The sequence below is a fragment of the Triturus cristatus genome, chromosome 4_1 (assembly GCF_964204655.1).
Source record: "Triturus cristatus chromosome 4_1, aTriCri1.1, whole genome shotgun sequence".
Lineage (NCBI taxonomy): Eukaryota > Metazoa > Chordata > Amphibia > Caudata > Salamandridae > Triturus > Triturus cristatus.
Genome location: NC_140585.1, coordinates 171,699,179 through 171,771,267, shown reverse-complemented (window position 1 = coordinate 171,771,267; position 72,089 = coordinate 171,699,179).

Genomic DNA, 72,089 nt, shown 5'->3' with positions numbered 1-72,089 from the left:
TTGCGGTGCGTGAAGTGGGAGTAGTGAATTTTATACATCCTTAGTGCAACACTTTGGGGCCAATTATGATGTCGGGCGGACTTGCGTCTGCCCAACACCGTCTTGAAAAATGGGCCGACTGACCTCCTTTCAACTGCCTGACTGCCTCATTACGATGCGATTGCACATGGTGCGGTCGCATTCCGACATTTCCCTCTGGGACCATGTGTTACGGCCATAAACCACCCGTAGTACATGCTCCCATAGGGAAATGTGAGGTGGTGTTAATCCCTGCACCCCGTGAGTGCAGAGAATAACAACCACCAACCTGAGGCCGCAAAGGAAGGGGGGCCCTACTAGGGGCCCCCATACACGCTTTCTGACAGGGTTTCCATGGAAACCCTGCCAGAAGCTGCGCATCGTAATCCAGACGAGGTAAACCGCCGTCCATTTGGGTTACAGGCTGGTTCAGACTGGTTGACGGGCACCTTGAGCCCATTGGAAGCCAGCCAAAATGACCAGCAGGTTTAAATTCCGAATGGCTGAATCATAATCAGCCGGTCGGAATTGAAACCAATGATGAGGTCGGAGGCCTTACGACCGACATTGTAAGAAGCCCCTCTGTCTACTTTTGTATAAATTTGTAGTGGGGATAGTATAAGTACTAAATGTAAAATGTTATCATTTATATTATATTGTTATACTTTAGTGTTTTTATTTATTTAAAATTATGATATTTATAAGTATTATAGTTTTTAATATGTAAAATATTTGTATTAAATTGTAAGACATTTATGGTGTATACTTTTTTATTTTAATTTGAATGGCTTGTTTTTAAAATATGTTATGTTCTTGGTATATTATCTTAATAATATTCTTATTACATTATTTTAGAAATTCTAAAAATATAATATAAATTAAAGCTATTAGTTTAACAATAGTTTTCAAGCTAGATATATGCAAATATATATTAATATATTATTATATATGTGTGTTTAACTTTTTTGAATACGTTTAATCTATTTTTTGTATTAAATTAATGTTACTATTTAACATTTAATATTTAAATGTATACATATTTAAAAATGATATTTAATACAACAATATTAATGACAACGATATTTTTGGGGGATATTTTTGTACTAACCATTATAAGTATAGGATGACGATATTTTGGTCATGATATTCAGGTAGGGCAATATTTGCAGAGGGTATATTTTGTCAGTGAACCTGAGTGAGCACATGTTTTAGTATATGTATGAGTAAGTTAGTGGGTGTGTGAGTGACTGTATGGTTGAGTGAGTTGTAGTGTGAGTAGCTGTATGGGTGACTGACTTAGTGTGTGAGTAGCTGTATCAGTGAGTGAGTGGGTGCATGAGTGCCTGTATGGGTGAGTTATTGGTTGTGTGAGTGGATGTACAAGTGGCTCTTTGGATCAGTGAGTGGGTGTGTGAGTGCTTGTATGGGTTTGTGAATGGGTATGTGAGTGGTTGTGTAGGGGTGAGTGGGAGTGGGTGTCTGAGATGTTCTTGTGGATGTGAGTGGATGACTGAGTGTTTCTGTGGATGATGTCATGAGTGATGTAATCAGTGATGTCATTTGAGATGTCATCAGTGATGTCACTGACCATGTCATAAGTGATGCAATATGTGAGGGCATAAGCAGTGCATTGGGGGTGCATACGTTATAGTTAGCTCAGGTAACTATAACTGCTGAATTTCACTGGTTTTGTATGAGTGATATCAGAGCCTAACTGAATCTTTAAGGTTTTTTGAGTTCTATTTCTTAACTATAATGTCCCTATAACCTTTATTTTTTTCATTGAATTTCTGCTTTTTTCTAAATTCTATTTCCTAACTATAATGTCCCTGTAATCTTTGTTTCTTTCAGGGAATTTGAATACTTTTTAAAATTGTATTTGTTTCCTAATTCTAACCTGTAAACTTTGAGAGTGGGTGTGTGAGTGGCTGTTTATGTTGGTGACTAGGTGTATGAGTGGCTGTATGGGTCTGTGAGTGGGTGTCTCGGTGTCTGTATGAGTCTGTGAGTGGGTGTGTGAGCACCTGTGTGGGTCTGTGAGTGGATGTGGGAGTGCCTTTGTGGTCCTGTGGCTGGGTCTGAGTGGCACTATGGGTCTGTGAGTGGGTTTGTGAGTGGCTATGGGGATCTGTGAGTGGGTGTGTGAGTGCCTCTTTGTGTCTTTGAGTGGGTATGTGAGTGGTGCTATGGGTCTGTTAGTAGGTGTGTGAGTGCCTCTGTGGGTCTGTGAATGGGTGTACAAATGCCCCTCTGTGGGTCTGTGTGTGGGTATATGAGTGCTTTTGTGGGTCTGTGAGTGGGTGTTTAAGTGCCTGTGTGGGTCTGTGAGTGAGTGTGTAAGTGCCTGTGTGTGTCTGTGAATGGGTATGTGAATGAGTTGTAGTATGGGTCTGTTAGTGGGTGTGTGAGTGCCTATGTGGGTCTGTGAGTGGGTGCGTCAGTGCCTGTGTAGATCTGTGAGTGGGTTTGTCAGTGCCTATGTGGGTATGTGACTGGCACTATGGGTCTGTGAGTGGGTGTGTGAGTGCCTTGGCCCCTTGTTTCTACTTCTCCCTATAAGAGCTAGCAAGATTCTAATGAGATTGTAAAACACCTCGTGACATGCCCAGCAATTTCCCATGCAGGTCTTGCGAGAGTCTCGTGCGTTCGAATGAGCCTCATGCAGCAAGTTTCACTCTACTCTTGTGGAACTCTCATCAGATTACAAAAGTATTGTAGGGAAATAGTAGTATATGGAAAGGACCAGTCTCTCCAATGACATCCCTCTCTTGCATAATGGGTGTGCATACTAGGGTTTGAGGAGGTACTGCCCTCTCTTTTCAAACCTCTCGCTCGGATGATAGTAATGCATAGTAGGATGTGTGAAGAAACTGGCCTCTATGTGCTGGGATCCCTCTCTTGGATGAAGAGTTGGTATTGTAGATGTGGGGAGGGACTGACCTCTCCGCTCAGATCTCTCTCTCAGATGACAGGTGTGTGTGGTAGTGAGTGGGGAGACCTCCCTCTCAGATAACAGATGGGCGTAGTAGGGTGTATGGGGAGTGACTGGTTTCTTGTTTGTTTATTTATTTATAAAGTTTAATATAGAGCGAACAAGATCCCAGGGGATATCAGAGCACTTTACAATCAAACAAGACCTGGAAGGCTAATAATGTAACAACCACAAGATGAAAACACAAATGAATCGTACAGTGCATAAAAATTCACATACAGGTTATGCTAAACAGAGTATAGTGTACACAATATGAAAATAAAAATAAAAAAAGTATAGTAGTAAATATTGAAACATTGGAAGTAAGTTAAATGTCAACGGGCCAAGGGGTTAGCCCAATTACTGAAGGAGTTTATTCATCAGGAATCTTTTGACTTCCAGTTTGAACACCGTTGTTCTGGTGATTCTGCGTATTTCTGGAGGAAGAGAGTTCCATATCTTTGGAGCCGCGCCGGAGAAGGCTCTGTTAGAGGTTCTCTTTTTGTTAAGGATAGGTGGTTCCAAGAGTAAGGTAGTAGCGCTTCTAGAGGCTCTTACACCACAAGATAGTTCAAGTTTTTGCACTAGATACCTCGGCGTCTTGAAGTGGATAGCTTTCTGCGTCATCGTGGCAATTTTTAGCTGGATTTGTGCTTCATAGGGGAGCCAATTTAGAGTTTTTAGGACTGGTGATATGCGCTCATTGCGTTTGGTGCCTGTAAACAGTCTAGCAGCAGTGTTCAATGAGGCCCTTAGCGGAGCCAGGGTGTATTTGGGCAGGCCACAGAGGGTTGCACTGCCATACTCTAGCCTCGGTAGGACAAGCGCTTGAACCACCTGCTTGAAATCCTTAAGTGGAAGGAAAGGTTTGAGGTTTCTGAGTGTCCTTATCAAGTGGTATGCTCCTTTACATGTGTTGCTGATATGATTTTTCATATTCAGGTTCTTGTCCATGGTGACTCCTAGAGATTTGGCTGAGTTTACGATGAGCGGAGTGCAGTTGAAAGCAGTGAGGTGGTTTAGCCAGAGGTCAAGATTGGGTGTGTGATTCTGAGGGGAGATGAGCAAGAATTTAGTTTTTGAGGTGTTGAGCAGGAGATGGTTCTCAGTTAACCAGTTTTGAGTATAAGTTAGGATGGTGTTGAGTGATATGAGGTTTTCCGGGGATGAGATTTTCAAGTAGAGTTGCGTGTCGTCGGCATACATTTGGAAATGAATATCCATGGAGTTAAGTGTGTTAGCTAATGGTTCCAAGAAAAGGTTGAAGAGGATAGGAGATAACGCAGATCCTTGTGGGACCCCCATCAGAACAGGCGAAGGATTGGAGTGAGAGTGATTTGCCTTGACTCTTTGCGATCTGTGACGGAGGAAGGACGAGAACCACTGTAGCACCTGATCACCATAACCCATCCTGTTTGGCAAGATAGCTAAGAGATTGACATGATTGACCGTGTCAAAAGCAGAGGAAAGATCAAGGAGGATCAGGAGGCAGGATTCATTTTGATCGAGAATCTTTACAATGTCATCCATAACATGAATGAGGGCCGATTCGGTGCTATGCCCCGTCCGAAAGCCGGATTGATGTTGGTCCAAGAGCTGGTAGTTGTCAATGTGAGCAGAGTTGGGACTGAACGCATTTTTCAAGGAGTTTCGCAAGGGTGGGAATGTTGGAGATAGGTCAGAAATTATTGAGGTCTGACCTATCAGCGTTAGGTTTTTTAGTATAGGGGATACTTGGGCTGCTTTTAAGCAATCAGGGATTGTGCCTTGTGACAGAGACGCATTTACAATCCTTGTCCAGGTGGGGATGAGTGCATTCATGATTTCCTTGAAAATGGATGGGGGTAACAGGTCACTGAAGTGGTTAGAAGGGTTGATATTCAGGAGAATCTTTTTGATGTCTTGTTCACTGAGCGGGGCAAAGGTGTCCCAGGCCGCATTGTTCTTAGGGATCAGGGGTGTAGAGTTGAGCTTTTCAAAGAGGACAGGTGGAGAGCCTGCCCAGGAGGAGAGGAGTCCGGCCTTCTTAGCAGCGAGCTCAGTTGATATGAGTTTAGATTTCTCGATGAAGAAAGAAGCAAGGTTGACACATGAGGGTGGACTGCTTCCAGGTTCCGATAGGTTTGGACCTACAATTGATTGCTGTTTGACCAATTCTAAAAGTTTCTTGGGGCGGTTTGCCGCTTGATCTAATTGGTGTCTGAAATAGTTAGACTTGGCGTTCCTGATTTGTTTGTGATAAAGGCTCCTGGCGTCTCTTAGGAGTTTGAGTTGGTGCGAGGAGGGATTCGATCTCCAGGAGCGTTCAACTGCCTTAAGGTTGCGACGTTCCGTGTTTAGGTTTTCATTATACCACGGTTTTGAAATTTTAGTTGAGGCATTTTTATGTTTGAGTGGAGCAATATCATTCATGATGTTGGAGATGGTCACATTGTAGGAGTCAGTGAGTAACTGCACCTCTGACAGGTCCGCTTGCGAGGAGAGGGTCGATGTACAGAGGGCGGCTAGCTCAACAGGGTTTACTAGACTGAGGTCCCTTTTCCATATCTTTGATTTTGTTGGTTGGGCCTTCCACAACTGTACCTCCTTGTTGATATAAAAAAGGATGCAGTGATGGTCTGACCAGTCACATGGGGTAATAGAATCCAAGGTGACGGCCTGCCCGTTCGTAATAATGAGGTCAAGAATTTTTCCTTTATTATGGGTTGGTGGGTCACAGTGCTGGGTCAGATCCTGATCAATTAGAAAGGCTTTATTGCTTGAAACTGCAGAAACTATGGAATTAGCCCAGTGCAGATTAAAGTCACCAAGGAAGATTTGGGACACGGCTGAGTCAACATTGCTAGAAATGATTTCAAATAATTCCTCAATAAAGGGGAGATTGTCTCCTGGGGGGTGGTAGAAAGTGTGAAGTTTGCAGACCGGTAGGTTCTTACTTGAGATGTTGAGACAGAGATATTCACAGGAGGAAGGCGCAGAGGACTCAGCGGGAGAGATCGAAAGTGTGTTTCTATGAATACAGGCTAAACCCCGCCCAATTTCCCAGCTCTGTCTAACCTAATAATATCATGAGTGGGAGGTACTAGGATGTCAAGAATCGGAGTGGAAGCGGGATTTAACCATGTTTCAGTGAGGATGATAATGTCTAAGTCCAAGTGTTGTATGAGATCGAAGATATCAGTGGCGTGTTTACTGGCTGATCTGCAATTTAGAAGTACGCATTTAATTCGTAGTGGCTTTGAGGAGGGAGGAGTCTGGGTGATATTTACGTGAGGTTGCTCATATTGCTGCCTCTGGGATTGATAGGCGGTCCTCTATTTGGGTTAGAAAGGATGGACTGTATTTGTCTCGGCGGGTTCCTGTTAGGGTTGGACCAAGTAGGGTAAGAGTTGGCAGGTCCTGTAGCTCTGAGGACGCAAGGTAGGTCACATATCTTCTAGGGCGGGAGGCGTCATTAGGTAGGGGGATGGATTTCATGATGAAGGAAGGTAAAGGCCTGACCAATGAGTATCCATCGCAAGATGGAGCATTAGACAGGTTGGCAGCGGTGAGGAAAGATCTTAGCATGGGGAAAAAGTCATTTGAGAGGGCTTTCAAGCCATGTAGCTCAGAAGTTAGAAGGTGCAACTGAAGATGAATCTCATCTAGGTGTGCCACCAAGTCTGTGTGTTGAGTGAGAGGAGGCGAGTGTGAAAGGGAGTCTATCAGTAAGGGGAGGTCTCAGTGACTACCTACAGGGTCCGGGGTGGTGGGCGGGAGATCCTGTGGTGGAAGGTGCTCATATGAGTCTGACTGAGATCCAGGAGCTTTTGAAAATTATGTAGGTGTCTTAGTGAGGGGGGAGTGAACGTTAGGCTGAGGGTTAGGACAAGGACCCAACAGATTGATTGATGTTGACCGATCATGTTCGGTGGAGGGCATTCGCTTGAATTCTAGCCTCTTAAGAGACATCGGGGGGGCTAGGGGAAGATGACTGAATAATTGGAGGCAAGGCAGGATGCCTATCATGGGTACTCTCTGATCGGGGGACAGATAGGCTCGGACTGGCTAGATGTGCATCGGGACTCGATAGTTGGGGTGCATCAACCTGTGATGGAAACCCCCTGTGGTGCACAGGTGGTGAGGCATGATTTAGATGGAGATGTGGAAGTGGGCTTCCTAACGTAGCATGGAGTGGACTCGCCGGATCCAGAGAGATGTTAGGGTGAGTCTGGATGACATTGGGTTTCGAGGAAGCCACGTTTTTGAGTAACGGGAAGATGTTGGTTATCTTAAGTAGATTGACATTAGACGCTTGAATTAGGATGATACCAGTGTTATAGAGGGTGATGGTGGTATTAGCGTTGAGTGAGGGCGAAGGGGCTGTTGTGAGCTTGATACCATGAAGTGATTTCTTAGAGCTTGTTATTCGGAGCATAGAGTAGAAGACTTTTCGCCAGCAAGCTCTTTTCCTGGTGTAGAAAATAAGGTCATTAACTTTGGTACCATTGCTAGTGGAAAAATAGACATCAGAGATTAAAGTTTCGGGCCAGGCCCTGAGAAAGTGATGCTTAAATTTCTTGGCCGCATTTTTCGATAGGTTGGGTGGGTAGTTGATGATGGAAGCGTTGGAACCAGAGGGATCCGGAATCAGAACCATTGTGAGAAAAGTGACTATTGACCCATGGATATGAATTGATGGTGGTGGGAGAATGGTGATAGCGTGAAGAAAGCTGGCTCCATATAGTGGGAAGAAACCAATCAAAAAGCAGTGTGTGTTGGCAACGACAGCAGGACCACTCTGGCCTCATATAATGGGAAGACACCAATCAGAAGGCAGTGTGTGTTGGCAACGACAGCAGGACCACTCCCGGAAGCAATCCAACAGCAGGGGGTGAAGAGCTAATTTCTCACATAATATGCAAAGTCAATAAGTAAACTATTTATGACTATTAGATAAACTGCCCAATCCAAGATGGCCACCAAATTAAGCTGGTGACGGTTGAGCTGGCTCCTTTCTATTTCCATGATCACCTGTACACCGGGACCAGGGAGGCAGAAGCACGGGGGCACGACCCAAAAGTCTACTCAGCTGTTTGATTGGCAGCGGCCACCAAAGAACGGAACCGGACCCACTCGAACCCTGGGCTTCAACAAATGTGGGGGGAAAGAAAAACTGCTGCTGGGCCTAAGGACTAGCTGTCATGGAGCAGCCAGCCAGAGGCCACAAAAGGAACTAATACTAGAAAGAAAGCCCCTGCATCACCCCAGAAACAGTAGCGCGGTTGTGCGGCCATACGATCCGGGCTCACCGGGAACCTGGCCGAATCGTCAGCGTTCAGCCCAACCAGTCATCTTCTTCAAAGAGCTGTCAATGGAAGGAACGTGAGCAGTGCCTTCAAGTCATATCTCAGCCGAATTGACCTCATTCGGTAACCTATGCCGAAAGCGCTGGAGCCTGTCCCATTCAAATGCTCGACTCTGGAAGGCGATGTGGAGCAGAGGAGTCCGAGGCAAGGAGTCTCCCGTGAGGTGAGTGCCAGAGAGGAGGGAATCACAACATACCTCGGTCCGATGTCTTTCCCGAAGCCTGAGGCCGCCAACGCCTGCGGTGCAGTACAACCAGCCTTTGTGGCACACTGTATGTCGCGGTGTCGATGCGGGAGGTAGCGACCTTCTGCTGACCCCAAACACCCTGCCGCGATCATCCACTGTGAGTGCAGGGATCAGCGGCACTCAGCAGTAGCGGAATCTGGCAGCAAAACCTCCACTGAGTTCCGGGCTGATAAAAGTATCTCAGTACCCCAGGCAGCAAAACTTCTGCTGAGTTCAGGCTGATATGCGTGTCTAGGCGACCTGCGCCGTCCACTCGCCAAATCTTCAGAGAATCAGGTCAGGACATCGGGGAAAAGCAGTCCTGCTTTGCCAATCTTCATCTGTGTTTGCTTCTAGTAATTCAAAAGGGTGGGAGGCAAAGACATGTAGGGATTTGCACTGATGGTGATCCCGGCCCTCTGGGGCTCACGGATAGCGCCCCTGTACGAGCGGCCATTTTTGTCTCTCCATACGCATAGGAGTCAGTGCCCGACCAACCCGGGGAACAGCGATCCAGCAGGTAAACGGAGCCGAGAGTGAGCTCCAGTATAGTAGTGGGTATAAGGCAGAGGATGGAGGAAGTTGGATGGTTGGGTTACCCAGGGATAACTACCGATTTGGTAATCCCCAACCTGGGAGCTCCCAGAAAGAGCTCCTATTTGGCGGCCATTTTGCTTCAGCTTGTTTGAGACCTCTATCTCAAATGAGCATAAAAGTGAGTGATGAGGGACTGGCCTCTCTCAAATCACAGGAGTGCATGGGTTGCCCTCTCCTTTGAGACCTCTCTCTCAGATGATGGATGTGCGTAGTAGGGTGTGTCAATTTACTGACCTCTCCTTTGCGACCTTTATCTCAGATGACAGGTGTGCAGAATTGTGTGTATGGAGAGTGACTGGCCTCTCCTTTGAGACCCCTCTCTTTCTCATGACAGGTGTGCATAGTAGGGTCGAGGGGTAGACTGCCCTCTACTTTGTGTGTAGTAGTGAGTGTGGAAGGACTGACCTCTCCTTTGAGACCTCTCTCTCACATGACTGGTGTGTGTAGTAGGATGCGTGGATGGACTAACTTCTTCTTTCAGACCTCTATCTCAGATAACAGGTATGCGTAGTAAGGTGTATAGGGAGGGACTGATTTCTCGTTTGAGACCTCTCTCTCAAATGAGCCTAATAGTGGGTAGAGAGGGACTGGTCTCTCCTTTCACATCTCTCTCTCAAATCACGGGTGTGCATGGGTTGCCCTCTCCTTTGAGACCTCTCTCTCAGATGATGGATGTGCGACCTCTCCTTTGAGACCTTTATCTCAGATGACAGGTGTGCATAATTGGGAGTATGGGGTGTGACTGGCATCTCCTTTGAGACAACACTTTCTCAAATAGCAAGTGTGCGTAGCAGGGTGGATGGGTGGATTGCCCTCTACTTTGAGAACCATCTTTCAGATGATGGGTGTACATAGTAGTGAGTGTGGTAGGAATGGCCTCTCCTCCGAGACCTCTTTCTCAGATGTGTGCTTACTAGGGTGTGAGGAGGGACTTCTCTCTCCTTTCAAACCTCTCTCTCGGATGACAGACAGGTATGCATAGTACGGCGTGTGATGGGCCTGGCCTCTCCACTGAGACCCCTCTCTTGAATGATGGGTGTGTATAGTAGGGTGTGGGTAGAGACTAAACTCTACTCCCAACTCTTATCAAGCTGATGGGCGTAATCTAGACTCTGATAAACACCATCTCCACTAAGACTCCTTCCTACAGGAACAATATACACACCAGAGTGTATTCAAAGAATCAACTACTCATTCCTAATTTTCATGATCCTGCGAGAGTGTCCGACATCATAACATTTAAAAAAAAAAAAAAAATGAACCTTTTACTCATCACGTTATGCCTTAGAGACCTCCTCTCTAAATCTAGGGGTACAGGATAACTCCCTGCTGCCCCATTAAACAGCTTTTTTACTTCATTTCCACAACACCTGCAATTTTTCACGGTAAACAGTAACGGCGGCCATTTCATTTCTAAAAATTGCAACAGCCAACCAATTAGAGCGCTCGCTCTTGCTAGACTCGTGAGAGCCTTCACGCTCCCGCGCAAGAGAGAAGGTTCACCCAATCACATTACTACATTTTTTTAATTTGCGCTCTAGTGGGATGCTCAAACGACTCTTGTGAGCCCAACCCTCCAAATATCTATCTTTATTTTACCATTAATATCTCAAAGACTACTGAACGGATTTACACCAAATCTCAAAAAGCACAGTCTGAGGACCAGGATATAACTTCCCGACAAATTTGGTGTATTTCAGTTCAGCAGTGTTTTCTGTAGCCTTGTCTAAAAAGTCTATGGAAAATGCATGGGGATTTTGCATTTTGGAACACCCCTTTTTTTGCACCCTTGCTTGATGGATCAGACCAAAAAATTGCAGAAAGGAGCTGAGGTGGAGAAACTTATTGTTTGGAAAGTTTTGTGAAGATTTGTCAAACGGGGCCAAAGTTATTAGCAAACCAAAGAAAGCTTTGTCTATGGAAAAGCTGGCCTAACTATAACTACCTAGTGGCAACCGCCACTAGGTTATAAATATATTCATTCATACATACATAAACATATGCATACACACATACTCCCCTTAAATATACGTACTTTGCGTGTAAAGGCATGCTTGGTAAAGGTATGCGTGTAGTAAAGGCATGCGTGGTAAAAGCATTCCATTTTCGATGGCAATCTGTTGTAAATGATCTGTGTTAAATGCATTAAGTGGTAATGCCTGATTTGTAAAGGTTGTTTCCCTCCAGGGACACATCCCATCCATCCATTTTATTCATAGATGTGTCAGTGTCCTGGTAAAATTATGTGACAAGAGCTTCTGATGGCTCTCCCTGTCTCATTCTGAGCAATTATTGGCTGACCAAACACTAGGCAGACTGAGTCTCGATGTGGACATCGGCACCCGTTCTGCAAGGTACAGGTTTAGAGTTGTGTGAGGATAAGTACACATATCACTGGGATATGGAGTAACCTGAGTGCCTCCAGGTGTCAGCTGTCGGGCCCCACCCTCATACTGCAAAATAGTAATACAGATCTCTGGCAGAGGCTCACCAGCAGCAACAGTAAACAGTACCAATGATTGCTGTCACCAGGCAGGTCGCTCCCCCCATCCGCCACGCAGCCCCCTGTGTGATTGGACCCCCTGCCTACACTCGTGTCAGCCGCCTGCATCCCGGCTGTGTGCGGTGCTTGATTGTATTTTAATCCCTTTTTACTTCTGTACCCCTGTGCTCTCACCCTTCTTTGTGCCCCCTTTTTCTTCTGTTATCCTCCTCCCTCCCTCCGTGACCCTCGCCGCTTCTCCCGCCGTTTCTCTCCCGCCGCTGAGCCCCTGCGGCCCCGCCCCCTTCACTCCCATTGGCCGCCCACTCCCACTTCCCAGCTGCTCCTCCTTCCCTCTGCCCCTCATATGGAGGCCGTGAAGCGGCGGCGTAGCGTCCGCTAAGGGCAGGCGTGCAGCTGGCGCGCCTAAGGCAAGCCCGTCTGCGCCCGTCCGTGCCTGGACCGCGCCCAGCGCTAGAACCCCTGGACCCCGCACCCACGCAACGCCACACTGCACTACGACGCCAGCACCCTCCACGCACTCAGCACCGAACGAGACCACCCCTGCTACCGGGCCACCCCGAAGCGCACCCAAGGGCCCTTCACCTGCCGGAACTGCAGATTCACCAGCATCCAACCCTCTAAACCACCAGCCAGAGAACCCAACCACCTCCACTGCATCCTCCTCAACACCCGCTCCGCTCGCAAGCACGCCATCGAACTCTGGGACCTCCTAGACTCCACCGCCCCCGACGTCGCCTTCCTGACGGAGACCTGGCTGAACGCCACCTCAGCACCAGACATCGCCATAGCCATCCCACAGGGCTACAAGATCTCCCGCAGAGACCGCACCAACGGAGTGGGAGGAGGAATCGCCATCATCCACAAAGACTCCATCAAAATCTCAACGAACACCGACGACACCCTTACCACCGCCGAGCACATGCACTTCCAGATCCACACCGACCCCAACACCACCCTCAGAGGAACACTCATCTACAGACCTCCCGGACCCCGCCCACAGTTCAGCGACACCATCGCCGACCTCATCAGCACCCACGCCCTCGCTTCCATGGACTACATCCTCCTCGGGGACCTGAACTTCCACCTCGAGAACAACAACGACGCCAACTCCACCGCCCTGATCGACAACCTCGCCTACCTCGGACTCAAACAGCTCGTAACGACACCTACTCACACCGCTGTACACACGCTCGACCCCATCTTCTCCGCAAGCCTCCACGCCTCCTTCAACCACACCACCGAACCCCACTGGCCTGACCACAGATGCGTCCACTTCACCTTCAGGAAACCCACCACACACCACCACATCCAACAGCAATTGCGCCGCTGCTGGGACAAGGTCACCGAGGACCAACTGACTACCGCCCTCGCCCTGAGACCACCCACCGACCCCACCGACCCAGACACCGCCGCGACCAACCTCACACAGTTGATCAACGACTGCGCCAACACCCTCGCCCCTCTCAAGACCTCCACAACCAACCACACCAACAAGAAAGCCGCCTGGTTCACCGAAGACCTCCGGATCTCAAAGCACACCTGTTGGAAGCTGAAGAAGAAATGGCTCCACGACCGAACACCAGACAACCACACAGCCCTCAAGAACACCACCCGCAGACACCACCAACTCATCAGGACCGCCAAGAAGACCGCCTTCAAGGACCGCCTAGACAACAACACACACAACACTAAAGAGCTCTTCAGCATCGTGAAAGAACTCTCCAACCCCAGCTCCAACACCAAGGACATCCCGCCATCACAAGACCTGTGCGACTCCCTGACCACCTTCTTTCACCGCAAGATCACCGACATCCACGACAGCTTCAACTCCGACCCCCCCGCACCCACCACCGAGCCCACCACCCCTGCGACTACCACTCGAACCAGTCGCCTGACCGCCTGGTCCAGCGTCAGCAACGAAGACACCATCAAAACCATGAACCCCATCCACTCCGGATCCCCATCGGACCCCTGCCCTCACCACGTCTTCAACAAAGCCTGCACAACCATCGCGCCCCACCTCCAGAAAACAATCAACTGTTCCTTGAAGACAGCAACCTTCCCAGTAAGCTGGAAGCACGACGAGATCAACGCCCTTCTGAAGAAGCTCAAGGCGGACCCCAAGGACCTCAAAAACTTCCGGCCCATCTCCCTGCTCCCATTCTCGGCAAAGTGACTGAGAAGATTGTCAACAAACAGCTGACCCGCTACCTTGAAGACAACAACATCCTGGACCCTTCCCAATCCGGCTTTCGCAGCAACCACAGCACCGAGACCGGCCCTCATCGCGGCGTCCCACAGGGATCCTCCCTCAGCCCGACTCTGTTCAATATCTACATGGTACCTCTCGCCCACGTCGCACGACAACATAAACTCAACATCATCTCCTACGCCGACGACACCCAGCTGATCATATCCCTCACCGAAGACCCCCACTCCGCCAAAGCCAACCTCCACAGAGGAATGAAGGCCGTAGCTGACTGTATGAAGGACAGCAGACTGAAGCTGAACTCAGACAAGACGGAGGTCCTCATTCTCGGACCCACCCCATCAGTCTGGAACAACTCTTGGTAGCCCACATCGCTAGGCACAGCCCCGGAACCCACAGACCACGCACGCAACCTGGGGGTCATCCTCGACTCCACTCTCTCCATGACCAGGCAAGTCAACGTCATCTCCGCGTCCTGCTTCAACACCCTCCGTATGCTCCACAGGATCTTCAAATGGATCCCCCTCGACACGAGAAAAACCGTCACCCAGGCCCTCATCACCAACAGACTCGACTACGGGAACGCCCTCTACTCTGGAACAACTAACAAGCTCCTGAGACGACTCCAACGAATCCAGAACGCCTCGGCCCGACTCATCCTCAACGTCCCCCGCCGCAGCCACATCACACCCCACCTGAGAGGCCTGCACTGGCTCCCCGTCAACAAACAAAAGGATCACCTTCAAACTCCTCATCCACGCACACAAAGCACTACACACCCACTTACCTCAACAACCGACTTAGCTTCCACAGCCCCACCCGAAACCTCTGCTCAGCCAACCTCGCCCTCGCCACAGTCCCTCGCATCCAGAAAACCACCGCCGGTGGCAGATCCTTCTCCTACCTCGCCGCCAAGACCTGGAACACTCTCCCTACCATCCTATGACAGACCCAGGACCTGCTGGCCTTCAGAAGACTCCTCAAGACCTGGCTCTTCGATCAGTAGCGCCCCCCCCCCCCCCCCCAGTGCCTTGAGACCCTCTCGGGTATGTAGCGCGCTTTACAAATGCAGTGATTGATTGATTGATTGAATGATATGGGCCAAAGAACAAGACAGGGTATAAGCAATGTTCTTGGTCAGCGCCAGGCATTTTATTTATTTCAGTGGGGAGCTGGGCAAGAGAAAAAGGCAGTAGGGAGAGGGACGGAGACAGCTGAACGGGAGCTTTAGAGGGGAGAGAAAAACACAGAAGCAGGAAAGAAAGGGGCAATGGAGCAATTGGCAGATAAGAAGAAAGCAAAAGAGAAGGGACATGACACAAAAAGAAGGGAGAGTGGTGAGAGAAGAGACTGTAAAAAGGATAGAAGAGAAGGGGATAGCGGGGAGTAAAGCTGAGATAGAGAGACAAAAACCTGAGCAATATACAAAGGAATGAGTCAGAAGAGGGAAAAGGTGAGAGGGAGACGATGGTGGAGAGAAGAAGCATAGGGTAAGGTGGGAGGGAGGGTGAAGTGAAGAGAAGGGAAGTGAGAAAGCAAGAGAGGGAGGAGTGAGTGACAAAAGGTAGGGTTGGGAAAGGGAGAGAGGGTGCCAGAGATTTTCTAATGTGCAACAAGAAAGGAAGGCTGGATAGTTCTTAGACACGCTATTTTATAGTGCTGAGGCATCACCTTGGTTCCTTACAACCCAATCTTAGTTGCTCAGCAGTCCAGCACTGTAGGAAATTATTTTGAAATGTTTCCTAGACGAAGTCTAAATTCTTGTGGCGAATCAACCAGCGGAATTTCCCTCAGCATAGAGTATGGATGAGGAAATAACACGTGGATTCTTCCCTGGCTTTAACACTTCATATGTAAGCTTTTCCGATTATCACTCAACTCTAAATCAGGCCCAAGGCATGTCATTGCCAGAGGTAGCACAATGCCCTTTCACCTCCATGGCTTACCTCTGAAAGAGAGTGGAGGCCTAGGCCAGGCCGCTGCCAGCACTTTCCCTTCCCAGGCTCTCCTAAGTAAGTGTGTGGTGCACTGAACCTAGCTACTGCAGAGGCCACTCATGACCCTTCCAACTCCCAGGCTCACCTCTGGAAGCGTGTGGAGCCATAGACATGCTCACTTCGCTTCCCGAGACAGACACAACCTTTCCACCTCCCTGGCGGTCGTGAAGCCTGTGGAGCTCACGGCTCTTACAACACAAGGATGAGGAACCACTGAAAGTCTATGAGGAAGGCTCCACGCATCTGCTATTAAAGGCAGCCACTGACTGCTGTGGTACGTGCTTGTTTTGGGCAAAATGTTACTGCCAATCATCATCAAATATCTTTCAAAGTCTCATATAGCCCAGTGGTATACTGAGGGAAGAAGATGTAGGCCCCCGTTTGAAGAAGCATCTTAATTCTGAAGGGGTGGTAACTGCTCTACCCGGCCCTATCAAAATTATGAGATCAGCTGGAACACTGTAGATCGCTTTACTTTCACTTGGTGAGTCTGGCTGCGGTGTATCTGCTCCTGCTCTGACATCATAGTAATCTCTTAGCAAACTCTGCTGATTCTGCAGCTATTTCAAATTCAAAATGCTCACCACATACTTTAACTGAATCACAACAAAGGATTAGTTATTTGCAAGTCACAGTTGTCCTTCACATCTAACATGGGCTTCAATTGGAATTCCATAGAGCATATTATCAAGCCCATTATCGCCGTTTTGGCGGAAGTTTTCTGCTGCTAAAGCAGCGATAATTTTATCGCCTGTCTTGATAATATGCCCCCACATTTCTTATTATGTGGTGGACTGTGCTAATGGCAACAAGTGGCCTTTCCATGGTTTTATCCAAAGCATAGAGTGTACTGTTCTCGTTTACAACTGATTTCTTGATTGGCAGTATTGTGTAAATCTGGCCTGCAGGTTGCATGTTTTGGATAAGCCACTTTGAATCACAGTGCTTCTGATACACTCCTGCCATATGCATCTATAGGGGCCATTTCATATTGTCTCAAAATATAAATAAATGCTCACTGTGCACCTCGAACGTGCAACTGAAGACTTTCGAGAGAACAGCCCTGCTTTTTGGGAGCACGAGTTCACCTGCCATGCAGCATAGTGACCCCTATCCTGGCTATTTTACAATCAGAAACAAAAATTGAAAGTGATGGTATGTCGGGTGGAAATCTGTTCATGAAGCTATGCCATAGTGAGAAAGTTAGAGACAGAGTAAATTTTTGAATCCGGTGAGTCCGGAGCCATAGAAGTAATACTGTCTCAGATCCAGAAAGTCATCAAGATTTCTGTGCCATGAGCAGAACACTGAACAAGGGATGTATGACGTAACAACGCGAGTCATTACAACGCGTGCAGTTACATCGCGGTCGTTACAACGAACGCATGTAACCATGCGATGCCATTACAACGCCAGTCTTTACATCGACTTGCGCTAGATGGCGTGCTAACATTAGAAAAGCGTAATTTACTATTCCAACTCCAGTCCACTTAACAGTAGGGAAGGTGTTGGGATAGTAAACTACACTATTTGTAATGTTAGCACGCCATCTAGCGCAAGTCGATGTAAAGACTTGCGTTGTAATGGCATCGCGTGGTTACATGCGTTCGTTGTAACGACCGCGATGTAACAGCATCGCATTGTACTGAATGCGATGTAAATGATGTTTCCCCTGAACAAGGCATCAGGGAACAGAGATGGATATTGAACTACATACCACAACACTTGCTCTGGAGAACGAGCAAAGCTCATCTTCTGTGGAAAAAAAAATAAGAAGTCATTGTGTAAATCTCCAAAGTGCCCAGACAGTGGTGCTCCCCTACCTTACAACGTCATCTGGATCAAGGTAACCTGACACATATGTCATTGGAGGATGTTCACATTGAATTCTGACATTTTCACTTGTGTCTTTATAGAGAGACTAAACCAAGTACAACTCCCTAATTTCGCCTGTTCTTCCCCAGCTCTCTTCTTCCCTAGCCCCTTCCCTTCTAGTTGTGAGTGTGACACTGTGTGGCCAATGAGCATCCAGAGTCGACACACAACTTGTAGGGATTGGGACCCCTGCAACCCCTTTAAATATTTTCAATATGCCATGTTATATTACGCTAAGTGATGTTATGCTCTACATATTTGTATAGAGCACAACTCAGCTGAAAGGGTATCCTGGCGCTTAAGGAGGAGCTGTATGGACCAGGCCAGGGTGGTCAGGGCTAAGTGAAGAGTTCAGTTCAAAAAGGCTTTATTCGATTGATTAAGAACAATCATAAAAGCAAGCAATTAAAAGTATATGCACAATTCATATATTAAAACAGATATTACATAAAAATCCAAATAAACAAATCGGTATTTACACTGACAGAAACCCTTATTACATTAAAAAGAATCAATTAAATAGGCACGCTTTTCCTAAAACTCAAAACTTTTTTCAGGAAAACTGCTATCCTTAAGACACTATTCTCATTATCTAGAGATTGTAATGCCAAAAAGGCAGGATGGCATTGACGGAGCCCATACTGTTTTAAGATGGGTATCAAAAGCAGACTCCTTACAGAAGAATAGAATTTACAGAAAAGGGTAACATGAATTGTGGATTGGGGGGAGATATTATCACAAGGGCAAAGCTGGAGGTCTCGTGACCAGTCATTCATAATAGGAAAAGAGACTAGTCTATGGAAGACCACCAGCCTAAATCGTGTTAATATGAACCTATGGTAAGCACCGGAAACAAAAATGAAATAGGGTTGAATGTTAAAAGTAGTTAAAACCAGTTGATTGTGCAGGACTGTCGACTTTAAAATCTCAGATGACATTCTGAGATTATCCAATAGCAAGAGACCCTCTTTTCTTAATTCCTTCCTAGTTACTGTCATGATGGTGGTAGGATTGGTAAAATACTCTAAGTGGCCAAGATCTTTAAAAAAGTTGTAAACATATCTTAGCCATGGAATCCTCATGACACCTCCCAATTTTAAGATATCTAAAAGGATATCTCTATTCAGTTTGGCCTCCACTTTCATCCACAGCCTGATGGTGCCTCTCGGGACAGCTAGGATGTATTTTAGGAAGGAATTTTCAACTAACTGAATAGGGGAGAGGTCAACAAACCCCCAAACCCCACTCCCATAAGCTGCAGTAGAAACACCCTTTGACTTATATATTTTAATAAGTTCCTCTGGTGGTCTTTTCCCCAGTTTCCTGGCAAAAGTGATAAGGGCAGACATAGTACGTATAAATGGCAATTTTTTGGCTGCTGCAGCTTGTGTCCAGGTATCGTTATGGGCAAAGAGAATGCCCAGATAAGAGAATTTATTTGTAGCCCCAATCTTTTGTTGTGCAACAAGCATGTTTCTATTTGTTTTAAAACCCCTGCCACAGCGCATGATGAAAGTTTTGGAAGAATTTACCCTTAATCCTAAGTCTTTCATAAAGAGGGAAAAACTATCCAAAACACGCTGAAGGCCCACTTGTGTGTGAGACATCAGCACGGCGTCATCTGCATACAAGAGGGCTAGAATTGGGCGGCCGGCTACTTGGGGAAAGTCTTGGTTATCTTTAAGAAGAGCTTCCTCAAGTCCATTTATATACAAATTAAAAAGGAATGGAGCCAGAACACAACCCTGCCTGACTCCGCTCCTAATTGGGAAAGCAGACAAACACTCGCCCTTCAGACCATAACGCACACGTGCCTTAGCCTCGCTATAAAAACGCTTGAGAAAATAAATAATACTTACATCCACCCCCAGGGCTTCCAGTAATTTCCATAATTTAGAGTGGACCACACAATCAAAAGCGGATGTGAGATCCACAAATGCTAAAAATAGGTTCCCTTTCTTGGCCCTCGTGTATTTCCCCACCAGAAGGGAAAGATTCAAGCCCTGCTCTACCGTCCCCACACCGGCCCGAAAGCCATATTGCAGGTCCGATAGAATAGAGTTCTCGTCAGCCCAGTCCTGAAGAACTTCCAGAATAACTCTGCCTGCAACCTTCGTGTGGCATCCAACAAGGAGATTGGTCTGTAACACCCGGGTCTTGCCTATCCCCCTTTTTGAAGATGGGCACAATTGTAGATTCCACCCAAGTAGGTAAGAAATCAGAACTATAGCTAGCATTGAGCACCTGCACCAGTAGGGGCCCCCACAGAGGAATGATGGACTTTAGCATATCTATGGGGACCCCGTCCGGGCCAGGAGCCTTACCACCATGACTAGCATGTAGAGCCCTCTCTACTTCCTCTAAGGAAAACATTAGTTCCTTATAATGTGGGGAATAATTTGAACCATGGACCACCTGGGCACAATTGTCCCTCATAACGGAGGGTTCATCACTGCTATATACATGAGCAAAGTGCTTGATCCACTGTTCCTCAGTTATGGCTATCTCTATTGTTGGGCCGGGCTCCTTAGAAAAAAAAGGTGCCCTAATTACCTTCCAGAAAGCTGCACTATGCTTAGCTACTGAGGCTGAATGCAATGTCTCCAATGCCTCCTTCCTCATTGTAATTTTTCTGTCCCTAATCGCCTGTTTATATACCCCTCTTGCTTTCCTAATATCAGAGGTATTTCTCGGGGTTTTATGCATTTTTTTTTTAAACTGGGAGTAGGCTTGGTTACACCTCCATTCTGGGGTCTATTACTCTAAGTGAAGAGCAAAGTGTGCATCCACTCTGCTCCAATACAGCACCTCAATCTTTGCAGCTCTGGTAAGACAAGATAGTACCATTGGTGGGACTCGAAGCAAAGCCTGCATGATTGCATATCTACACATACAGCCCTTTTCCTTAATTTTATTTGACATTTTTAAGGTACGATTTTGTTAGTTATGTTCAATTTAAATTGTAACTATATTCTTTATTCAGCTTTGTTTTCTGCTTGTAATTTAATATATTATTATTTATGTAATGTAGTAACCTCACACTATTTGTTTTTTTAAATTCATTTGTAATGTATTTCTCTCCCTCACTGAGAGCCATTAGCATGAATGTTACATTCTAAAGGCGATAATTCACTGCTGTGATGCAGTAATGTGGGTTACAGATCTCCTAACGCACGTTTGCTACATCATAAAGGAGTTCCAGGCTGCTCTTGCTTGGCTCTGTGAGAGCTTGTCAGAGCAGCACTGGAAAGCTGGGAGCACAGTGTTAAGATAAATACGGATTTGAGCCAATGTTAAGGTTTGCAGGGGCATATTATCAAGGACGGCGTTAAAATTATCGCCGGTTTAGCAGCAGGAAACTGCCGCTAAAGTGGCGATAATGGGCTTGATAATATGCCACAGAGAATTCCAATAGAAGCCCATGTTCACACCAGAACATGGACTTCGATTGGAATTCTCAAGGGCATATTATCAAGCCCATTATCACCGCTTTAGCGGCAGTTTTCTGCCTTTTAACCGGCGATAATTGTTACCGCCGCCTTGATAATATGCCCCGTACTTTTTTATTCTCACAAAGATAAGAACAAGGACACAAAGCAGCAAACCTCCATTCTCACCTCAGCCCTTCACCAGTTGTAACTGCTGATCACTGAACACTCCAAACATTCTATTCACTAACATTCTAACTATCTCTAACACCACATATCTTCCCTTTTTAAAAAACAAATCGAGGTGATTACAGTTTCTAATAATGCATAGCCTTCATCTTTATACTCAAATTACTACAGAACAATAAATGTCATTACAATATCTAATAATATTTCATCTTAAAGCTCACATTCAGCTACTTACGCCATACCTCTACATAAAGGTTATACAAACATACAAATAAAATAATCTATTTTCCTACCCCATATTAGCCCAGAAGCCCTGGTCCCTTTCTTTCTCATTCCTGTGACATATTGATATGTTTTCCTCGATATGCACCATGAATTAATCATACATTCACTGATATTAACACACAAACCTCTGCTGTCCCTTGCCTTATTTGATCTCTCCAGATTCGATTCTCTCGTCATGCATTCCATACCTTTGCTAGATATGTCTTTGTTATCCAACATGTATCTACTTAAACCAGTACACATTTAGCTTCCACCATCGTTTCTTGCACCACCAACAGGGGACGAAGCAACAGTATGTAGATTCCACACTCTACAATCTTCCAATTCCACAGAGCTTCCAAAAATATTTATGACCTTCAATGGGTCAGATCAACTAGGCATTCCTTTTTTGACAAAGCCTGGCTTCCTGACTCTTACGCACTGGGCAATTTCTACATTAGGTAGCTTTTTCCCCACATTTTAACATGTTCTTCTTTTATTTTGATAATTCTCCACTCTTTTCCTCATCTCACCATTTTGCATCACCTCAAACTTCCCCTCATTTTTAATTATCAACCACCATGGAACTAACTTGGTAGTCAACTTCCTTGCTCCCAAAGGTACACATGACATCTTTTTAGTTACAGAATGTGGTGTAATTCTGTAAGACAATACCATATTTTCTAAGAAAATCCTGATTTGGTTTCCAATTGTAAAGATTCTTTTATAACTCTGTTAAAGTGTTCAACCTGCCCATTGGCTTATGGGTGATATAATGCTACCTTTGAATGTTAAATACCATACTTTTTCAAAAACAATTTCATTTTCTCTGAGGTGAGTTGTACCCCATTATCAGATACCAGAACCTCCATAACCCCTTCTTGTTCAAAAACATCTTCATAAAATTCTATTCCCACATCGATGGTAATACTACTTACCATCTTTACTAGCCACTTAGAGAAATAATTAATTTAAACAATGGGAAGTGCTTCCTTGGAAGACAGTTTCGAAAAAGGTCCCATAAACTCAATTGCAATCTTCCACCCAGGTCTATCTTGTAATTCCATCATTTTCAAAGGTACAGAACAATCATTTGACAGACCTGTCACTCCTATTGCACAGTTAACAGTTCCTTACTCAATGATCCATCATGTTAATAATGCCAGGTGACCAAAAATGGTCCTCAATGTTACTTTTAGTACCTGCCATTCCACCATGTCCCTCATGACCCATCCTCACTAGAATATTACATACATCTATGAGGGATACTATTTTGTCTCCTCTGAAAATAATATCAATACACACAGATAATTTCTCCTTCGCCTCCAAAATAGAGAACAATCTCCTGTCAACAACTCTTTTATTTAAGCACACTTTGAATATATATGATTTAATGATCTTTAACTGAATGCCTTTTTCCATCTTTTGTGTCCAACCTTCTTATGACATTTAACTTCCCCTTATCATTGTTTCATCCTTCCCATGTAACCCATCCTCATATGTATAGGCTACATCACACTCCCATATCTCACGATCAAATGCATCGCTCTTATTATTCAAAGGAAGTCTTGATAATCCATCTGCAAAAATAGTCCTCCTTCCAGGAGAATATTCAATTTCAAATTGATACGTTTGCAATTTGAAGACTAATTTTAATGATCTAGGTGTCAGCTTCCTTCCACTGCCAGGTGTTAAGATATTAACTAGAGGTTTATGATTAGTACTGTTAGACCTGTCAGCCTTAGGGTGGTTTTCCCCTAAACATTCGGCATCTTTCCCTCCCTATTTGCTGGAATTCATTTTTGTTGGCCTTAGGACTCTGTGCACTTTACCTCTTCTAACCAGTGATAAAGTGTTTGTGCTCACTCCGCTAAACATGGTAAAATTAGTTTACACTTCATTGGCATATTTAAGTTACTTATAAGTCGCTAGTGGGGTGATGGCGGTTGTGGGACTGAACCACATATGTGATTACCACACAAGTCAGTTGCACGCAGTTTTAACCATGCAAGTCTAAACCACAATTATGCCTTTACCACTCATGCCTTTACAACAAAATATGCACTGTTAAGACATGTATGGTAAAGACATATTTGTGGGTAAGAATTATCAGGTAAGTGTAACCCCCTGACCCCTGACCCCAGCCCTCAGCCATGAGCCCTAAAATGGCTCTCAATGCCCAAAAAGTACCCTGATCCCTGCCCCCTGCCCTGAGCCCTAAAACTACCCCTCCCTCCTGAAAAAAAACCCTTCGCCCAGCACTAAAAAACGCCCCTGTCCCCCTCATAAGCCCTAAAAAGTACCCCAATCTCTGCCCGAGCCCTACAGCTACCCCAACGCCCCACCCTGAGACCTAAAACTGCCCCCTCCCTCATGAAAACCAGCCCTCTCCCACCGAACCCTAATATCTTCCATGCACCCCAAGCCCTAAAAACATCCTCACCCTCCACTAAGCCCTAAAAACTACCCAAGTCCCCCTGACCCATAAAATGTTCCTGACCCCCATATGCCATAAAACTACTCCAACCCCCAGAGCCTTACAAACTACCCACATCCCCCAAAACACATCCCCAGCCCCACTTACCTCACCACATCCTCTCCATTCCTCTTCCTTGCCTACCCATTCCAGCAGCTGGACCGTGCACTACTGTAACCATACATATGCATGGTTAAGGCAAGCGTGGCTGCGCTTGTGTTGTTCAGACATGTGTGGCCGAGCTGAGTTGTTTCCCCCTAGGGCCTATAAATGGAATGCTACTAGCGGGCCTGCAGCACTTATTGGGCTACCCACTTAAGTTGCCCCTTAAAATATGCCCCAGGCGTGCCAATGCAGCCTGAATGCAGTTGCAAATTGCCAATTCTACTTGCCAATATCTCCCCCTTGCAAAGCCTTCAACTCCCCTTTTATTGCATATATGTAACCACTAAGGTAGGTCTTAGAGAGTCCATAGAACAGAATGCAGTGTAATTAAAAGGTTGGACATGTTCTTTTAAGCTGTGCATGTCCTGGTAGAGAAAAACTCCAAAATTAAATGTTCACTACTTTCAGCCCTACTTGCCTCGTGGGATAACATTGGGTTGCCTTATTACATTTAATAAGTGCTAACTTTTGATTGGGGAGAGGTAAGCATTTATTGTTTGGTATCTATGAAATTGTAATTAAAAATCCTCTTTATTGGTAACGTTGGAACACCACTTTTAGACAGTTGGCATTTCCCTACCCTCTGCCCTTTGGTGCCTGCAGCCTGTCTTAGTCCACATGACAGAGCGTAATTGGCAGTTAGACTTTGCGAATTCCTCCCAGACAATCAAGCAATAGATGGATTAGGTGCTCTTGAATGAGCCTTCCGCTGGCAGGATAAGGGGGGTGGAGCTGCGTACAGCCCCACTTGCAACTGAATAGGCTGTTCTCTGCCTTCGCACAAAGGGATTGTACCCACTGCATGTTATTGCAGCCAGCTTGGAGCCAGGGCACGGGAGTCAGGAATGTCCAAGCACTTCAAAGAGAAACCTCTAGAAATTTCTCCTGACTGTTAAGAAGGCACCAAGTATGAAAATAGACTCACTCTCCAGTACACTTTCTTGACCTGTGGAAGGACTCTCAGAGTACTGCTTTTGCTGTGGCCTGCTGTGTACTCCACAAGACTGCTTGACTGTACCTGGAAGGACTGCTCTGGTGTCTGGTGCCTGCCTTGAACTCTAAAAGGCCTGCCCCTTCAACACCGGAACCCATAACTACCAGAGTGACTCCAAAGGCTAGATTGCTGGCCTCATTTTCAGAGCCTCAGGGAAATAACAGGCTCCCACAATCTTGAACCCCTACCTGGACCCAGCCTGAGTGAGTTCTAACCACCCAAATGGTCCCTCTCCAGTCCATTGGCAGTGGTGCCAAAAGAGCCCAGGTAGCCAAAATCTAAAACTTGGTACTTGGAAAATTTGCGGCACAAAACTGCTCTGAGAATGGAACGGGATCAACCTGCTTGTCTAGCCAGCTAAGGTGCATAGCCGGTCAGCCTGTGTTAGAACTTGGGGTCTCTAGTTGGCAGAGGTAAGTACCTTTGACCAAATAGGGATCCTTGCTTCTAATTCAGGGAAAGGGTATTACACTACTGGATAACCTCTGCTCACCCCCTTGGTAGCTTGGCACGAGCAGACAGACTTATCTCAGAGGCAGTGTGTTAAGCATTTGTGAACACATACAGTAATATAGTGAAAACACTACAGATGGACACCACACAGGTTTTATAAAAATAAGTATTCTTTATATAGACAAGGCCACAAACTACAAAAATCCACAATACTGTACTCAAAATGGACTTAAAGATGTTAGATTTAACTTAGTTCAAGTTGGTGATAAATGCGACACAGTTCTCACAAAAGTACCTGGATGTGTAACGCAAAATAAATGAAAGGCTTGCAGCGTTGGAGATGCGTTGGTTCCTTGCTTCAGGGGCGATGATGTGTTGCGCCTCAATGCTTGCGCAGAGTAGGCAATATGGTGCCTCGATGCGATGCGACAATCCGGTGCGATGCGATAAGATGGCGCCCTTGATGCGACGATGTGAAGATGATACGGGCACGCCCTGGCAGCCTTGCAGTGACTCTGTACTTTGGAGCCGCGACACGCTTCTCCGGTGATGCAACGGCGACCCTCACGGTTGCGACACTCTTCTCCGGTGATGCGACAGCAGACAGCTGCGATGAAGACACGCTTCTGGGAGACGCGGTGGCAGCACGCTTCTCCGGTGATGCGACGACTACAGCTGGGAAGGTGACACGCTTCTTCTTGTTGCATCGCGCTTCCAGTGACACGCAGGCTTCTGCAGATAGAATTCCCAGCAAGGAAATTCAGAGGGGAGCTGGTAGTGAAGTCTGTTGTCCCTGATACTTCAGCAGGAGGCAAGAACAAGTACAAGCCCTTTGAGAAATATTCTGCAAGATGATGAAGTACACACAAAAGTTCCTTGTCCTCTCCTTGGCACTTAAGACACCACTTTAGGCCAACCCAGCAACACAGCACACTTGCAGGGGGGCAGTCCACTCCTACAGCTTCCTTTGGTTCTTTTCCTTGGCAGAGGTTTCTCCTTGTTGTTCCAGAAGTGATCTAAAGTCTTGGGGTCTGGGTCCCCATATTTATACTACTTTTCTCTTTGTTCTCTGAAGGCAGAGAGGCCTTTGCCTATCCCAAACCAGTTCTGGTCAGTCCTGGAGCACTTTGTTGACAAGACTCCTTCTTTCCTTTCAGAGTGCAGGGCAGATACATCAGACGCACCACAGGAGGTGGAGCCAGCATTGTGGAGGGAAGGCCCAGCCCTATTCAGGTCCTAGGTGCAACTCCTCCCACACATCTACATGCAGATCTCTCTATTCAGCCCTGTGCTGACTAACCCTCTTTCCTGGAATTCCCCAGCCCCTGTCACTCACAGAACCAGACACACAATACACAACCTAGCAGAGGTAGAATGGGTTCGGTGAGGGGTTTAGTTTGAAAAGGAAGAATGGCGCTCAAACATATCACACAATAGGTCAAGTTGAAAAGTAAATACAGTGCTGCGAGATCAGGGGAAAACAAACCCTGGCTGAAAGAACCCCTGCGCGATTGAGGGTAGGAGACCCCCACCAGAAAATTGAAACAGGTTCTGCGCACATGTTTTAGGATGTAAGTAAATGGTGTAAAACCATCATTTTGGATGAGTTAATAATAATACACAAAGTTAGGGTCAACCCCAGAAATGTCTTTTCAATGAAAATTTATAATCCGTTTCTTCAAATAGATTGATAGGAAAACAACCAGCCGACACGTGTTTCGTCAAACGGGAAACATCCCGTGACTCTTCAGGGCTGTAGATGAATGTAAGTGAATGCTTTATTGTATAGTTAATAAAAACCATTACAAAATATAAATACGACAATATACTAAGACACAAAGAATTTACACTACTGTAAACATGATAAAAGATAAAAAATGAAGATAAGAACGGATGACTTGCAACCGTAAGAAATAACATATTCCAAGTTCAACAGTTTGCTAATAATTTTTGCTTTTTCTCAAAAAGTTCAATGAATTTGATTGTCCTACAAATGAATTATGGGTCTATTGTACATAAAGTTTGTATGACAGCGGACCGACATGTACGTGTTCCGTACTCCTTGAACTTGGTTTTCAACCAATTCCGACGTTCCTGTGTAAGAGCCGGGCATATACAAATCAGGTGGACAAAATCTTGTCTTGCTGCGCCACATAACCCGCACCCTTCACTTTCTTGGGACTTCCACTTTGGCTGATCGGCATTAGTTGGCAGGTTGCCCAACCTTATATTAAGGAATTTACGTTTAATAAAAGGCGAGAATGCGAGGTCCAAGAATAGCGCCGGCACAAGTTTTTTGTAAGAATGGAGTGTCATCCAAGCATGAGACCGGCGGCTAAAAGCTGTTTTGTCGTCCAACAATGAGTGTCTAATGGCTGCCTTCCTAACCAACTGTTTGAATGAAGGTACTGGGAGCTTAGATTCCCAGAGGCCAGCCTGATTTGTTGATTCTATTGACATTTTAAGATACTTAGCATGATTTGAATTTGGATTTTTGGTGATTGTTTCCCACATAACTCGATAGAGCATAATCTCTTGGTTCATCCAGACGTCGTACCAGAATTTTATGGTCTCATATTTCCTCAACAGCACTTGGGATTTCAGGCCGAGTTCCAGTCTTATTTGGGCCGGTGATGCGTTACTTGGTAGCGCGAGGACATGTTTATAGATTTTCATTTGCACTTTGTCCAAAAGTTGTGCACTCTTGCCATGATGCAGTACGCTCCCGTAAGCTATCATTGGAATTAGTTTAGCTTTCATTATTGTTAGCAGAGGCAAAACCAGAGGACCTTTGAGTTCAGTTGCTAAACTCATGAAAGCGTGCATTAGGGCCATGCCCTTCTTTTCCATGCTGGTGAATTGTGCCTGGAAATTAAGGCGCTTGTCCAACAGTATCCCGAGGTACTTGTAACTTCCAACCGCTTCCAGTTTGACATTATCTATTAGGAAGGTTGGTGATGGTTTGTTGCGTCGGGTTATGACCATTGTTTTTGTTTTTGTGCTATTTATTTCTAGCATGTTCAGTTTTGTGTAGCGGGTCAGCTCCTGTAGAAGGCGTTGCAGGCCTATTCTTGTCTGGCTTAGCAGGACCACATCGTCGGCGTAGGATAAGTGTGTTATACGAAGCGTACCCAGCCTGGGGGGGTGTGCATTGATCAGGTCAAGGCTTACTGTTAGGTCGGCCATAAAAAAGTTGAAAAGTTGGGGAGCCAACACACAGCCTTGTTTTAATCCGTCAAAGGTATGGATCTTTCTTGTTAGCCTTTGCCCATTGTTGATTTTTACCTGCATCCAGGTGTTACTATACAGATCAATGATTGGCAATAGGATTGACTCCGGTAGACCCTGCTGCTTTAATTTGGCCCATAGTAAGTTCCTATTTACATGATGAAAGGCCGCCTTAAAATCGACGAAACAGGTATATAATTCCCGATGGTTGTGTAGACTGTTTTCGCCGAGCAAGCACAGTGCCATTGCATTAGCCATTGTTCCAGTTCCGCGACGGAACCCTGTCTGATTTAACGGGATCTTGTTATTCGTATCCGACCATTGTGCTAAATCAGCTAGAACCAAGGAAGCATAGTATTTTGCCTCTGCATCGATCAGGGCAATTAAGCGGTAGTTTGATGGATTTTTGCGGTCTCCGCCTTTATAGATGGGGTTAATGATAGCACCCCTCCAACTTTCCGGAACACGACCTGAGTTGCTGATTGTCCGGAACAGAAGGTTGAATTTGCATGCCCAGAACTTGGGGTCTTCTTTATAGACCGCCTGCGGGATTCCATTTGGCCCTGGTGCGCTCTCTTGCTTGCCTTTCTTAATTATTGATGATATTCGTCGATCGTCAGCTGACCACATTGATTGATCCAGGCAATCGGGCATGCCATTGAGGCTGAGAACAAGCTTGCTTTCCTGTGCCATGTTTCTAGGAGATTTGGATACCGTTGTAGCCATCGTGACCTGATGCTCCACCGGCTTTACCGAGAATATGTCGACTATATGCTGGGCCCAATCATTTTCAGGGATGCATGTCATACTTATGGGTTGTGCTGGTCTATTGATGGAATTGACTTGCGCCCAGAACGCCTTGGAGTCTTATCAACCAAACTTCTTGCCAAATGCTTTGATTTGTCCTTGAACCTTGTATCCGTCTTGTGAGCTTTTGAAGGTGTTTCTTCATAGCTAGTGTGGTAATCGAGAATTTGGTTTTGGTCGTTGGACTGCTCTGCCTCTTAGCCTTGCTGCTTGATCTTGGTAGTATTTCCAGGAAATTTGCCCAAGTTTTTGAACATAGACCCTTCTCTGCCGTGACTGTTTGTAATAGTTTCTTAGCGTCCAGCGCTATTTGAGGTAGTGTGATGCTTGTCCACTTTAACCGCTTCAAATTGATTGATTGTTGAGAGTTGGCCTGGTATGGCCTGGTATGGTTGGAGCATTTGCATACCTAGGGGAACTTAGTTTCATCTCGATGTGTTGCATTGAGTGATCGCTGTCCAGAGAGCTAATTATTTGAAATTTTTTGAATAAACTCAGCAGGGGCAGAGTTACTAATGTGTAATCCAGGATCGAGTTTGTATTGTGACCTATGTATGTGGCAGCTGGGGGTTTATCATGCATGCATCTTCCATTTATTACCCGTTCGACGTTCCACATTTCGTTTGCCACTGAGATTTTATCCTCTTCCTCCGATTGATGTAGAAGATTGGAGTTAAAGTCAGCTGTAGCCATAATCTCCCAGCTTGGGTGGTCAAGGCGGATGGAAGTTATCACGTTAATGAAACGTTTGAATAGTTCTTTTTTTTGCAGTTTTTTCGGGTGGGCGTATATGTTGATTAAGACAATTGTTCTTGCCACATGTTTTATTGTACTCTCCAGCTTAATAATTTGCATGTCCATTGTTGAAGTAGGCATATGCGAGGCGTTTATCTTTAATGCAGTAGATACGTAAATAGATAAACCCCCCCTTGCGCGACCGTAGCGCTGGGTGCGCATCGCGCTTTCATGGAAGCATAATCTTCCTGGTACATCAATTGGCTCCATTAACCACGTTTCCTGCAGCGCTATGCTGTCATATTGGTCTCAGGCAGCTGTCTTTCGACTGTGGTTTAAGATGTGTTTTGCTCCTGCCATGTTCCAGGAGAGCAATTTTATTACGTTTTCTTCTGTTTTACCCGCCTCGCAATAGGTTCAATTTCCATTAATGCCCAAAAACTGTCTCTGATGATCATTGATTGTGGTTTCGGCCCCCCTGGCACCTTGTAATATTGAGCGAGTAGTCGAGGCTGTGTGGTCTTCTTTTTTCCTACATTTTCTTAGCAGGGGAGTCGGATAACCCTTTTTTGTTTGTTCTTTCAGGGAAATTCCCCACGCTTGAAATTTGTTCACTTCTGTGAGAATGCTTTTTGCCACTTCTAAATTCCTCCAGGTGGCAAGTGTGCCTTCTCTGGGCCCATTGTCTCCTAATGTGACGAATTCAATTGATAGTAGATCCGCAGATGTTAAGTGGTTTAGGCTTGGGATGGTCGATGCGAGGTGGAGAATGTTCCCTCGATTTAAGTAATCTTGAGTACCTTGAGTTTCGTAGTTGGGGATGAAAAGAATCTTCCCTGCTGTAGCTATTTGCATCTCAGAGGGTGTATTGCTACTAATCTTTTTCCCGAGGTTTGGAGGTCAGACAATATGGTGACACTTTTCCCTGTGGTTGCATTGGTGCTTGGTAGTGTGACACGAATGGCGGGGACCTTTTTTTGATTTTGGTTTGTGTCTTTGAATACAACCTGATGGTACCTCTGATTGCTTGATTCATAGCTGTTTATTTGGTCGGACCTCTCTTTGCAGTCGCTTTTATTTTCAAAACTAGTACGCCATATATGATTTAGGGCCTACTCAGTTTTTTGGGGTTCATCCAGCAAATTATCTGAGGTTTTGTTTGGTTGAATAATGACGCTGAGCCCTTGGTCCGTGCTGCAGACAGGAATGCTTGCGGTGGTTGTTGAACTCAATGGTTCGATGTTATTAGAGTTCCCTGCTTCTAAGTTTTTTGCGGGGGCAACCCGCGCTGTTTGTGACGACTTTTTTGATGTTTTCACTTGTGGTATAGCCCTGGGGCATATCCATAGTCGTGTTTGACTGTCTTCTCGATCATTCCCATTTTTGAGTTCCGTTTCGTTCTTAAATGGTGGGTTATGTTTCCCCTCTGAGACGTTAGGTTCAGGTTTTGATTTCGTTTTTACCTGACTAAAAATAGGATAAGCGGCCAGCGTCTGTTTATTGGCAAGTGGGCAGTTTAACAGTTGATTTCTGTTTTTCCTTGCCCGTTTCTTTTGCCTCTTTGTTGGGCGTTTCTCGTCATTTTGGTTTTTTGCCCCATCTCGACTATATGATTCTAGTCCTAATAATTTATGAGAGTTATTTTGTGCAATGAGGGATGTTGTGGCAATTGTTTTTAGTTCCTCTATTATATCGTCCGTTTTAGTTGACAGCTTGTGCCGTGAAATTTTTCCCACTTTTATTTGACTTACTGCTCCGTTTGGTTGGTCTGTGTGTATGTTTTGTGTGCTCTTGCAATTCTCAAAGGAGATGAGGTCACATTCAGTTGGTGTGTTATTGTCACTGTGATTAACGTATTTACATTCCTGCAATATGTCTTTAAGTATTGATGGCAAATTCTTTAGTTTATCTAATATTGAATGGCAGGTGCAAGACTGGGAAGGAGCCCACAGTTGGGTCTGATCCTTGATGATGTCAAAAATGCTGGCCATGTCGTCCAGTTTTTTGTTTATATTAGCGATGTATTCCGCCATTGTGCTCATAAGGTGTATCTTAATGTCGAGTTTATCCGACTGCATGTTGAGGGTTTTAATGGAAGTTTCCAATATGCACCCTAGTGCACTGTGCAATGCGATTATGGATTCCCAATTATCGCTGATGTTATTTCCTCTTTTTTGCCGGTATCGGTCTTCTGCGCTGCAGCCAGGTTGGAGTCCATGCATAGCTTGCTTTATGGGTGTTGAATCATCACGCTGCACTTTGGTTTTTTGTCTTGTTTCGCGACATGTTTCAAGCCTTTTTGTTGTTGCCATTTCTGGGGCAGCTGAAACACTAGAGATCTCTATAATCGAGGGTTCTGTTTGAGCGCCGATGGAAGTCACATGTGGTGAGTCTGTTAGTAAAATGATTTCCACCTCTTGGTTCATTATACTCGATGTATCTAATATGTTTTTACTTAGCGACTCATGTGATGGAGAGGTTTTTGTACCCCAACCGATTGCCGCTGCTCCTTGATTCGTCCTTTCGATATTGGTTACTTTGTTAGGGTTTTTTTGTCCCTCTGAGGTGTTTTCAGCTATCTCCTGGGCCTCATTTTCGGAGGTGATTGGTTTGATACGGGTTTTCGGTCCCTCCTGAGTGCTTTCTATTGTGTGGTTGTCCGCGCAGACTTCTTGGATCGTAGTTCTTCCTTTATTATGGCTAGGTACTTGAGGCACCCAAAAGAGGTTTAAGCCCTTTGTCTTTATCCTCTCTGTAGATTTATTCAGTACTGGGTTCGTGCGTTGGTCCAGTCTAGGAGTTGAGTGGCTGTATGGAGGCACCTTGTGTGCCGGTTCATACATGCTTGTGTTCGAAGTGTAGGAGGCTTCGTTGCTGGGTTGAGCCGAATAGCTTCCCGTGATTGTTTGCTCCTGGTATGTGGCTTTGATTGATACTACTGGTGTTGTTATAATTTTATCGCCGTTATTATCTTTATTGCTGAGAGAATAGCTTGTTTTGTGTCCTTCATGCTGGCAGTCCGTGGTCTTAATTAATCCTGTGAGAGTTGTTAATAATGTCTCCTGTCCTTGCCCTTGCGTAATGTCGTTCTTTATATCATCATTTTTATTACCCTTGTGCACCTGGGCTTGAAATTGAAAAATGTTTTTCACAAGAGTGGCATTCGTACGCTTATGTGTCTCCTCTGTTCCACTTGCCCTATCGACGTTCGTGTTTTGGGTATTCCGAGGTGTCCTTAGTGTAGTTGGTCCTGCAGGCCTTACTTCAAATTTTTTAGGTGACATTGGTTTTTGTAATCCTGTTGGTGTATTTGCCATTGCGTATACTGCCGTTGCTGGATCTTTCAAAAAGGCAAATCTGCCAGTGTGATTCATATTATTGAAAATTGGGTATGCCGGCAAGGTTAGTAGAGCAGGTGGGCTTCCTTTAGCTGAGCTTGCGGGGGATTTGGTCTTAGCTTTAGCTTTTTTTCTTGCATTCCTAGGTGGGTTTGTTCGTGTTCTCCCCGACCTCATTCCCTCTTTCCCTCTTTTTTAAATTTTTTTTTTTTTTTATTATTATCCCTTACTGTCTCTGCTCAAAATTCTTGCTCCACCTCCCAAACCTGTCTGTATCAGTCGGAACAGTTGCCGTCAGGGAGGTTGCAAAATAGCAGGATGCTATTGCGTTATGTGGCCGGAGATCCAGTCTCACTCTGGGGACAATGGGTAGGCACTTATTGGGGGTCCTTATTGGGAGTTGCTTTTGTTTTTTCCAGTTATTGCCACTTGCGCCTATATTGCCAAAAGAGACGCGGATACCACCTGGTAGCGCCAAGTTGGGCAACTGGGGAACGATGCGGCGTCCTCGCCTCCTTGCCTCCTCACGCCTCGTGCTCAGCTGCGTGCCTTGATTGGTGGCTGTCCCTCTCACCACAATCCCACACCCGCACACGCACCCGCATCCGCCACTCCTACCGTTTACACCTGCAGCTGTGATGCCTCCTCAGCTGCTCGCCACCGCTCAGTCACAGACACAGTCACAGTCTCTTTTGCAGGGCTGGGCTGCAGGCTGCAGGCCACACTCCCGAGACCCGCCGAGTCCCACAACCAGGACCTAGGAGCCGCGGGAACCTGCCATAAGCTGCAGTGCTGCATGCCGATTTCTTCATGGCAGGGAGAGGGAAAGAGAGCTGGTGGACAAACAGACAATCGGGCAATGGGCAAAACGGGAGAAACAGGCAAAACGGGAGCGAGCGAGCCTAATCCTAATCGGGCTCAAGTTCAAGCTCCATACTCTGTAATCCACTAAGCTCCGAGTTTTTTTCGCGGGCTCCGCTTTCGGAAACAGACTCCTCCTCCCAGCAGCGCTAAGGACGCGAACTCCGTGGGAACAGCCAGCACTGAAAGGTTCACCCTCTGTGATCCTGCCAGGGGCACACCCTCGCTGCAGCTGTCAATTAATGACGATCGCGCTTGCCGTATGCTGGTGCACTGCTTTACCTGCTACTGAGGCCAAGCTGCTGTGGCCAAGCTCGCCTGTGGTCCATGATGCCTCCCGTCCAAGCGTAGTAGGGATGGAACCGGGGTAGAGCCACACTCTTGGCACTTGGCTCTGCCTGTGTCTGCGTAGTGGCTTGGAGGCTTGGGGCGTGTCGGCGTCTTGCTCCTCGCTCCAGACGGCCCACCAGCCACCTACTGCCGCCCGTGCAAGAGTCCCCGCTGTGTTGGAAATCAGGCGAGGTGGCTGATTAAAGGCCGATTAGAAGCTCGGAGCAAATGGCCCAAACGCCGGGAGCCGAGACCGTCAGAGCCGTCTTCCTCCTCGCACGCTCGTCTGCAAGCGTCGTCCGTGTAGCTATGCAGCGATGGTCAGCAATGAGGTGTAGCAACTTCAAGGTAGGTGTCCGTAATAGGATTGGATGACGGATGCGTCTGTCCAGAATGATCGATCGTTGGGAGCGGTCGAAGTGGGTGGATTCGTCTCGAGTTCCGGTAGCCGTCATCCAATCCTATTATGGACACCTACCTTGAAGTTGCTACACCTCATTGTATGACCGTGGCATTTCCGCACACCGTCTACTTTATCCGCCCCTCGATTGAACTCATACGTTTCCTGATTACGTTTTTCAGCCATGGTCATTCTTCTACAGCCCTGAAGAGTCACGGGATGTTTCCCGTTTGACGAAACACGTGTCGGCTGGTTGTTTTCCTATCAATCTATTTGAAGAAACGTATTATAAATTTTCATTGAAAAGACATTTCTGGTGTTGACCCTAACTTTGTGTATTATTATTAACTCATCCAAAACGATGGTTTTACACCATTTACTTACATCCTAAAACGTGTGCGCAGAACCTGTTCCACAACCTAGCAGAGGCAGGCTTGGACAGTTAAGCAAGAAAATACCTACTTTCTAAAAGTGGTATTTTCAAACACAGAATGTTAAAACCAACTTCACTAAAAGATGTACTTTATCATTCTGAGTTCAGGCATACTAAACTCGAATTTCTACCATGTTCCCTAAGTCAGTTAGGATTATAAGATGTAATAATCAAACTGCCCATTATGGCCTATAGGGAACAGGTAGCCTTGCAACAGTGAAAAATGAAAATGGCTGTAATTCACTATTAGGACATGCCACACACACCAGGGCATGTCCTACCTTATACTTACAATGCACCCTGCCCTTGGGCCTACCATAGGGGTGTCTGATATGAAGAAAAGGGAAGGTTTAGGGACTGGCAAGTGGGTGCACTTGGTCAGTCAACATGGCAGTCCGAGACTGCACACAGGCTCTGTAGAGGCAGGCCTGAGACACACTTTACAAGCTGCTGCTGTGGGTGGCACAACCAGTGCTGCAAGCCCACCAGCAGTATTTGATTTACAAGCCCTGGACACACATGGTGCACTGTACTAGAGTCTGACAAGTAAATCAAATAACCCAAACATGGAGTCACTAATCAATACATCAATTTAACATAGGGAGCACTTGCACTGTGGCACTGAATGGCAGCAAAACATATCAAAAACAGAGGAGGCAATCAGAAAAAAATGGAAGGGAGACTCACGCCAAGGGTACCTGGTCTAACAGCTTGACTTTGTGGTAGCTCCCTGTTAGACCTGGCATCATTGGCATGAGTCTCTCCTCCATTTTTTTTCTGTTTGCCTCCTCTATTTACGATGTTTTTGCTGGATTATTGCTTTGGGCACTGTGCCACTGCTGATCAGTGCCACAGTGCAAGTGCGCCTTATGTTAAATTGTTACATTGATTGGTGTTACCATGATTGGCTTGGTTGACTTACTGTTCAGACCCTAGTCTAGTGCACTGCGTGTGCCAAGGGCATGTAAGTTAACTGCTGCTGGTGGGCTTGCAGCACTGGTTGTGCCACCCACAGAAGCAGCTTGTAAAATGTGTCTCAGGCCTGCCACCGCAGAGCCTGTGTGCAGTCCCTGACTGCCATGTCGACTTGGCAAGGAAACCTACTTGCCAGTCTCTAAAAACCTTCACTTTGCCACATTTCAGACACCTCTATGGTAGGCCCTAGGGCTGGGTGCATTGTGGGTAAAAGGTAGGTCATGCCTGATGTGTGTGGCATGACCTAATAGTGAATTACCTCCATTTTCGTTTTTCACTATTGAAGGGCTACCTGCCTCCAATAGGTCAGACTGGGCAGACTGATTATTAACTCCATTATAATCTAACTGACTCAGGGAGGATGGTAGCAGATCGAGTTTAGTATCCCTGAACTCAGAATTTAATAACACACCCTTTAGGATGGATGGTTTTTAAATTCTGTGTTTGAAAATAGCCCTTTTAGAAAGTGGCTATTTTCTTGTCCAACTATCCACCGGTCTCTGCTGGTTTGGTGTGAGTGTCAGGGGCTGGGTGGCTCCAGAGGTCTGAATGAGTCAGTGTGGGGTGAATGAGGCATTTACACTTAGAGTGAGGGAAGAGTAGCCTGTCCTGCCTGACACAATGCTGGCTCCACCTCCTGCCGGGCGACTGATAGCCCTGCTCCTGCCAGTGACAATACTGGCTCCGCCTCCTGCTGGGCGGATGAGGACCCTACCCTGCTCAGTGAATAGACCAGGTGCCTCTGCCTGGCAACACCCACAACAAACCCAGGATGGGGGGAATTTCCCTGCTTGGACAATGGGAACAAAGCAGAAAAGGGGTATAAGAGAAGAACCCCTGAACCAAGAACTCAGATCACTTCTGACAAGGAAACCTCTACCAAGGACAAGAAGCCTGCTGATCTAAGGACTTGCCTCCCCCTTCTGCCAGTGTGCTGTTTGCTGGGGGGAACCTGAAGCTGCTTCTTTCTTTTTGCCAAGGAACAAGGAGAGAGGAACTTTGTGTGTACTCTCAAAAGCTTGCTAGAAAATCTCCAAGGGCTGGAAGAGTGCCAGCCTCCTATTGAAGTCACAGGGCCAAAGGACTTCACCCTCTACTGAATTGCTGGTTGCTGGAAAGTGTTATTTCCAGTACACAGGGGAAAATCTGCAGTCTCGACGCCGCCGACGCCGCCAACGCCGCCGAATCCAGCTCAACATCGTGAGTAACGGCTCCAGTGTTCCGAGCCTTCGACGCCGGCCGCCGGGCCTGATCGATGCCAGTAGCGACGCCAGGAGTAGTGAGTATCGGCTCCAGCTCCAAGTGACCCCGTCTTGACGCCGGTATCGACGCCAGTGAGTAGTGAGTATCGGCTCCAGCTCCAAGCGACCCCGTCTCGACGCCGCTGCTGATCGCATCGACTCGATGCCCTTCTCGACGCCGTGAGCGCTGCTCCAGCCCGACATCCCTTGACGCCGCTGCGGATTGACACGACTCCGAGGTATGATCGACGCCGATCTCGACGCCGTGAGCGTTGCTCCGGCACTCGACGGCGCTGCGGATCGACCCGAATCCGAGGCACGACCGACGCCGACCTCGACGCCGACATCTCGACGCCGTGGATCATCGTTTTGTTCATTTCCAAAGGTACTGTGTTTGGGGGTTCTGTTGCGACTCCAGGCTCGACGTAGCGCTCCTCGCGGTCGACGCCGAACCTTGGGAATATCGTAAACTCGACGTCGTGTGACTCCTGTGTGGATCACATTGTTGCCAAGAACTGTGTTTTCAGAAGAATACTTACTTTTGTTGCTAAAGACTTATTTCCTAAGAAGAAACTTTACTTGAACTATTATTTTTCCTTCCAAAGAGTATTTATTAAGACTGTGGTATATTTTTGTCGTTATTTGGTCTTGTGCTAAGCCTTATATAAAAATACTATTTTTATAATAACTCCTGTGTTGTGTCCATTTGTAGTGTATTCACTTTATTACTGTATGTGGTCATAAATGCTTAACACACTGCCTCTGAGATAAGCCTGTCTGCTCTGCCAAGCTACCAAGGGGGTAGCAGGGGTTATCTGAGTGTGTAATCCCCTTGCCCTGACTAGAGTTGGTAGGTCCCTATTTGTCAGAAGTGTATACCTCTGCCAACTAGAGACCGCCGGTTCTAACACTCCCCTGTGTACTTCTCCGCAGCAGCAAATCCTTTACAGCTGTCCTTCACCAAAGGGATCTCAAGCCTCCTGAAACTCTCATTGGCTACGGCCTCCTGCATCATCCCACTGGAGATTTTCAGCTTCCAAACAAGTGACGACGTCCAAACGTAGAAATCTTCACCGCAACTTTGTCCAGCGGCTCCTCAACGACAATGCTCCTTCCTTGACACCACCTGCAGCCTTGGCCCACTGAACTTTTACCTTCTCAGAACTTTTTCTTCAAAATTTCCTCCAAGACCAAAGGTAAGCGCTGACTGGTCCCAATCATCTTCTTGTAGCCGGCCTGTGCTCTATTGCGGGTCAGCATTATGTTGTTACTTTTGCCCCGTCTCTCGCAACCAGATACCAGCAATTATCTTTGATCTTTTAGGCACTAAATTTCACTTAAAACTTTAAAAATTAATAACTCCGCTTCTACCGATTGGATTTTAGTTGTTTGGTGTCAAATAATTTGTACAAATTGAATCTATAGTTCTAAATTGGTTTGGGATTTTTCTTGAGTTATGTTTTCACTTTATGACCATTTATGTACTGCATAAATTCTTTACACATTGCCGTTAAGTTAAGCATGACTGTTTTTGTACCAAGCTGCCCAGGGTAAGCACAGGCTAATTTAGTGACTTTTTGTGGTTTACTCTGCCAGGGATTGTGGCTGTTGCTTGACCAGGGCTCACACCCCAGTCACCCAACAACACAATTTCCCACAAGTATGAATTTTAAGCATCTTACACATGCAATCTGATGCATTCCAAAGCCCAAGTTGCAGCCAACATTTTACGTTCAATAACTGAATAGTTCCTTTCTGCTTGCGTAAGTGTGCGAGGAGCTTAAGGCACTAGCCTTCCTCATTTATGTTCTCTCTGTGCTCGAACTGCTTCTACACCATATGCACTAGTGTCCACAGCTCGTCATATTTCATATTTAATTGATGCAAAACAATTTGCTTGTTCCTTAGACTAAGAGGATTTCAACTTTTTTTTACCAATTTCCTTAAAGGCTCCATTTTTGAGACATAGTTCATTGCAAACTGTAAATAAAAGCGGTTAGATATAACAAATACATAAATTTTACTTTTTACTTGTCGGTTCAGGGGCATTTGTTATAGCCTTAACATGGTTAACATTTGGTTGGATGCCTTCGCCAGATCTCACGTGACCTAAATTTTCCAGTTTGTTTTTTCCCAAATTTGCATTTTTCACGTTTAACAGTTTACTCATTATTCTTCAAAACAGATAATGCCTTTCTTAAATTTTCATCATGATTGAGATTGTCTTCCCTAAATACAAAATTATCATCATCCTTGAAGATCCTTGCCCCTTGAATGCCTTGTAATATATTTCTTTGGAATACTACAGAGGTGCTAGATTAATCAAATGGCATTTTCTTATACGTATAGGTATGCACATTCAGAAGTGATAAATGCTGTTAAGTGCTTAAAATCATCCTCCAAATCTATCAGGTGATACGCACTAGTGAGGACAACAGTAGAAACCTTTTAGGATCACAGATTGAGCACATTAGTTCCTGTAAATTTGGGAAAGGAAATGTTTCTATCCAAATTGCTTCATTTAAACTTCTTCTATCCATACACAACTGCAAATCCTCATTAGATTTCAATGTAATCACTACCGGGGACATCCATTCCAAACTCTCAAATGGTTCTATGATCACTTTAGTTCATAAATCTTCCAGAATGCCTTTTCATCTTTGTCTGTAATACATAGGACCATACTGCCCCTTTTGACTCACTAGAATGTCATTCTCCTTCAAAACTATTTTATGTTAGAACCCCCCCAATTTCCCTAATGATCTGCTGAACACGTCTGCAGATTCATCCTTCAGTGTTTCATACTTCTTATGATCTTCATACAACTTTTGGATTCTGTAAATTGGATTAGCATTAGGATTTTACGTCATACCTAATTCTGCTTGGTGTGGCCATCCCCAAATCATCTCTCCTTTTCCTGCTTTGTACAATTTGCCATGAAATGTTTTAGATTTAAATTTTTTGTCAATTCATACATAACCTAACATTGGTATTTTATGACCAGTGTAACTACCCTGAGACACGTCCGACTGAAACATCTTCCTATCTGACCACAGCCTATCAAACAATTTTTTCCCATTATGGCAAACCATGCACACAAATGTACACCACATACATGAATCAATGAATCAAAGCACTTACTCACACACCATCAATCCATAAGTTACACTAAGGTAATTTCACCAGTAACTCCTTAATGGGCAAATCTTGCTCCCATACACTCAATATCGCCTCTTGCAAACTAATAGATTCCTCCTCTCCAACATCTGCAATAAAATTGACTAATTTTCCCAAATTTTTACACATTATACCAAAATGTACCTTCTTATTACATTAAGTAGCATGTTTTATCAATAGCCGGAGACAGCTTGGCAGTTGCTAAATGATGTTTTGATACACATCTATAACAAAGCATATCCAGCTTGTACACCCTACTGTGTTTTTGTTCTACCCTCTTCCAATGGTCCTTAGGCTTCCTAGTATTCCTTTTCACAACATTAACCAAACCCGAAGGTTCAGCTTCAGTTTCACCAGTTGTAACTGCTGATCACCGAACACTCCAAACATTCTATTTGCTAACATTCTAACTACCTCTAACTCCACATTCAGCTTCTGAAGGAGAGGGAAGGGAAGTCACAGAGAGTGGTGCTGTTGGGTGACAGGAGATCAGGATTAAAAAGAAAAAAAATAGAACAGAGAGGAGAGGCCATGTGTTGGACTTGGTCCTTTCTGCAGGGTTATCCCCAAACATTTTGCCTTCACTTTTTTCATTTTGCTGAATTAATTTTGTTGGCTTTCGGTATCTGCACACTTTACCACTGCTAACCAGCGCTAAAGTACCTGGACTCTTTCCTCTAAACATGGTAAAATTGGCTGATATCCATTTGGCACATAGAATCTACTTACATGTCCCTAGTAAAGCGATACTACATATAACCAGGGCCTGTAAATTAACTGCTACTAGTGGGCCTCCAGCATTGGTTGTGCCACCCACTTAAGTAGCCTTGCAAACATGTCTCAGGCCTGCGTGCAGTTTAAACCGCCATTTCGACCTGACAAAAGAATGCTCTTAACAAGCTCAAATCTCACTTTTTAATACATATAACTTACCTCTATGGTAAGGCCCTGGACAGCCCAGTGGACAGGGTGCAGAGTATCTAAAAAGTAGGACTTTTATGTTTAGTTCATGTCCTAGTAGTAAAAAACTCTTACATTAGTTTTTCACTACTGCACGGCCTACCTTTCCCATAGGATAACATGATGTTGCACAACCAGTGCTGCAGGCCCACGAGCAGAATTTAATTTACAGGCGCTGGGTATATGCAGTACCACTTTACTAGGGACTTATAAGTAAATTAAATGTGCCAGTTGGTTATAAGCCACCTGAATCACGCTTCTTGGGGTCGCTTTCAGGTACTTTCTAATGACCCTGGTACTGAGCTAGTGATCCATGTCCTTAGCAAGCTCACTGAGGCCAGTGAGCCTACTGTCAATCAGATATTGGTGCAGGTCTGGAAAACAAAGACTGAACATGTGCTCTCTTGCAATCAAGTTATACAGCCCTTGGTAGTCTTTCACATCACAGCCATTCACCCAACCTTCCAGTGCTTTTCCAAACAAATTCACAAAACCAACAAGGACTGCTGGGGCAGCTTTTGGCTGCCCCTAAACCTCGGCCTGTACTTTTCAGGGGTGACAAGGGTTTCCTTCATGGGGTGATGCCTCATCCAGTCCCCTTTCCTACAGCCAATAGGGTGTCCCTTCCGTCACTAGGGATATGCTTCCAGAGGCGAGCCCCCCAATTCTCCTCCGGGATCCATTGAATCTGTAAAGCTGCCTCATAAGCTTCAAACAATTTGTCAGTGTCGTCCCCCACAGCAAAGCCAGGCACCAGACCCTTAGGGATTTCGACCCTCTTGTCTCCAGAGGACACTTTAGGTATGCTGCCACCAATATTGCTGGACTCTGCGCGCCTAGCTCTGATTCCAGCTCTCCGAGGCTCCTCTTGTGAGCAATTTTCCTATCCTTCGACTCCATGGCCAATTTTCTTTCCTCCACTGCCAGTTTCTTTTCCTCCATGGCCAATTTTTCACTTGCTAGGGCCCTCTCAGCCTCCATAGCCAGTTTCTTTTGCTCTGCTTCAATTTTCAACTGGGCCATCTTCAGCCTAAACGACTTCTCTGCCTTCCTGACAGTCAGCTTCCCTGGGGACAGCCCTCAAGAAGACACATTGCTCTCTGCTTTGGCAGTGAGTTCCAACTTGGTGGACAAGTCATTCTTCTGAGCTGAATACTGCCTCCCAGGAATGGTATCCAGGCCCTGCACAGGTTCCTTTAAATCATCCTACCCATCCTGGGCTCCTGATGTGACTGGCAACTGGTGGGCCTCCGTTCATGCCCTCAGATTCTTTTGGAGCGCCTCCTTCCTTGTGCTCCTTTTGGGGGAATCCCCATCTCCTTCAAAAATTTCTTGAGCTCAGCCACTGTGTAATTATCAAGAATGAGGAGCTCAAATTCAATTTTTGCGAGTGAAGCCATGTTTTGCATGGTTTCCATAGCGAGCCATTAGTGTGATTGACTGCATTCTAAATCCAGTGATTCATGCTATGGCATAGCAGCAGTGGGTAACAGAACTTGCTAATCACTGCTGCTACACCATAAAGGAATTCCAGGCTGCTCTGGCAGGGATTTCAGCAAGAGCCTGTCTGAGCAGCGCTGGGGCGCATGCTTCTGGAGGGGAATGAAGGAAGGGGAAGTCACAAAGAGTGATGATTATGTGTGCCTGGAGCCCTGGTTTTTTGTATTATATTTGGGACTGAGACGAGATGTATGGCTACCCCATAACTCCTCTGCCCCTGCATAGCAGTTGAAATTTGGGGTCATACATAACAAAATTGTAGATGAAAAGTGGATTACGGCAATATTTTTCTGCTTGGGCTTCTGAGTGGCATTACAGACAACTCGAGCTTCAATCTTGTATTTTATTTCATGCCATTTAGAACCCCTCAGTGAAATATATCCCTGTAATTCACTGTTACCTATCTATAATTCTATATCTTATGTATGGCTCTCATCTATGACATAGCAACAGTGGGTAACCACTGTTACTACATCATGAAGAAATTTCAGGCTGCCTTGGCCGGGCTCTGAGAGAGCAGTGGGCACAACTTTCAGAGGGAAGGCACAGAGAGCGGTGGGGATGTTTAGCAGGAGGCCTTGTATGTTTTTTTAAAAAATTTGGGACAGGTAGAAAAGGCCATGTTATGTATGGTTGCCACATTAATTCTCTTCCACTGTGTAGCAGTTGCAGCAGAAGCTAATTTTTGGGAGCCCTACATAACAAAGTTATAGATGGGTAATAGGTAAACTAAAAGGATATTTTTCACCTAGGGTTCTGAGTGAACATAGACAACTCGAGAATCACCTCATTGTCTATTTGATGTCACTCAGTAATTCTATATGTCATTATTTATATGTGATTATATATCATTATTTCTTTATATTTAGTTAGCATCCCAATCGTTACCTTTATATTTTAGTTTAATTTTACACCCTACCCTCGATTGCTAATTATTATTAGGCTAAACAATAATAATACCAACAAATAACAGAAATTAACAACCTAACATCATTAAATAACAGACCTTATAGAAATAAATTAAATGATTCTCTATCTATAGCAATGTCTGCCATAATGTTAATTGCAAGGTGAAATCTAATATAACCAGTGATGCCAATGATATCATATGTCATGCCATATGTCGCATCATGTTTGTTGTCGATGAGCGGTACAGTTACTGGATGAGGTACAGTTTTTATGATACTGTTACAAGTAATGGTTTGTGTAACTAACCATAACTGGTCAATTTCAGGTGCTGTTTAGATTTCTTTCATAACCATACAATCACTTTAACTTTTGTTTTTTTAGAGGTGTTATGATCAGAAGAAATCCTACCTTCCCTATAAGAAAGGTATTTCAGTGAGTATGCATATATTCTTTGAAATAACTGTCTCAACCATAGGTAAAGTGCAGTTATGGTTTCGAGATAAAAATGAAACCCCCGTGGAATTCACCAGTTTTGGTTACCACCAGAGAGTGCATCAGATGGGAACACTAAATGTAAAGGAGGAACATATGTTTGTAATCTTTCTTGTACTGAAACGTAATTAGGTTAACACACAGTACCAAAGATGCTCTTCTCAACATCACCAATGACCATCATCTCATTCTTCTCATTCTTGACCAGGGCAATCAGGTTGCCCTCATCTTGCTGGATATCAATAAAGCTTTGATAAGGTCTCCCGCTCCATTCTACCTCAGAGACTGAGCCTTCTAGGTATCCTTGAGCCTGGACTGTGCTGGATCACCTCATTTCTGGTTAACAGAACTGAAACAGACAGTATTGACCAATGTATACTGTACATCAATGGTCATAGTGATAAATTTAGTAGAAATGTATTGGCAATGCGTTTGTTCATATTTTATTGCATATGACGTGACTTGATTGACCTGGTTGTGGCAACTCTAATCATTGTACCTTTTTGGATGGTTAATGATAGTCAAAGAAAAGGGCACTCAATTTGGCATATTTGAAGTTAACGAGTAACAAATTGTTTTTAAATTGTATATTGTTTTTAGACTTTTTAATCACGTTTAAAAATATATATATTGTAGACCTGAGGAGGTTTATGTTGAATGAAACGAATTGGCTACAAGCAATTATATGAATACAAGCAAATATACATAGAATTATTAAAGTATGAATTATAATGATACATCTGGATTTATGTGCAGTGTCATTTTTCTGTCATTAAGGGGACTGTGTCTATGGAGTCATGCTACATCTGTGAAGAGAGTGCTGACCATCATTTTGTTCTAGAGCTCAAGTAGTCATTCATGACCCCACCATTGTACTCATCTATGATGTCCCACAAGGATCCTCATCCCCCCTCTTGCATCCATATTCCATGAATTTGGTGCCTCACTCATGTCGTATGCTGACGATACACAAATAGCCACCCCCTTCTCAGCACTCTCAAGACTTACTGACCGGCTTGCCTCAAGGCAGTGGCTTTGTGGATGCAAAACAAATGCCGGCCTTTAATTAAAAGGAGATAAGCCTGAGTCTCATTCTCGTTGTACCTCCTACCATGTAGACACTTTTCTAGTAGGTTCATGAACTGGGTGACTCCCCTGTGCACGCCAACTCAGTCAAGAATCTCGGTTTACTCATTGACAATTGCCTCTCCTTTACCTATCAAATGAACAAGTCACACCTTAAGTTCAAGAAAATATTATTGATAAATATAAAGGTGTCTATAAAAAATACATAATAATAACCTCATATCAGTACATTCAGAAAATGCTACAATGTGAAAATACGAATCAGACTTATAAATAACAACATATTGGATACAAGTAATACAAATAAAATCTGTAGATTATAAGAGATATTAGGAACGATTAGGGGATTAGGGGGGTTTAAGGAGCAAGTCACATCTTCATGCTGGAACTGTTACGCTTTCATAATCATTATGTAGGCACAAGTTGAAAGATACTTTCTGGAACTCAGTCAAGCACAGGTATGGACCAGCAGAAACCTGGGCATCAGGAGCTATTGTGAATTTTTTAGAATCCTAAAATCCAACACTGACCCGGTCCATGTGGTCGCAATTTCAAAATTCTTATTTTCCATGTGGTCAATACGTAGGAACTTGCTAAAATTAGATCAGACCACAAGTAACCTTGAGCCTTCTCCCTCTTTGCACTTGCCACTAAATTAATCTTCCGCCTTTAGTGATTTTCATGGTCTCATGGTTTTTTTCCATTGCATTGGTAGTTTATTCAAATATGTTTATATTTTAATCTATTTTATGATCCTATATTTATTATTAATTTTATATGATGTATGTTTTCATTTATGTGCTTTTTTGGCTGAAATAGCCGCAATAAAGCTCCCATGAATGAATGAGCTATGCATGCAAAGTGATGCACCAGCTCAGCGGACTATGGGTTGCTTAAGTGCAGTACTGGAATTGGAATTGATCTACGCCCGAAACCCATAAATCGGGGGTCAAGGTGAGGCACAGCAAAGGGAGTGGAGTCCTGAGAGGCAGCGCTTGTAAAGCGGAGTCTGACAGTCAGCATACATTTATTTAAAAATAGATGTGCTGCAAAGACATTGTCAAATAGGACAGATGTGACAGTAAATAAGTTTTGAATACTTAATTGTTCACAAAGATGCTGTATTTTAAAATGTCTTACATGGTTAAGATACCTGCTGCAAAGATCATTATGTGCCCAGTGATTGTGAGGAGATTATAATAGCAGTAAGATAACTCAAGTGGTTACCACAGTTCTGTGAGAGGTCTGTATTTTTATGTCACAGTTTTGACTTCTAAAGTATCACAGAGGGTTAATGTGCCTGCGGCAAACCACATGATGTAACATGCAGGATCTCAGATTTGTATTTCCTTTAGATAGGTAAGTGAGCTACTGCTTTAGACACTAAGGTCATTTTGCCTCCACAGTTAATCATAAAAGTACATAAATACAAAAACAATCTAATAGTGTCAAATAAATACTAAGATCGACACATCAAGATAGACGGATACAGTATCGTTAAACAGTAAAAACATCAGGATTAGAGCCCGCACTTGATGGAAGAAATGAATACATACAGAAACCTTAAGTCTATTGGGCACAAAATATAGCACAAAACTTTGAGGCAACAGGACCTCCGATGTACCACAAATGTACTGGCAAGCCATATTAAATGCAAGACTGCTGCTAGGGAAGAGACAATACAATACTCCAGGAGGTATAGCAAGCATACTGTTGGCCAATGAGTTGCTTTGATTGCCAAACAGTAAGCAGTTAAAGTCATAATAAGAAGACTGGTCCAGAAACAGCCTGATAGAATTTCAAAGGTCTTAGCTCGAATGATCCATGACCGTTCTAAAAACTTTGCAACAGCACATGTATGTGTAAGGTTTGAGTCTGAACTAAGAATTCTAACGATGGAACTACTACTTTGAGTCCCAGTTATACCTGACACCCTTGAGGTAGTGTTTCCCTAAACTTTTAGTTTTTTTCCTCATGGGTTTTGCTGATTTAGTGACCTTAGGGCTCTGGTCACTTTCCCACTGTAAATGCAGTGTGAAAGTGAGCACACCCTTCCTACACATGTTAGGCAGTGGTGCTTACCTGATGCCATTGTAGGCCTGTGTGTGTACATTTGCACCTAAAGTGTTGTTAAACATGTGTCAAGCCTGCCATTGCAGGCCTGTGTGCATGCAATTGCACCTATGCTCAGGTTAGCCGTTCTAAACCACTGGCCAATTCCGAGGAGACCTTTTACTACCACTAGGGCACCCCGGGGATAAGTCTTAAGGGATAAAGCAAGTGGTAGGTGAAAGGCAGGGCAGGAACACACGTGTGTTCCCTGCCTGGCTAGTGAGGAATACCCATGTGTATTTTCGCTACCTATGAGGTTTGCTCTTCTCATAGGTTAACATGGGGGAATGGTTGAAAGTACTTCAAGCTGCAGTAGTGGCTTACTGTGGATCAGCCTCATAATGTTTTCTATCATTGGATTCACAATGACAAACCCTCTCCTCTGGTAAAGAGAGGTTGGACATTAATAGCTTAGAAATACCACTTCAATAGAGTGGGCATTCTTTGCTCTAAAATTCTTTGTGTGCTTTTTAGTTTGTCTCCAGTCCACACTAGAGGATGGGAAAGCACACCTGTGCATTCCCCAGAGACAGCTATATATTGTGGGCATGCAACTAGAATGACAGACCTCCTCCATTTGAGAAGCTGGATGGATGCATTGGAGGAAAAGGTTTTGACACCAGATCATGGTCCCTCTAAATATTAAGATCTGCATTCCATGGCCCCATGGAAGACAGGACTGACATTTGAGGGAGACTTCTGTGGGTCAAAGTGAAACCCTCTGAACCACCCTCAAGTTCAAAGGCACACTACAGTATAACTTCGGGTGCCATACTTCAGCAGGGCAGAGATACACTTCTGGGGACATGGGACTGGAGATCCTGGCACACACTGCCAGAAGAATCTGTTGTGGTCTAGGAAGATTACTGCCATTAGAAGGGACTGTGCACCCTTACTGAATAGTGGCTGCCCTGGACTGGCTACCTGCTGCTGTGTGGCACCCTGACGTGTGCTCTCTAAGGGATTGTTGGTTTGCCCCCTGTTCTCTTGTGGTGGTCTCAAAGACATAAGACCTCCCGCAAGGGACCCACACCATCTACCTGTGACCCCTGGTGAGCGGTGCCCTCTTAAGTGCCAACATCTTCTGCTGGATTCTCAATGGTAGCACAGTGTGAGCATGAAACCAAGAATTGTGCCTGGAGACAGGATACCCTGGTGTGTAGCCTCAATAGCACTGCCAGCATCTCAGGAGAGGGGCCACTGCATCTTGGGGCCTTGAAACGCATATGCGTCTTGTTGGTGGTGAGTGTATTCACTGGTTGTAAAACCCCTTGTGACCCGCTTCGTTGATCGTGCCGCATCCCTCTTGTGTGACATGACGACTGCATGCTCATTGCATTGTGTTGTGTTGCATTGTGTGTGATCAGAACTGTCTGGTGACACTCGTACCAACGTGCACCAGAGGTTGTGCCTCATTGCCAGGGAGTCGCGGAGGAGCAGATTCATGTTCCGCAGTGCCCCGATTACTTGGGTGCTGCTTTGATCAATGTGTGCCCTACGGGAAGCTTCTTCCGAGAGGCTCCCCTGCTTTATCCCCCATTCATCGTTTACTCCTTCGTTTTGTGCCCTCAGTATGGTAGACCAATTGCCCTCTCCTCACCCGGGCCAGATTAATTTGTGTTACGAGATTGAATTGCACGGATCGGGCCTGGTTGGTAAGTGTAATTGACTGGATTAAAGAACAATTCTGAGAATGATCAGAAGCGGGACAAAAGACGGTGTGACCCCCCCTCCCTGTACAATGCAGAACTGGGCTGATGCCTTGAACTTCCTAAGTAGTGACCATACTTCCATTTGTCGTCTGCTGCTTGATTAGCCCTATTACATACTACCACCTTTTCCCCCAGGACCCTGACTAAGTGTGACTTCAGCCACGATCAGCCTAGTATCAGGGGGAAGGTTTCTGTTATCTCCGAACCATGGGTGTAGGGTAGTCGGGGTTGACTGAAGGGTGGAAGAGGACTTGGGCCACGGGGTCTGCGAGTGCATGACCAACCAGATATAAGTGCACCGTATTAGGCCACTGTGTGCATGTGTGCGAGTGCGCACTGTATGAACTTGCTTGATATCCATAGCACCGCTTATCGGTGCTGAGTGAGTGTGTGGGAGTTACCGCCTGCGATGAATTACTCTGCCCTTGGTGTATTGCTTTACACATTAATTCCTTGCCAAAAGAGTATTACATTTGACATGGGTTATTACCCGTGCAGAATTGGCGCACAGGCCTATTTAAAAGTGCTGTAATTATCTGTGTGTACACATTTCTGATATTGTTGTGAACTGGGGTGCACCCTATAACTGCATGGAATGAATTAGAATAATTGCTAGGTTGGGCCTTGTTCTGACAACGTTTTGCACTGCATAAGAGTGCTGGAGGGCAAAGTAGAGTTTTTCTGAAGTATACATATTACTGATGTCATTTTGTGACTTATGCCCAGAAATACATGATGTTCATGTTGTGTTAGTTAATGTATGTGTTAAATACAAATTATATTGATATACACCACATGTGAAGTCTTTTTTGTGAGGCTCAGTGTATTTATTGTGTGAGAGTGCTGTGCCAATGCTTTACACATTGCCTGTGTGATTAGCCTGACTGCTGAGTGCCAAGCTACCCAAGGGTGAGCACAGGCTATACAGTGAGTGTAATCAAACACCCCTGATGGGAGTGGTAGGTTCTGCCTGGCTGGGGCCTTGCCTCGGTCAACCAGAACATCCAAGTTCCAACAGTCCTCATAATTCTACATACTGGTTTAATCCATTTCTGGTGGGGAATTTAGTTAATTCCAGTTCACAAGTTGCAATGATCTATTTATCAACAAACTGCAAGCCATTGGTTTAGATCCTTTTTTTTTCTCAATTGGTTATTATGATAAGATTGCATTTAAGGGTTCCTTAGGGAAGAAATAAAGTTGTGTAAGCACAGACAACCACAATCACTGCGGTAATTTTTATATCCCGACGTGTTTCCCCGGTCCTTCACCCTTAACATCTAACGTCTACAAGTATGGATGATTTTTGATTCCTAGACCTTCTAACCCTCACTGTCTTTTGCAACATTTCCTGTACTTTCATTGTTAGACCTGGCATCATTGGCATGAGTCTCTCCTCCATTTATTTCTGTTTGCCTCCTCTGTTTACGATGTTTTTTGCTGGAATATTGCTTTGGGCACTGTGCCACTGCTGATCAGTGCCACAGTGCAAGTGCTCCCTATGTTAAATTGTTACATTGATTGGTGTTACCATGATTGGCTTGGTTGACTTACTGTTCAGACCCTAGTCTAGTGCACTGCGTGTGCCAAGGGCATGTAAGTTAACTGCTGCTGGTGGGCTTGCAGCACTGGTTGTGCCACCCACAGAAGCAGCTTGTAAAATGTGTCTCAGGCCTGCCACCGCAGAGCCTGCGTGCAGTCCCTGACTGCCATGTCGACTTCGCAAGGAAACCTACTTGCCAGTCTCCAAACCTTCACTTTGCCACATTTCAGACCCCTCTATGGTAGGCCCTAGGGCAGGGTGCATTGTTGGTAAAAGGTAGGTCATGCCCTGATGTGTGTGGCATGACCTAATAGTGAATTACAGCCATTTTCGTTTTTCACTATTGAAGGGCTACCTGCCTCCCATAGGCCAGAATGGGCAGATGGATTATTAACTCCATTATAATCTATCTGACTCAGGGAGCATGGTAGCAGGTCGAGTTTAGTATCCCTGAACTCAGAATTTAATAACACATCCTTTAGGATGGATGGTTTTTAACTTCTGTGTTCGAAAATAGCCCTTTTAGAAAGTGACTATTTTCTTGTCCAACTGTCCACCGGTCTCTGCTGGTTTGGTGTGTGTGTCAGGGACTGGGTGGCTCCAGAGGTCTGAATGAGTCAGTGTGGGGTGAATGAGGCATTTACACTTAGAGTGAGGAAAGAGTAGCCTGCCCTGCCTGACACAATGCTGGCTCCACCTCCTGCCGGGCGACTGATAGCCCTGCTCCTGCCAGTGACAATACTGGCTCCGCCTCCTGCTGGGCGGCTGAGGACTCTGCCCTGCTCAGTGAATAGACCAGGTGCCTCTGCCTGGCAACACCCACAACAAACCTGGGATGGGGGGAATTTTCCTGCTTGGACAAAGGGAACAAAGGAGAAATGGGGTATAAAAGAAGGACCCCTGAACCAAGAACTCAGATCATTTCTGACAAGGAAACCTCTACCAAGGACAAGAAGCCTGCTGATCTAAGGACTTGCCTCCCCCTTCTGCCAGTGTGCTGTTTGCTGGGAGGAACCTGAAGCTGCTTCTTTATTTTTGCCAAGGAAGAGAGGAACTTGGTGTGTACTCTCTAAAGCTTGCTAGATAATCTCCAAGGGCTGGAAGAGTTCCAGCCTCCTGTTGAAGTCACAGGGCCAAAGGACTTCACCCTCTACTGAATTGCTGGTTGCTGGAAAGTGTTGTTTCCAGTGCACAGGGGAAATCTGCAGTCTCGACGTCGCCGACGCCGCCGAATCCAGCTCGACATTGTGAGTAACGCCTCCAGTGTTCCGAGCCTTCGGCGCCGGCCGCCGGGCCCGATCGATGCCAGTAGCGACGCCAGGAGTAGTGAGTTCGGCTCCAGCCCCAAGTGACCCCGTCTTGACGCCGGTATCGACGCCAGTGAGTAGTGAGTTTGGTTCCAGCTCCAAAGCGACCCCGTCTCGACGCCGCTGCTGATCGAATCGACTCGACGCCCTTCTCGATGCCGTGAGCGCTGCTCCGGCCCGACATCCCTCGACGCCGCTGCGGATCCACCCGAATCCGAGGCACCATTGACGCCGACCTCGACGCCGACATCTCGACGCCGTGAATCATCGTTTTCTTCATTTCCAAAGGTACTGTGTTTGTGGGGTCTGTTGCAACTCCAGGCTCAACGTAGCGCTCCTCGCGGTCGACGCCGAACCTTGGGAATCTCGTAAACTCGACGTCGTGTGACTCCTGTGGGGGTTACATTGTTGCCAAGAACTGTGTTTCAGAAGAATACTTACTTTTGTTGCTAAAGACTTATTTCCTAAGAAGAAACTTTACCTGAACTATTATTTTTCCTTCCAAAGAGTATTTATTAAGAGTGTGGTATATTTTTGTCGTTATTTGGTCTTGTGCTAAGCCTTATATAAAAATACTTATTTTTATAATAACTCCTGTGTCGTGTCCATTTGTAGTGTATTTAAGTTATTACTGTATGTGGTCATAAATGCTTAACACACTGCCTCTGAGATAGGCCTGACTGCTCTGCCAAGCTACCAAGGGGGTGAGCAGGGGTTATCTGAGTGTGTAATCCCCTTTCCCTGACTAGAGTTGGTTGGTTCCTATTTGTCAGAAGTGCATACCTCTGCCAACTAGAGACCGCCGGTTCTAACATTCATTTACACACTTGTATGATTTATTGTGCCTGTGTGTGTGTGTGTGTGTGATGTAAAGCGCTCTGAGACCGTAAACTAGGATGAGTAGCACTACAAAAAGAACAAAATAAACATTTAGTTGGTGCCATTTAAATCAATATTTGTGTAATTACTCAGAAAGTTAGAGATATCTTGCAGTCTTAAAGTGCATGCACATATCTTACATAAAGGGGTTCAACAAAGTCAAAGTGTGCCTCCAAGCCATAGTTTCTCTTAAGTACTTGTGAAGTGATAAAGTGTATTCCTTTTATTTGCTTCCATTGCATTGGTATCTAGGTATTCAACTCCAGATGGCTTCTAGCCAGGATGATACTTGAACAAATGAAGTGTTGATGGCCCTCTAAATCTGGCCTTTGTTCGTGAGAGGCTGAATTTTAAACTCAGAACGCCCCACCCTTCCCTTCGCTGCCTGTAGTTTTCTGCACTGAACAGAAAAGACAGACAATATTTTGGGTGCCGCTGAATTGTGTCCCAGTGGCGAGAAATGACACCAGGACAAATTCAACATGTTTCCCTGGGTCCAGAAATATGTGCCGGAACAAGGATCTGGAGGGATCCCCTATTTTTCCAGCACTTGTTAAGTGAATTCCCTTTCCTCACTGTAGGTTATTTAAAAAAAGTACATCGGCTCTGTGCTGAACCAGCACAGCCCATTAGAATATGGCTCCTGATTATCAAATGTTTTGCCAATTTGTGGGCATGTCATCGAGACAAGGCTATGCTACCACTCTAAAAATACATGTAGACTAACAGCCCGATTAGCCTTTATGTGGCTGAGAATGGAACCATGATCCTCTACTGGCTGGGATGGTCGCTTAGCTCCAATCTCTTTGAAGGAGAGGGCTGTAAACAGCTATTACCCACTCTCCAAACTGTTTGTTTAAAGAAAACTAAAGCTTGTAAACATGATGTAAGGTGAGAGAAATAACTTGAGAATTCACCTGCACATTCATGTTAAAGCCTAAAGCTATTATACTTTGCACTAAACATCATCTATTTAAATAAATACATGAATATATTAACTAGAAGTATAGTATTAAAACATATGATAAATGTAATACACATCGTCGCACAATAATTGAAAATAAATGCATCAGGTCTTGCAAGTTAATAACAAATGATATGGCCTATACAATAAGGCAAGTGAGCAAAGGCACAATGTAGGGAAGTCGTGGCTGCTACCTGGAAGCAGCAGCAAGAGCAGGGGGAGGGATCGGAAAAAAAACCCACTAACCTCCAGGCCGGCCGCCGCCGCCTCTCCGGCATCCTCTTCCTGGCTTCTTGGGAGAAGCAGGAAGCACCTGGGCTCCCACCTCACCGCAGCCAATCACAATGCTGCAGTGCAGCGTTGTGATTGGTCTGTGCGCCATGACACAGCACTCAGTCAGAGACTGGAGTGGTGGGCATGTGCTCCACGCAGACTGTCATGCAGCCTGCATGGAGAACAGGAAAAGTGCGCTTGACTGTTTTGGGCAGCCCGAGAGGGCCGGTCAAGCAGTCATTGCGCACTTAAGAATGTTCTACCACTCCTCCCGTGCTCTGCAGCCCGCCTCGTCCCTTCATGCAAGCTGCCGCAGCAGGAGGCCACAATAAAATGATAATAACATTATAATTTTATTTTTTCCTTTCTTTCGCTGATTCAAGGCCGTGGGGTGATGCCCCTCCGCCTTAGCGAATTGGCCACCACTGATATAGGGCGACCTCTAAAAGGCAAAATATACACTCCTTCTCAAAGTTCTACCACTCCTGAATACCATTGTCTCAAAACTGCTGTTGAAGCTCTTATCTTGTCCAGAAATTATTATTGCAACTCTCGGAAAACAGGGTAGGCAAGAGCTCCAAATCATTCAGAATTCTGCTGCCAGGCTTCTCCTCTTCCTTTCTGTCCTTTCTTCTACCTCTGGCCATATTGCCCTCCTTTATTGGCTTCCAGTTGCCAAACAAGTCATCTTCAGAGCATTATGTTTCTTCCACAGAGTCCTGCATGGTTTAGGGCCCACTTTTCTGCAGCCTAAATTCCATTTTTCTTCCAGGCAGATTGCTTCTCTCTTCACCTACTCACCTTGCTAGGGTTCTCAAAATCCAGAAGTCAAACACGGAAGGTTGGTCCTTCTCTCTTCTGGCATCCAATTATCAAAACATTTTTGATCTCTTTCTGCATAATCATCATAATCACAGACTCAGCAAAAAGCTTAATAAACCCCGGCTTCTAAGCCCTCCCAGTCCCTAATCACCTTCCCCAGATTCTTTTCCTGATCCTAGCACCAGGACGAATCACGGAATAGCAGTAAATGTGTTCAGTGCATTTCATTAATTAATTAATTAACTAATTAATTCATTCATTCATACTGACTTTATTTCGGATATATTTCAATCCACAAAAGTACACAAAAATCAGCAATACATGTTAAAACATCACAAGATCACAGATTAATTACAAAGCCAGTCACGAATACATACAACGCATAAAATTTCTAAAAGCGTGCATATTCAAAATCAATACAGAAAAAGTGCGTTAATGCATTGGGATGCGGATGCTACATAGTAATTTACGGTTACTCATCTAAACATTTTCTTAGTCTCATAACCAGTTTTAGGAATTCTAGCACCTGGAGAACACTATCCGGGTGCAACAGCTGTAGGTACATAAGGGCAGGTCTAATTTGTTTAAAATTTAATTTCTTTAAAAGTGTGACAAGATAACGCCTGCGGGGATATTCATAAAAAGTACATAAAAACATAAAATGCAGCAGGTCCTGTGGAGACTTCCCGTCGCAGCCACAGGGTGCTGCAGGTTTCTTAAAAATGTCCGACTTAGGTCTAATTAAAAGATGATGGAAGATGTTAAACCTAAAACGGGTCAACAAAAATTTCTCATGAGAGGTAAAGGAGCATGTTAGATACTTTTCCATGGTATCACAAGTACTCAACATGATATACTTTCTAACATTAGGTTTCAAAAGCTCGACTTCATCTCTAAGAGCATTACAATCCAAAATAAAAGCTCTCTTAATTGCTATAACATCACCTTTAACTATATCCCTGGGATTCACAAACAGATTCAGGCGACCCAGCCGCTGAAATTGGGACTTTAAATATTTAAGCCAAGGTACACACATTGCATGATCAAGTGATACGAGGTCTTCCACTATCAAATGTGTTAAGGGAATCTCAGCGTTTGACCATAATTTTAACCAGCATAACAATGGTTTCAAACCAACAATGTCGGATAGATACGGGCAGCCAAGTTCTTCATGTACAATTAAATTCGGTGTGCTGGCTGGGACACAAAACAGACGCTTTAAAAAGTTATTTTCAACGATTTGTAGTTGTTCGCCATTTATGTAGCCCCATATCTCGCTGCCATATGCTGCAGTGGCAATGGTTTTGGCATTATATAATTTCATCAAGGCCGCATTTGGCTTTTTCCCCAATTTAGATGCGAAATTGAAAATGGAGGCATTAACTCTAATCATTTCCCCCTTTTTCTTAGCCAAGTGTGGGACCCATCTGAGCTTAGTGTCAAATAGGACACCCAGATAAGAAAATGTCTGGGTGATGGGGATCAAAACATCATTTAGTTTAAAAATGAACTTCTTTGTAGGTTGACGGCCAACATGCATTATGTAAGATTTCGAATTATTGACCATGAGGTCCCTATCAGACATAAATTTATTAAAAGCGTTCAAAAGTGCCTGTAGACTTAATTCTGTTCGTGAAATTAAGACCGCATCTTCGGCATATAAAAGTACAGGAATACCCCTTACCCCGGCTCTAGGGCAATCTGATTTTAACTCTAGTAAATCAGCCTCTAAGTCATTTATATAAAAGTTAAAAAGAAAGGGGGCCAAAATACATCCCTGTCGCACTCCTTTGTTAATACTAAAATTTCCTGTAGTTTCCCCGATCGATGAAAACCTCACATTTGCTCTTGTATCTTTATGCAAATCCGCTAGGAACTCCACAATCCCCCCATCAATGCCTTTATCCTTCATGGTCCGCCACAGCCTCCCTCTGTTGACACAGTCAAAGGCTGAGGACAGATCCATGAAGGCAAGGTGAATTGTTCCCTTCTGTACAACAGTAAATTTATTCAGAATAAGAAACAAATTGAGGCCCTGGGTTATAGTGGAGCGCCCTTCGCAGAAACCGTATTGGGAGGTAGACATAATGTTATTTTCATTCGTCCAACTTGTTAGACGTTGAAGTATAACTCTCCCCATGATCTTGACCATCGAATCGATGAGGGAAATTGGTCGATAACAGAGGGCACTTCCCCTATCTCCCTTCTTAAAAACAGGAACTATAGTTGACAAGCCCCACGTTCCGGGACAACCCACTAAGGCCGCAGCGTTAAGAACAGCAGCCAAGATGGGAGCCCAGAAGTCTGGATCAGATTTATAAAGGTCCGGTGGGATCCCATCAGGACCCGGCGCTTTATTTGCAGTAAGACCCCTTATAGCAGCCAGGACCTCCCTTGTGTCACAGATAATGGCAGTGCTATCCCTATCATGGGGAACTGTGACCATAGTTCCATCGGCCACGGAATAGTACAGGCTTTTAAAATGACTTTCCCATTCCTCTTTGGTTATACAACAAACAAGTCCGTCTCCGGGGTCCTCTGTAAGAAAGGGTTTCTTCACCAGAGTCCAAAATATGGTACTATTATTCAGGGTGGAAGGCTCAAGCAGTTCCTCCCAAGCCTCTTTCCTCAAAGACTCCTTACGTGCAGCAATAATAGCCTTATATTCCTTTCTACAGAGTTTTATCACCTCCCTATTCCTCGGAGTTGCTGACAAGGCAACCCTCAGTTTGCGTGCAGCTAAGGTGCAATCGTGACTGAACCATCTTGGGGCAACATTAGCCCGAGTTTTATTAGGGACCGATAACAACACTGAGACCTTCTCCGTAATATTTTGATAAGCCTCTAAGACCAGCCTAGGTTCATACCCATCATTAATACAGACTTTTATGTCCTCTGCACACCCTGTGGAAATATTCTTATAAAGAGTATCCGCAGAGACCATAGACCATTTTAACCGCCTCCTCCCATCAGTTGTCCCCAGTCTACCTTGATGGATGATCTTATTACCTTTTTTAAACCATGGACATTTTAAACAGATTGTGAGAGGGTTATGGTCACTAAATTCACTGGAAACAATACAAAAACAGTCTACAAAAATCTGCAACGTACGTGAAACAAGAATATGATCTATGAAGGTACCCCTCCCATGCCCCTTAAAAGTAGGGGTATCAAAGCGAAATAACGGGTCCTTTAATGACATAGCCAAAGAGAGGTCATGGTCATTCAGTAAGTCAGTACACATTTCCCCTTCCTTTGTGTGCTCCATATGAAGACAGTCAGCACGATCGCAAATCATTTCTGGGAGACACTTGTTCAATGGGTCTGTACAAAGATGCAGGTTAAAATCCCCCATAATCATGAGGTTATGGCCCACATTTCCCATAAAATTAGAAACAAAAAAATTTAAAAAATAAATATGATTCCTGCCAGTACTATCATAAACGGCATTATAAAAGTTCACCAAGCCAGCAGAGACATTACCTCCTTTTAGAATTAGGCCCATTATACCTGTATGGTGAGATTCAATTCTTCGAATTTCACAAGATATTAATATGGAAACGAAAATTACGAGGCACCCCTTGGGCCTACCCCGCAGGGATGGCAAGGCTGGCACAAAGAAGGCCTTATACCCTTCTAAGAAGAGATTACAACCTGGTTCCCAAGTCTCTTGTAGACAAACAATCGAGAATTGCTTAATGAAGGTCACCCAGTTTTCATCAGCCATTTTGGCGGCAAGCCCCGCAATATTCCTGAAGACAACAAGGCATCCTGGCGTTTTGGCCACCTGGTTATCTGAGTTTATAGATTCACCTGTAGCCCTAATATCCTGAGCTGCAGGTGCTCCCTGTCCATCACACAACTCAAGTCCAGATAACACCTCATACCTGTTCTGTAGGTTTAGATTCGACCCATATTGATAATGTCCTGTGCTGGCGCCCCTATTATGGGTGCCAATGGGACAACCTAAGGCACAGGTATTAATGATGTTATGAAGTTGTTGGGGCTCTTGCACAGGTGTATAAGATTCGGGCCCCCGCCTGGTTAAGCTCTGTTGCGATGGTGGTTTACACAGGTGCGCATAAAAGTATCCCAGAGGGCGTACGCAAATACTGTTCGTATTATATACAAGTGTGGAGGCTCTCAGAAGAACAGTTGCCACATGCTGGGGATATTTAAAATTTACAACTATGCAATCCCCCGACCCAGACTTTTTGGACGGACCCACCCAGTTTACACGCCTTACTGTTAATATCTGATCAAAATATGAGGTCGGAAAACCACAATTTTTGTTAAGCCAAGCCACAGTCTTGTTTTTCAGAGAGATATGAGATTCATCATGGGGAGAAGCAGCGTGAGTGCCGCAGCGAGGCACATTAGTCAATACGGCCACATACGGGGCACAGTCTGGTGGTAAGTTAAAATAGCAGTTATGCCTCATGGGTCTGGGAGATATACTGCTATGAGGGTTTATAGATGATTGGTGCAGCAGATTGGTTACCACTGGAATATCCGGTCGAATAGATTTTATGGGTCCTGTCGCAACTGCAGCAGTGGAATCCCCCCTCCCTTTATTTTGTGGATCATTAGATTCAGCGATATCACTCCCTTTGCCGCCAAAGTGTACATTTCCACTAGGAGTTATAGTTTCCTGAGACAATAACAAACCGCCCAGCCTTGTCACTTCCTTAGCTAGGGTGTCAATTTTAGTGAGCAGTGGTTTAATTAGCTCCTCTATTTTTTCTGTAAGAGAAGCCTCTAGGTTTTTTATAAGTGAAGCAAGCAGATCCGAGTTTAAGTTTGCTCCATTGCCATTCCCATTACCATTGACATTACCACTGACATTACCGTTAGTGGCCGTAAATACAAAAGGGGTTGTTATAGCGGGGCTACTAGTAGCCTTACCAACCTTTTTTTTTTACTTAGACTTCAAATTATTATATTTCCCATTCTCCCTTTGAGACCGCGTTCTACAAGATCTCAAATGCCTGATTTCAGGTTCAATCTCATTCAACACTCCAGTGTCTCCACTGACTGGACTCAACAAAGCCCGGGAATCAGAATAAACCTCCACATCTACGGAGACGGGGACTGGGCGGTCGGTAGAGTTAACATCACTCGTGTTAATTTCACAGTCTTGGGTCTGACTGATAGGGAAATTTTCTGATGATATTTCGTCTATCACAATATCTTTCCCCAAAGATACACGTCTGTCTTTATTAATCTGGGTTACTTTCCTTACCAAGAAGTTATCTAAAGTAGCAGGACCTACCATCACTTTATCTGTTTTCGATTTCACCATTATGTAGAATAATACAATACAACTTCCACAGATACCCTATGCTCAATGCACTCGCACACAAATTAAAAGGAAAGGGAGAACAAAAACACTACTCATACACGAATATTAAATGGCTTACGAGCTCAGAGGCACGGTTGGGGCAGTTAGGGACATATAAAGTACCTGACCCAGACCAGTCTCCTCAGGCCTCAGCCCGGCGCCGCCCGCGCGCGTCCCGCGACGCGGAGGGAGCCGTCTGTTTTAGCGCCTCCGGGCGCGGAAGTGCCTGTGGGTGGGGGCGGAGTCTCCAAGAAAACTGGGAGCCGTAGTTCAGCGCTCCCGTCGTATGCCAGGTAAGGAGTATGCCCCTCGCTCCTCTCGCACTCTCTCTCCTCCGCTCCACCGAGAGAGCCGTCTGTTTTAGCGCCTCCGGGCGCGGAAGTGCCTGTGGGTGGGGGCGGAGTCTCCAAGAAACCTGGGAGCCGTAGTCCAGCGCTCCCGTCGTATGCCAGGTAAGGAGTATGCCCCTCGCTCCTCTCGCACTCTCTCTCCTCCGCTCCACCGAGGGAGCCGTCTGTTTTAGCGCCTCCGGGCGTGGAAGTGCCTGTGGGTGGGGGCGGAGTCTCCAAGAAACCTGGGAGCCGTAGTCCAGCGCTCCCGTCGTATGCCAGGTAAGGAGTATGCCCCTCGCTCCTCTCGCACTCTCTCTCCTCCGCTCCACCGAGGGAGCCGTCTGTTTTAGCGCCTCCGGGCGCAGAAGTGCCTGTGGGTGGGGGCGGAGTCTCCAAGAAACCTGGGAGCCGTAGTCCAGCGCTCCCGTCGTATGCCAGGTAAGGAGTATGCCCCTCGCTCCTCTCGCACTCTCTCTCCTCCGCTCCACCGATTAATTAATTAACTAATTCATCCATCCATCCACCCATTCATTTGTTCATTTGTTCATTAATGCAAGCAAGCAGTATTCTCACCCTCCACTTCATTAGCTTGCAATATATATGTCTGCTGCATATGTCCACTGAGGAGTTATCTCAACATTTAGCCCATAAATGTGTCCAACACCAGGGTAATATGTGTTCTTTCACCCTTTTAAAAGAAAATATTTGCCAAGGGGAGTGTAAGAGTGTAATGCCTGCATAGACTTTAGTCACCTGCAGTGAAGGAAATTAAATAATTCTATTCTACTTGGGCACTTGCTCCCTTTGATTTTGTCAGAATAGTCTCTTTATTTAATAGCTTCCTTTTGAAAGGTTCAGCACCTTCCCATAGGCGATCATTGCCCATGAACCTGAAAGTCCTGCATTGATTGCATGACTATCTTTAGGGTTGAAGGGTTTGTGAGCTCCAATCAGGAATGAGCAGCCAACCTCAGATTGTACATTGTTGTCTTGTACCCACGTGACTTCAACTGAGGTCCTTGCCAGCCCTGCAGTCACTGTTCGGTGTTCTGTCACTACAGCACTGAATGCTTGGACTACAAGTAATATTAAATACTCTGAAAAATACAAGAAACTACAACCAAGAAGGATTAATCAACCATTTATTAATGTAGTAAGGCCATCCTCCACTAAATCACATCCTGCAACTCTTGCTCGAGCAATAAAATATAGAGACGATCCAACAAGAATACAAAGGTTTCCCTTTGCACCTGGTGTGGAAGATCTGCTGCCTAAGGAAGTCCTTGGGCCTCAACCTGGATGACCAGCGTAGCAATTGCATTGAGCTTTGGCCCGCTCCAATGGCAAATCTCAATGCAATTCCAGAAACAAAGTCTTAAATATAGAAGTAGCTGACACTCATCCCTTCGAGAGCCTTCTAGACCCTGGCAGTAGTCATCTCAAACCATCATGTTCTTTATCAGGTGCCTCGACCAATAAGGGTTGATGGTTCTGATATGCATTCACTGCGACTTTGTACTCGTGCACGAAATACTAGAAACTATTGTCCTGTTGCATTTCTTGATCCGAAAACCAACCGGATTGTTATCCCCTCTGGAGGGTTCATCTAACCTATAAATAACTCCTGTTATCGCGCATCTTAATCCTTGGGGCCATTGATAACACTGGGCCGGATGTATGACCGCAAGTTTTAGCAAGGCAAATTGCGACTCGCTAAATTGAATTTACCTACACAACCGTACCCCAAATAGCGACTCGCAACGCAAAATTGCGAGTCATAAATTGCGATACGCGAAACGCCTGCAGGTAGCATCCGCGGTTGAAAGCATGCATTTTGCATGCACAATTAGCATACACGGTTGAAAGCATGCATTTTGCGTGCGCAAATAGCGACTGTGAATAGAAATTGAAAAAAAACACTTCCTGGTAGATCAGAAGGACCCCAAACCTGGAAGTGGTGTCCATGGCAAGGTGCAGCATCTCAGTAAAACACTGATACCCAAAGTGAGAACAGCACAGCAAGATGGTCAGCCAGACAAGTGAAAAAGATGGGAAGAAGAGGCTGCGCAAACTGAAGTTTTCAGAGAAAGAAATAGGCATAATCATCAAGGAATGCTGTCACAATCACAAGCAGCTTTTTGGTCGGACTTCTCATACTGTCCCAGAGTCTGACAAAAGAAAAATATGGCGTGATATGCAGCTGTGCGTGGATGCCCTCGGCTTAGCTGACCGGTCAATCGATGACATAAAAAAGAGGTGGTATGACCTTCATTCCAGGGCAAAGGAGAGGGTAGCTGCACTGCTGCGTGAAGCCCAACAAACAGGAGGTGGCCCATCCAGCCTCCTGGAAGCCTCCACATCAGAGGCAATGGTGGAAGCCACCCAAGAGCTGGAGGCAGTAGTGGGAGTTGGAAGCCTGAACACATCCCAACCTCTGCCACCCACAGGTAAATGAGAAATGAATGCCAGTTTATGTCACACTCAAGCCAGCACACCACATGCATGCACCACACACAGGCCAAACTGCATCTACATGCTCCGTCTACATGATAAAAAAGTCACAGTTGGTGCATCATGGGAAATGTAGTACGTGGCACAAACATTGCTGTTAGGGACTGACATGTGTTGTGAACATAGTAGCACCACAGAGATAGTGACACAATAGATTTTCTTTATTTCTCCTTTTGAAACATAGATACATCTTTGGGAGGAGAACCAAGGGAAGAAGACACAGAGTCTGAGCAGGAGCAGGGCCAGTTGGAAGAATGGTTGGATGATCCAGGTTGTTCGTTGTCGTTGGGGAGTTTACAAGCGCTTGAAACAACAGCCCCACAGCAGCAAACAATAACACGTCGCACTCTGGGCACAAGGGGCAGGGTGCACTGTTTGACCCAGCGATCCCGAAGGCTGCTCCAAACCCGTAGGCACGCTCCTGCCAACACCATGGCAGTTAATCTGTCTCCTTTTGCCGGCCTCGAGGAATCAATGCTAAAGATTCAGCACCTGCAACCGAAGCATATGAGGGTGATGAATATGAAGCTGGGCAGGAGATCTGATAAAATCACAAAACAATTGTATGACAATCAGGCCCGTATGGAGGCCATGACTGAAGCTATTGTGCAGCTGTGCACAGAGCCTAAAGAGGACAGAGCACAGAACAGGAGGATGGAGTGCAGCAGGTCACATGAAATGTACTCCATGACAAGGGCAATTGGTCAGCTGGCAACGGCCACAAGTCTGCACAGTAAACGCACCCTGGCCCTGCAGGTAGGAATGGGCCACTGCAGTGGCGATGTAGCAAGGGGTTTGCAACAAATCACTGCTGCTGTTGAGGCTATGCAAACTAGCATTGTAGCTACCGGAGGGGGCACAGACAATGCTGACAGTGAAGTGTCCGGCCGCAGCAGTGTTTCCTCTGCTTATGCTCCAACCCAGTGGAGAAGCATCAGTCGGCAATCTATGCTCCCAAGTGCCAGATCCACACCTGCAGGACAGAGGGGCAAAAGAGAAATAATTTTTTTATTACGTTCATTTCCCTTTTTGTTGTGGTGAAGGAACCACTTTGCATTTATAATTTGTGTTGTCAAAGTTATCTGAGATGGACAGGTTGTCTCATAGCCTCAATCAATATGACCTTGAATTAAAGGCATATAACAATACACAGTTTGACAGTCTCCTGTGTAGTTTATTGTGAGTATTTGTGAATGTTATTGACATACCTTGAAAAGTAACGTCTGGCTATGTGGTCCCTGCAACTTCTCCCCACTGCTGCTGTGCTTCTCTCGCTTTGTTGGTGGGCTAGGGGTCCAGATTTCATCCCAGGGTCTGTCTCTGACAACTCCTTGGGCAAGCCACGCCTGCATGCAATGTTGTGGAGTATGGCACAGCTTGCCACAATTTTGCAGACTGTCTGCAGCATATACTCCAAGGCACCGCCACTCTTGTGTAGACACCCAAATCTTGATTTTAGTATGTCAAATGTGCGCTTGATAACTGACCTGTTATGGCTATGTGCCCTGTTGTATCGCCTTCATGTGTGTTGGAGGGAGACAGGTACTGGTTGAGGATCCAGGGATGCAGGGCATAAGCACTGTCACCTGCGAAGAGATGTAAGAAGTTGAGACAACATGCAGACAGACATGTATGTGCAAATACATCTTACTGTGGGGATTCATTATCTAGTAGGTGTCCGTCAAAATCACCTCTTTCTAATTTCTGTTATATGCCACTGTGTCTGAAGGTGTATGAGTCATGTGTGCTTCCTGGAAACTTGACTACAATGTCAGTGATGATATGGTTTGTGTCACAGACAACGTGTATGTTGAGTGCATGTGTGCTTTTCCTAATACGGAATATATATTCAGTGCGTGATGGTGGGCATATCTTGCTTGAAGCGGCCGAGCCAGAGCCCTGGCTCTCAGCTCAATATCCGGTTGAATCATGTTAGCTTCTGTAGTGTGTGTTCCGAGCTTTGGATTCCGCTCCATTCTGAGCTTTTGTTTATGCCTGGACCACAAGCAGGCATGCAGCAGCCGTACAGGTGTCAGCGGCGGGCACAGGAGTTTCCCGGTTTCCCGGCTGGGAGAGTCGCAACTGCGAAGACTGTGACTGTGAAGGCTTGAATGCAGCTTGAGTGGGTAGAGCGCAAGACAGGCTCCCCTGATCCCCGCAGCCTCACTTGTCAATTGTTCGTGATCCTCCGCTGATGGCGGTTAACGGCTGCCACCAGCAGCATACGGCGGCCCAGAATGACGAGGTAACGTGGCAGCACTGGGCAACTGCTAGGAGGTCCTCTTGCTGGAGCCTCGGTTTCGCCTGACCGCCTGTCCACCCCCCTCAGCGGAAACAGTTAGATCTGTTGAAAACGGGCTGGGTCTGGGTCATTCGGCGTGTCTCCAGCTCTCCATTTCTTTGACCGCACTGGGTTAGACACTTGTTTGAGCTACTCCCTTGGCCCTTGCCTTGCCCTGACTTGCCTTGCCTTGACTTGCCCCAACTTGTTGACTTGTTACCTTGTCATACTGACAGTCCCCCTTCTTCCAACAAGCTAGCCTCCACAGACTGTCCTGAGGAGGAGTAGAGAGGAGTAGAGATGGGCAAAGGAGTATCAGCTGAGATAGCCCTTCTCCTCCTCACACTGTGTCACAATCAGGTAACAATCAGGACTGGCCCCCCACTCTGACACCTCAGACCGCTCTGGAAATCGTTGTCTGGGAAATTACTGAAGGACCCCTGGAGGGGAGCACAGCTGCTCAGCATGCGATTAAATAGGTTCAAATATGGCCAAATTAGGCAGCTCTAATGCCCTCACCTGAGGCCCAGCCTACTCGCTCAACACAAAATATATCTAAAGTAGAGGAAGTGCTGATGAGAACTCAAGACAGACCATGCACATCCCTCTCCTTCGGTGGTGTGTCCGACTTTAGCCTCAATCAGATAAACCAATCAACCTTGGAGATCCCGGTAGCTACTAAATCTACCAAAGACGGAGATGACATAATCCTATTAAAACCCACATACTCATCTATCGTAAGGGCTTTCATGGACAGTAAAAGGGCCAGCTATACCAGTAGCGGAAGCCCCTCAGAAATGAAAAAAAACTAATTAATTGACTTTTTCTTAAAAAACTCCCCTTATATTCAGTTTATTTATGTCTTTTATTTCGATTAACAAGGAATCATAAAAGACAACGTGCTTCAATAGAACATGTAGCTTAGCACAGTACCACAATGACCACTGTATACAAAAACAGTAAAAACCGTTAAAATTACCTAAAAAACAAAAATAAAAGTTATTATTAACTGTAGAAACAGATTATACATCATATAAATAGCTAAAATCACAGAATTTTTTACAACCGGCGTAAAAGACAGTAAGCAAATTTGAACATAATACATTTGGATTACTGTCGATTATGACAATTTGATAAAATAGCTGCTACATAAAGGAGCAGACACTATGTATTGCGGGAAAGGTTGTGTTAACAAGCCCTCAACTTTCTTGCTCGAATAACCCAGAGCCAGCTCAGAAATTTGGCCACTGCTATGACAATAGTGTCATCAGTGTTAGTTTTCAAAATCCTGAGAGCCTCCAAGGCTACTCTAATGTCCATATTCTTACAAACGGGTTTCAGCCATTTGAGCCTAGAAGACCTATAGGCAGGGAATATAAAAAAAATGTGAGCTAGTGACTCAGTCTCGGCTGGACAAAAAGGACAATTATCATCCATAGGGGGGTGCCAGCTTTTAGTATACACTTTGATGGGAAGAGAACCCACCCTTAACTGATGATACAACTTTCTATCAGTTGGTCTTGTTATAATGTCACAGTATGATTCTAATTTAGGCTCGTGTTTAAGGTCAATAAAGACCCGGGTCAAGCAGCTGCAATGGTGTTGTGTAAATTGCTGCAATCTAACCATACTCCAATAGGCAGCCTTCAAATCATTTTTAGCAGGAAAAACAGCGACTTCTGGGTCCTCCCACAGTTTACTCATCCCCATACTGATCAATGTATGCTTTAAATTCCTTATCCACGGTATTTTGGTTGCGGAACCCAACGCCCTGACTTCGGAAAGAGCTTGGGCATACGGGGTGAGCTCCGGAGTGGTCCAGAGTCTTCTCCAGAAAGCTACCGGTCTAAACCGTGCCTGGTCCATAATTTTATTACATCCCAAATCCAAATGTAAAGGCCACAGTGGGGTAGACTGCGGAAGGCCGATCAAAGCTCTTAAAAATTTATTTTGAGCAGCAGCCAGGGAAGATAAATCGTTAAAACCCCAAAGTTCCACCCCATACAACACTGCTGAACCTACTTTAAGGTTGTATATTTTAAGTGTGGGTGCTATGGGCTTAGTCGTAGATAGCCTGTGCTCTTTTAACAATGCTCCAGGAAGTTGGGAATGTTTGAGTGTCAACAGGTCTATCTGGGATTTCCAACTCACTTTCTTTCCCAGTGTTAACCCCAAATAGGTAAGGTGTTAGTCTGTTCCAAGGGGACATTATTCATGTGTACCCTCCCCCTCACGGCCTTTGACCTATGGAACACCATGAACTTCGTTTTGTCCACGTTTACCTCAAGAGCATGCTTGCAGCAGAAAACCCCGAAGCGCTCCAGGGCAACCTGTAGGCCTTTTTGAGTCCTGAAGAGCAACAGGGTATCATCCACAAACATGAGCAGCGGTATTTTCATTCCTGCCAGCATAGGAGCATCAGTAGGCTGGGATATGAAATAGTGGACCACCCTGTTAATAAAAAGTGAAAACAGGGTTGGGGCCAGAACGCACCCTTGACGGACACCCTTAGTTACCGTAAATCTTTTGGTAACACTCCCCTGCTTCCCCCATTGGACCTGTGCAAAGTTTGATTCGTGCAGTTTAACCAGGATACTCAGTAGTTCATTGGGCATACCCAAAGTCTGGAGGGCACTCCACAGTTTTTTGCGTGGGACTAGATCAAACGCGGTCTTAAGATCTACAAAGGCTGCGTAGATCGTACCACCTCCAATAGCGACTACCTTCCAATACACAAGTACAAATCTAAACACTTGGTCAATAGTGCTTATATGGGGACAGAAACCTGCCTGTAATGGGGTCAAAATATCCATCTCATCTATCCAAGCCTGTATTCTTGCTAAAACAAGCCTAGCGACTATTTTTTGGATGGAGTCGATTAGGCTTAATGGCCTATAGTTGCCTGGTAGTGAACAGTCACCCTTCTTGTACATAGGCAGGATTTCAGCACCAGACCACGTTTCAGGAATTGGTGCACCACTAGCTACTGCATTTGCAAGGTATTTTACATAGGGGACCCAATGCTCTTGATCCCATACAAACTGGTCAGCCGGGATACAGTCTGGTCCTGGTACCTGACCTCGTGGGATTGACTTTAACACATTTGCCACCTCTAAAAGGGTGAAGGATGCACTGGTATCGAGTACGAGTTGGTAGAAGTCAGGAACTTTACAGCTAGTGGCTGAGAACTGAGCCTCGAAATGAGACACCCACACCTCTGGGGCGACATGGTTTACGGGTACTTGGGAAGTCGCTCCACTGCCCCATTTGACAAGGTGCCAGAAGTGGGTCATATTGTGCTTGTTGCTCGTTACAAGCAAATCATGCTTTCGAGACTCGTGCCAGTCCTTCTTCGCCTGTTGCTGAGATGCCTTTCTTATGTCCCCCATTACCTATGATTTAATAGCCTTAGCCAATATCTTATATGCCTCCCTACAGGTTTTATTATACCAGGCGGCTGACTTATGGACTTTTTCTTAAAAAACTCCCCTCATATTACTCAGCCAGCCCATCTTGACACCTTGGACACCTCAGACTTAATTAAGAAAAAAGACCCAATGGAGGCCCAGCAGCCACCCCGGCCGCCACTGTGGGTATAATATCTCTCATAACTCCGTCTCCCACAACAAATAGCATGCACAACCAGGCGCAACCACACTTAATAAATAACACAGTAATTGATATCTCTTCTGGAAGTCCCTCGGATAGCCAGTTGGCGGGCATTGACTTCACAACTAGCACAACGGAGAAAGACCCATGACTCGCAAAAGGGGATCCACCTTCCAACACTCAAGGATAGCCCAGAGAAGGTACCACCCCATCTTAAACTGAACTGTATAACCACGGCTGCACAGATTCACAGCTCCAAGGAAATAGGCGCAGGAGTTACAGGACAACAGGTTATCGCAGGCTGCAGCCTCTGGCCTACTGATCAAGCAGTCTCTGAATTTTTCAAAGGCGGCCAACGGGGAGCTAACAACATTAAACAAGACTCTCTACTGGCTTCTATAAATGCAACTTTAGCAAATACAGTAAGGGCCCTGACACGGCAGTCCGATAAATTGGAATTGAACTTGACCTAATTCAAACCCTGGCCATCTCAATATTAAAGATCAAGGAAAAAGTCAGCGCCCTGCATGAGAAGCTAAAAAAAGCCGCAGGCAAGGAATCTCCTTGCGCTTCTTGCTCCTGCCATTTGATTACGGAAAAATGATGCACCTTGCCAGATGCTTTGAACTTAATGCGAATGGATATAAAGCTGGCCCTACAGCAACAACTAAGTAGTACCCATAGCATGCTTGACCAAAAACCAACAGACAAAGAATCAGGTCGCAACATTGAAAGAGAGACCAACACACTGGAGACAGCCGATGGGGAAACCTCACAGCTGGGTGTGATGCTACCAAAGCAAAACCTCACAAAATTTCCATCACATGCCTTGGAAGTAAATCACAATCAGGGTGCTGACTTACCCTCCATAGTGGACGAATTGGGCCCGGAAGCGAAGGACAAAAAATCGCCATGTCACCAACACAGAAAATCTCCAAGTAATGACAACAAATGGCCCGTTGCTCTATCTAAAAGAGCCGAGAAAAGACAAAAGAAGACCAGAAACAAAGCCGAGAGAGATCGTCATTCAAACCAGCTTCCACCCAAGCTAATAAAATTAGACAACAACTTGCCTAACGTATATCTATTGTTTAAAGGTTGTGGCAATTTGAAGAATGCATTACGATCGGTGCAACCACCTGCTTCCTTACCCCAGGCAACCCTGGCCTTGACAATGACACTACCTAAACCAAACACAGCCCCACCATGGTACAAAGCCTAGCATCACAATCCATTACACCAGGAGCACACCTGCTGGGGCTCCCACTCTCAACCACGCAAGACCAGAAGGAACCTTTGCCCTGTAACAGTGGAAACACAACAAAAGATTTAGAAGTAGCACAATGGCCGGCATTCTCATCCGAATACACTGAGATATTAGTTCATTCCACAACCAAGAAAGACCTAGGCTCCATCACTGACCAAAGCCCCCATCTCGACACTTAGAGCCCTCCATTCAATCGCAGAGGGTGCAGCAACTCCCAGGATAGGCGGTGACTTCAGCCCCACAAAAAGCCTTCCCATCTGCGACAGAAAGTGGAGACACACGGAGATCATTGTTAGTGCATGAATTGATTGGACCAGTTATCAACAATCACTTTCCCCTAGCCCACCCTTACAATGAAGAACATACTAAAAGGTGCCTAGGCGAGGATCAACCGACCAAGCTCGCCCTCTTTTCATACTATCCGTCGGAAGGGAGGCATGATGTACTGAATCGAACCAACATACTAAGGTTACTTCAGGCTACTCCTATTCAGTCAAAGCTAACCTCAGATGACATATTGAGCGTAGAATTTAAAGTTACCCCAGAGTGCCACAATGGGAGGGAAGCCACATTTTTAACTTTAAAAACAACTTCTCTGGCAGAAGATATACTAGACTGTAAGGCCATCCTCGAGGGATGGGGCATAGGAATTTCAAAAATACAAGCACCGAAGTACCCAGCTTCGTTAAGAAAGCCACATGATCCATACAACCCAAAAGTCCACCCCTATAGTATACTAAGGGGGACCGGGCCCCTGCTTCGTCAATCACAGATAGATAACATAAATATATCTTGCTTTCACTCATCTACAAGGGGCATGACCAGGAAAATAGTAACAGGACAAACGGGGAGTGAACACCAACCCGACCGGAAACGGGTTCCCCACATTTTGTCCAGTGAAGCCTTAGCCTATTCCTAGCAGTAAGAAGTGCCCCTTAGAGCCACAAC